Source organism: Schistocerca americana, chromosome 8 (genome assembly GCF_021461395.2).
Source record: "Schistocerca americana isolate TAMUIC-IGC-003095 chromosome 8, iqSchAmer2.1, whole genome shotgun sequence".
Classification (NCBI taxonomy): Eukaryota; Metazoa; Arthropoda; class Insecta; order Orthoptera; family Acrididae; genus Schistocerca; species Schistocerca americana.
Genome location: NC_060126.1, coordinates 280,643,235 through 280,715,323, shown reverse-complemented (window position 1 = coordinate 280,715,323; position 72,089 = coordinate 280,643,235). Strand labels below are relative to the sequence as shown.

The 72,089-nt window shown below is 42.9% G+C and overlaps 1 protein-coding gene and 2 non-coding genes across 3 annotated transcripts; 1 reads left to right on the top strand and 2 right to left on the bottom strand.

Moving 5' to 3' along the window:
- Nucleotides 1-23,677: 23,677 nt before the first annotated feature.
- Nucleotides 23,678-56,900, bottom strand: LOC124545768. Its single transcript, XM_047124714.1, has 4 exons — nucleotides 56,712-56,900; nucleotides 34,046-34,258; nucleotides 27,414-27,571; nucleotides 23,678-24,799 (listed from the first exon to the last, which is right to left on the bottom strand). Exons 1-4 carry the CDS (start codon nucleotides 56,898-56,900, stop codon nucleotides 24,505-24,507), a joined length of 855 nt encoding a protein of 284 aa, XP_046980670.1. The 3' UTR covers nucleotides 23,678-24,504.
- Nucleotides 56,901-70,977: 14,077 nt separating this feature from the next.
- On the bottom strand, nucleotides 70,978-71,052 carry Trnas-cga. The gene has a single exon. It is a non-coding gene; the product is annotated as a tRNA-Ser (tRNA).
- Nucleotides 71,053-71,567: 515 nt separating this feature from the next.
- On the top strand, nucleotides 71,568-71,642 carry Trnas-cga. The gene has a single exon. It is a non-coding gene; the product is annotated as a tRNA-Ser (tRNA).
- The last annotated feature ends 447 nt before the right edge of the window (nucleotides 71,643-72,089 follow it).

Below are 72,089 nucleotides of genomic sequence, written 5' to 3'. Positions count from 1 at the left end.
ATGTAGACATGAAGAATAAAGATGTAGAATGTTAATAACCATTGTTTTATTGAAACCCTTCAGACCTGAATTTTTTCTGGAGGAATGGAATATTTCTTTATGTTGTAATGCTCTTAGGAGGCTTTTTAACGATTTGAAATGCAAAATCTACACAAAAAATATATACCAGTTTTGAAAACATACTTCGTACATTTGACTTCATTCTATGGACTAAAATAGCTAATTAAGAAATATTCTCCATTGTAATAAATAAATTACCGTGCAAAACAACAGTTACAATATTCAACTACATAGTGCAATATAGCGAGCCAATGACATCCATATCTTCTAGTGCTCATGAGCTGCTGCTCTCTGTTGCGTTGACGTGCTGGTATTTTCATCCTGATGCCCAGCAGTTGACAGCATTTGAGCATGGGGAAAAGGTTGCACACAGCTTTCTATCGGGAAAAAAATACTTCTGTTGCATCTAAGACACAGTAAAAGATAATGTACTGAACTGTAGCCAGGGAGTCAGTAAAGGTTAGAAACTATAAGAGTGTTCACATTAAAAATTCGCAGTCTTACTTTTCAGCATTCCCTCGTACACTGTCACCGTACACCCCCACCTAGTCAGCATCGTCTGCTACAGCTTTGTTATCCTTCAAATGCAAGAAAAAGACATATCGTGCGATACTCTTCTAGATTAAAGAGCTGCTCCAGCAAGTTTACACCTAAAATATACGAAAGTTGTTTGCAGAACTTTTATTTTTTGAAGATCATGATTAAAACTTCATGACCCATCTATATGTTCATTAACCTTCACGACGTGTTTATATGTTCATTATCGTTTGACCGCATTTCTTTCTCACGATTTTGATGACAACTGCGCAAATGTTAGTAATAAGAAGCTCACGAATGCAAGGAGATCTCTGAAAATACAGCGATACATGGAATGCTAGAAACGACCAAGAATGGCGGAAAAAAAGAAACCATATCTTATCATCTGTCTAAAGAAACAAGAGCAAATAAATGTCATATCTCACCTTTTGTTCAATTTATTTTATTGTATTGTTTCGCGTTTCGGCTTATGTGCAACTGTCGATCACCCAAAAAGATATAAACGTCGTATAAGGTGCTTATAATTAAACTGTAGCTATTCACAGACGTCCAGTGTCGGCCGTAGTTATCGTATAGCAGCGAAACTTGGCAGATATTGTAATGTATTAATGCAGAAGTTACTTATTCTGCAGTGAAATTAGTTCCAATTTTGGCCAACAGGTGCAAATCTGGTGCTGTGAATACAAGAAAAGCGTATAACGGTAGGAATGTTTCAAGATATATCATAAATTAGGAACAGGACCTGGGCAGATAAGGTCAAACAACTAAGGAAGGCAGAACGTTGATTGTATTACTAACCGTCGCTTACACAGTTTGTTCAGTATGAGCACCGGAGAGTTGTAGAGCGCCTTTTTTTTACTTTTGCGTAATTCAGTTACGCGTTGACATGTTAGCATGTGTACCAAGTGTCGCTACCACTTTATAATTGCGGTCCACGACACTTGGCACTAAGAAAAACATAGCAGAAGAACAGTAAGTGCACTAAATCTGTCAACTAATAACATTCGCATTCAATATTCGATGTCATATCACAGTATAAAGATAGGTTGAAAATAACAACGTGTTCGTTGGTCTGTGTCACCCTTGATGGTAAAAGGGTTAATGTGTGATATCAATGATACGAGTAACACGATACGAAGATGTATGTTATTTACGTGTGGGATAACCTCAGTCAACGTTGTCCAGAGAAGACAACGTAAGAGGTATGTACGTCAAAGAGTATCGAGTCAACATCACGTTATGGTTGACGAAGTGTAATCATGAAGGTATCAGGTACATCACAATATTGTTTTACGTAGTTTACTTATGGTACACAGAAGTAGATGCTTAAGACAATTGTAACTTTTATGTCTTAAGTAAGGTGTGTCTAACAAAGAACAGTTATATCAAGTGGTGTGCTGACTGCATATTTGATTATATCTATCTGTATATTAACTGATTCTGTTTTAAACAATCTGTCTAGCAAAACAGCAATACCAGTAAACCCAAGCAAATTAAAGCCTGTAGACGATAATGAAAAATTAGAGGTATATACATTCAGATCTACACGACCTTACTACGGCTCTGTAAATTCGGAAAAGTACAAAAATGGTTCCTGTGTGAAAATCCATAAACTATGCGAAATATATTTCTTTCCTCGTATTGTCTCCTTGGACAGCCAGTTGTTCTGCTCTCAGCACTACTAAACTAACTCCTGTACAAAATATTTCCTCTTTCTTACTTTTGCTTACTTTTGCCGAGCGGTTCTAGGCGTTTCAGTCTGGAACCGAGCGACCGCTACGGTCGCAGGTTCGAATCCTGCCTCAGGCATGGATGTGTGTGATTTCCATAGGTTAGTTACGTTTAAGTAGTTCTAAGTTCTAGGGAACTGATGACCTAAGCTGTTAAGTCACATAGTGCTCAGAGCCAGTGTGATCAGTAATCTGCATCCTCCACCCTATGCAGTACATTCGATTTGTATACTGTTGCAACTGTTACAAGGTGCATTCAAGTTCTAAGGCCTCCGATTTTTTTTCTCCGGACTGGAAAGAGATAGAAACATGCGCATTGTTTTAAAATGAGGCCGCGTTCATTGTCAATACGTCCCAGAGATGGCAGCACCGTACAGTAGATGGAATTTTACTGCCAGCGGCGAGAATGAGAACTGTTTTAAACACTTAAAATGGCGACGTTTTCCTTACTTGAACAGCGTGATATCATTCGTTTTCTGAATTTGCGTGGTGTGAAACCAATTGAAATTCATCGACAGTTGAAGGAGACATGTGGTGATGGAGTTATGGATGTGTCGAAAGTGTATTCGTGGGTGCGACAGTTTAATGAAGGCAGAGCATCATGTGACAATAAACCGAAACAACCTCGGACTCGCACAAGCCGGTCTGACGACATGTTCGAGAAAGTGGAGAGAATTGTTTTGGGGGATCGCCGAATGACTGTTGAACAGATCGACTCCAGAGTTGGCATTTCTGTGGGTTCTGTGTACACAATCCTGCATGACGACCTGAAAATGCGAAAAGTGTCATCCAGGTGGGTGCCACGAATGCTGACGGACGACCACGTGGCTGCCCGTGTGGCATGTTGCCAAGCAATGTTGACGCGCAACGACAGCTTGAATGGGACTTTCTTTTCGTTCGTTATCACAATGGATGAGACGTGGATGCCATTTTTCAATCCAGAAACAAAGCGCCAGTCAGCTCAATGGAAGCACACAGATTCACTGCCACCAAAAAAATTCGGGTAACCGCCAGTGCTGAAAAAATGATGGTGTCCATGTTCTGGGACAGCGAGGGCGTAATCCTTACCCATTGCGTTCCAAAGGGCACTACGGTAACAGGTGCATCCTACGAAAATGTTTTGAAGAACAAATTCCTTCCTGCACTGCAACAAAAACGTCCGGGAAGGGCTGTTCGTGTGCTGTTTCACCAAGACAACGCACCCGCACATCGAGCTAACTTTACGCAACAGTTTCTTCGTGATAACAACTTTGAAGTGATTCCTCATGCTCCCTACTCACCTGACCTGGCTCCTAGTTACTTTTGGCTTTTTCCAACAATGAAAGACACTCTCCATGGCCGCACATTCAACAGCCATGCTGCTATTGCCTCAGCGATTTTCCAGTGGTCAAAACAGACTCCTAAAGAAGCCTTCGCCACTGCCATGGAATCATGGAGTCAGCGTTGTGAAAAATGTGTACGTCTGCAGGGCGATTACGTCGAGAAGTAACGCCAGTTTCAACGATTTCGGGAGAGTAGTTAATTAGAAAAAAAAAATCGGAGGCCTTAGAACTTGAATGCACCTCGTACTTTAAGTAAACGGATATGCTCTAAATGAAGATTTACAATACTTGCATGTGTTCTCCTAAAGAGATACCTACCTGACTGCCCAACATAGAGATTACTACATTCACCACACTTCATTCTGCAAATTCCTGGGTGGGTAAATGGTTTTACTTGCATGTCTGTATTAACAGGCATTGTTGGCGGTAGACAGCCGTCCGAAATTATTTCGAAACATGTTGGCTGAATGCGAGTATCTTGGCTTCATTTGTGTTAGGTATTGATGTACCACCTACTGGTGTTGTATGAAAATTTGTGCTGGACCAGGACTCGAACCTGGATTTCCCTTTTGTCCCGAATGGTTTTGAGGGTGGTGTCTCTGACTAAATTCCCTGTCTTGTGAAACCCGACACGTACGTTACGAGTTTTATGAAAATTACGTGAGATATTCTGTCTGATACACCAACATAATAAGGCAAAGCAAAGTTGATATGGTGTCCTGGATCCGCTTCTCGCGTCTGTATGATTTCTTTATCTATTTTAAATTCCTGTTTCGAATTTTGTGGTACATATTTCTCCTGTTACGCTGAAGAGCCAAAGGTATAGGGCAGGGCCCCCGTGAGCACGCAGAAGTGCCGCAACACGGCGTGGCATGGACTCGATTAATGTCTCAAGTAGTGCTGGAAGGAACTGACACCATAAGTCCTACAGAGCTGTCCATAAATCCGAAAGAATACGAAGGGATGGAGATCTCTTCTGAACAGCACGTTTCAAGGCATCACGGATATTCTCGATGAAGTTCATATCCGGGAAGAATGTACCTGGAGCCACTCTCTAGCAATTCTGGACGTGTGGGGTGTCACGTATGTGACACCTGTAAGAGTCGTATCTAGACCTGTCAGGGGTCCCATATCACTCCAACTACACATGCCTCACACCATTGCGGAGCCTCCACCACCTTGAACAGTCCCCAGCTGTCATGCAGGGTCCATTGAATCATGAGGTTGTCTCCATAACCGTGCACGTCCATCCGCTCGATACAATTTGAAACGACACTCGTCCGACCAGGTAACATGTTTCCAGTCACGAACAGTCCTATGTCGCTGTTGAGGGGTCCAGGCGAGGCGTAAAAATTTATGTCGTGCAGTCATCAGGGTACACCAGTGGGCCTTCAGCTCCGAGAGTCCATATCGATGAAGTTCCGTTGTCTGGTTCGGACGCTGACATTTGTTGATGGCCCAGCAATGAAATCTGCAGCAATTTGCGAAATGGTTGCACTTCTCTCACGTCGAACGATTCACTTCACTCGTAGTTGGCCCCGTTCTTGTAGGATTTTTATCCGATGTCGGAGATTTGATGTTTTACCGAATTCCTGAAATTCACGGTACAGTCGCGAAATGGTCATACGGGAAAAATCCCCTCTGCATCGCTACGTCGGAGGTGCAGTGCCCTATCGCTCGTGCGTCGACTATGACACCACGTTAAATCTCACTTCACTCTTGATTACCTACCTGGTAGCAGTAGTAAGCGATCTAACAACGTCAGACACTTGTTGCCTTATAAAGGCGTTGCCGACGGCAGCGTAGTATTCTGCGTTTACATATCTCTGTATTTGAATACGTACGCCTACACCAGTTTCTTCGGTGCATTAGTGCATATCAGCAATGTAGCCGTTATTAATTACTGTATGTTTTATTATGCATAACAACTGCAATAGCAGAACAAAATCAGTTAGAGCCAAATGCAAAAATGACGTTATTTGAGGGACTTTTAGAGACTGTGGACCGTAAGCGCAAGAAGTCAACTGCGTTCTGCGATTGTGTGTTTTCGTAGTTACTTCTGAGAACATCGTCAGCGCCCTGTGTTGAACGAAGCGGCGCCGTAGTTGGTAGTCGGTGGGCGTGGGTTCGTTGACACAGTGGCAGCAGAGCGTCCACTGGATATTCCAGTCACGGCCGCGCGTACCGAGTCTACTGCAGCTGCAGCAGGCACTGTGCCTTGCCTGCCAGAAGGTTCAAGCATCCGCATTCGCGGGTCCTGGCAGCGTCCGGGCTCCCCCAGCAGACAAAGACAAGGCGTTAATTGCACGTCTTTATGTTAGGTGTGGTACCTCGGCGTGACAGTTTTAAATCCAGCTGGCGGCGCGGAAAGGGTACAAATGGGCCATGTGGCCTTTGAGAAGTACTTACAAGAATTCTGAGTTGTGTACAGGCTGATTAGCGCTCGCTTCCTCAATTGACATTCCTGTGCAAGACGACTGTCAATTAAGTCACACGTCTCACTATTACTGATTCCCTTCTAGAGATTAAAGAGACCCACATTACTCGAGGGCTAGAGGTTTATAAACTGGCCTTGAAGTACTGAAGTCATTTATTAAATAAGATTAAAAAATATAGACATAGAGGAAAATATGTATCCAAGAAATGTGGGTTTCAGATCCATAATTATGACGCTGAAGGATGCTGTGCAATGTAAGCGAGTGAGCCTGATGTATTTACATATGAACGCTACTTTCACACCTTCTGTATTATTTTAAGGTTTAACACTGTCACAAAATACGAAATGAAGGTGCGTCCGATTGAGGCTTTGCTAACCACGCTACTCCTTAGGCATGCTGTCTTGGACCACTACTTGTCCCAATAAATATCAGTTAGTTAGTGTTAACAGCAGTAGATATCTTGCAAGTGATACACGTCTTGTTTAACAGACGTCTCCCTTACAATATTTGCTGTGAGATATTGCCTCTAATCGAGGTACCACCAACTTCAATCTGTAAAATGTTGAGCTCTCCATTTTTCAATGAAAGACAACAATGTCCTATTTGGTATGAGATCCGTATCAGAAGTAATGATAATACTCCCAAAGATAATGTAGTTACTTTAATTGAGCCTGAACTTCTAAACCCGTGGGTTGTTGTCATGTTGATGACGAAGTGTACTGAGAATGATACTTCAAATGGTTCAAATGGCTCTGAGCACTATGGGACTTAACATCTGAGGTCATCAGTCCCCTAGACTTAGACCTACTTAAACTCAACAAACCTAAGGACGTCACACACATCCATGCCCAAGGCAGGATTCGAACCTGCGACCGTAGCAGCAGCGCGGTCAGCCACAACGGCCCGCGAGAATGATACTTACCTGAATATAATCTATTGAATATATATATATATATATATATATATATATATATATATATATATATATATATATATATATATAAGTGAAGCACCCAGGTTGTAAGTTGGTCACGTCATTTTGATTTTTGTCAGTTATCGTTGTGCACATCAGAGAGAGAGAGCAAGTTATGTTACTGTTAAACGCTCGTTGGCTTTGGTGTGGCTCAGTGTTTATCCCTGCACAGTCTGATACATTCTTAGTTGAAGTCTGGTAGGTGAAGGAAGTATTCTGTAGTGCTGTGTTCTGTGTTGACTTGTGATTGTATGTATTACATTTTATTGCATAGGACAGCAAGGATGAATATGGTGTACATATTGAAAGAGAGAAAAGCATATTAATTTTGAATACTTTTTTTAAAGAGAAGAATTTTGAGGTAAGACTGCAGCACTGCTCGTCTTTGTCGGAATGATTGTTGCCAGCTAGTTAACTTTGTTCTCTTGTTCAGAGATGAATGAAAGACCACCCCACTTCCCCTGAGTCATACGTTAATGTATCAACTAATTAAGTCGCTTGGTTTTTATATAAATTCTCTATTAACATTACGCCCTTTTTAAATCATAATTCCCTTTGTTAAGCAAATTACAGTTCAGAACAACGTTATGTGTGAAGATCACGCGAAGCTTTACTCTGTCTTTTTGAATACATACTTCATTCTAAAATAGTTGCCTTGGACTATCATTTGATAGGAACAGTTAGTCTCTCCATCCCATTGTTTAAAGAAGGTTTATCATTACCCATTATCACACTGCGCCAACGGCCTTGCCGCATTGGTAACACCGGTTCCCGTCAGATCACAGAAATTAAGCGCTGTCGGGCTGGGCTAGCAGTTGGATGGATGACCATTCGGGCTGTCGAGCGCTGTTGGCAAGCGGGGTACACTCAGCCCTTGTGAGGCAAACCGAGGAACTACTTGATTGAGAAGTAGCGGCACCGGTCTCGGAAGTTGACACACAGCCGGGAGAGTGATGTGCTGCCCACATGCATCTCCATATCCGCATCCAGTGACGCCTGTGGGGTAAGGATGACACGACGGTCGGAACCGTTGGGCCCACATGGCCTGTTCGGGAGGGGCTTTTTATTATCACATTACACCTTATTTATGCAAAACTGTTTGAATATTGTTTGGAAATTTCATTTGGAAATAGAAACCTATCTTAGCAGGCGCCTGCTTGCTGTTTGGTAATGTGCTCTCCAGAAATATGCAACAATGTTGTAAAGACTCGAGGTAAGTGGACATTTTAAGTAGGGCCGGATGATTTTCTTACTTCAGTTGAGCATTTAATATATGTTGTTCTTGTGGTCTTCAGTCCTGAGACTGGTTTGATGCAGCTCTCCATGCTACTCTATCCTGTGCAAGCTTTTTCATCACCCAGTACCAACTGCAACCTACATCCTTCTGAATCTGCTTAGTGTATTGATCTCTTGGTCTCCCTCTACGATTTTTACCCTCCACGCTGCCCTCCAATACTAAATTGGTGATCCCTTGATGTCTCAGAACATGTCCTACCAACCGATCCCTTCTTCTGGTCAAGTTGTGCCACAAACTTCTCTTCTCCCCAGTCCTATTCAATACTTCCTCATTAGTTATGTGATCTACCCATCTAATCTTCAGCATTCTTCTGTAGCACCACATTTCGAAAGCTTCTATTCTCCTCTTGTCCAAACTATTTATCGTCCATGTCTCGCTTCCATACATGGCTACACTCCATACAAATACTTTCAGAAATGACTTCCTAACACTTAAATCTATACTCGATGTTAACAAATTTCTCTTCTTCAGAAACGCTTTCCTTGCCATTGCCAGTCTACATTTTATATCCTCTCTACTTCGACCATCATCAGTTATTTTGGTCCCCAAATAGCAAAACTCCTTTACTACTTCAAGTGTCTCATTTCCTAATCTAATTCCCTCAGCATCACCCGACTTAATTCGACTACATTCCATTATCCTTGTTTTGCTTTTGTTGATGTTCATCTTATATCCTCCTTTCACTGTCCATTCCATTCTACCGCTCTTCCAAGTCCTTTTCTGTCTTTGACAGAATTACAATGTCATCGGCGAACCTCAAAGTTTTTATTTCTTCTCCATGAATTTTAATACCTACTCCGAATTATTCTTTTATTTCCTTTACTGCTTGCTCAATATACAGATTGAACAACATCGGGGAAAGGCTACAACCCTGTCTTACTCCCTTCCCAACCACTGCTTCCCTTTCATGTCCCTCGACTCTTATAACTGCCATCTGGTTTCTGTACAAATTGTAAATAGCCTTTCACTCCCTGTATTTTACCCCTGCCACCTGCAGAATTTTAAAGTGAGTATTCCAGTCAACATTGTGAAAAGCTTTCTCTAAGTCTACAAATGCTAGAAACGTAGGTTTGCCTTTCCTTATTCTTTCATCTAAGATACATCGTAAGGTCAGTATTGCCTCACGTGTTCCAGTGTTTCTACGGAATCCAAACTGATCTTCGCCGAGGTTGGCTTCTACTAGTTTTTCCATTCGTCTGTAAAGAATTCGTGTTAGTATTTTGCAGCTGTGACTTATTAAACTGATAGTTCGGTAATTTTCAGATCTGTCAACACCTGCTTTCTTTGGGATTGGAATTATTATATTCTTCTTGAAGTCTGAGGGTATTTCGCCTGTTTCATACATCTTGCTCAGCAGATGGTAGAGTTTTGTCAGGACTGGCTCTCCCAAGGCCGTCAGTAGTTCCAGTGGAATGTTGTCTACTCCGGGGGCCTTGTTTCGACTCAGGTCTTTCAGTGCTCTGTCAAACTCTTCACGCAGTATCATATCTCCCATTTCATCTTCATCTACATCCTCTTCCATTTCCATAATATTGTCCTCAAGTACATCGCCCTTGTATAGACCCTCTATATACTCCTTCCACCTTTCTGCTTTCCCTTCTTTGCTTAGAACTGGGTTTCCATCTGAGCTCTTGATATTCGTACAAGTCGTTATCTTATCTCCAAAGGTCTCTTTAATTCTCCTGTAGGCAGTATCTATCTTACCCCTAGTGAGATAAGCCTCTACATCCTTACTTTTGTCCTCTAGCCATCCCTGCTTAGCCATTTTGCACTTCCTGTCGATCTCATTTTTGAGACGTTTGTATTCCTTTTTACCTGCTTCATTTACTGCATTTTTATATTTTCTCCTTTCATCAATTAAATTCAATAATTCTTCTGTTACCCAAGGATTTCTACTAGCCCTCGTCTTTTTACCTACTTGATCCTCTGCTGCCTTCGCTACTTCATCCCTCAAAGCTACCAATTCTTCTTCTACTGTATTTCTTTCCCCCATTCCTGTCAATTGTTCCCTTATGCTCTCCCTGAAACTCTGTACAACCTCTGGTTCTTTCAGCTTATCCAGGTCCCATCTCCTTAAATTCCCTCCTTTTTGCAGTTTCTTCAGTTTTAATCTACAGGTCATAACCAATAGATTGTGGTCAGAGTCCACATCTGCCCCTGGAAATGTCTTACAATTTAAAACCTGTTTCCTAAATCTCTGTCTTACCATTATACAATCTATCTGATACGTTTTAGTATCTCCAGGGTTCTTCCATGTATACAACCTTCTTTCATGATTCTTAAACCAAGTGTTAGGTATGATTATGTCGTGCTCTGTGCAAAATTCTACCAGGCGGCTTCCTCTTTCATTTCTTAGCGCCAATCCATAATCACCTACTATGTTTCCTTCCCTCCCTTTTCCTACACTCACATTTAATATAAAGAAAAGTTTTATTCAGACCAGTTGCAGTTCAGTTCAAATTGGGTACCGTTTAGTCAAAGGTTAGCGTACGATCTTAAGCTGGATAACAATTTTTGGGTGCATAATTTTGGTAATACGTAGTCTTTTTAAGGAGTGGGAGGTAAATTTTCCCTAAACTGCGTAGTGAAACGCATGGCGGGGAAGTTAGAAAGTGAGAAAATGAAATGTAATTTCGAGCGTTGAAAGCGTATGTGACATTATTCTATTGATTGCAAAATGGAGGCAAATTTAAAAAGCCATTGAGAGTACGAGGTCGCTTTCCAGTGTGGCTGCACCCACTCTGGTCTGGATGCATGCACTGATTCGACTGGGAAGCCGCCGTATCTTTTGCAATGTGTCCCTAATATTCTGGGTACTGTCACTAGGACGGTGTCGATGTCCGATATGGTCCCTCATATTCTATCAGGGAGGTAAATGATGACTTTTCCGGCTGTGGAAGGATGTCAATATCACGCAGGCATCTCTTAGAGACACGTGCTGTGTTTGGACGAAGATTATCTTGCTGAAAACGAGCACCAGAATGAGAGGTAACAAATGAGGACGTAGGACGTGTGTGAAGAACAGCTGTGCCATCCGAATTCAGTCATTGCCAGCCGTGACCTGAAGTGATACCCGAGTGCTCTCCACACCATAATATCGCTGTGACTTTCCAGAAAACCAGAAGAGTGAAACCATTCCCCAGGTCGCCGTCATACATGCCGAAGGTGGGCCTCCTAAGTAGTGCAGAACCACGATTGATCGTAGAATACAATGCGGCATCATTTAACACCAGTACAAATTTCCCGGCGACGCACCACACCAAACGCACCATTTTGTTGTGGTGTTAAAGGTAGCTACGCATCGGAAGGTAATAGCCTAACTGCTGCTGCTAGTCTTCGACGCATTGTGTGGGATGTGGTACAGAATTTTGGAGTCCATTATTTTTTCGGTTGACAAGCTCAGATGGCAAAGGGATTTGATGTGCTCGGCGATCCTCCTTCGTCGTGGTCAGACGTGGTCCACTGGAAAGTTTGTAACATACTTTTGTTTATTTATTTATTTATTTTTTTTGGTAATCAGTCAGCCCGCCACGAATTCCTTTTCTGTGCTAACCTCTTCATCTCAGAGTAGCAACCTACGTCCTCAATTATTTGCTTGACGTATTCCAATCGCTGTCTTCCTCTACAGTTTTTGCCCTCTACAGCTCCCTCTAGTACCATGGAAGTCATTCCCTCATGTCTTAGCAGATGTCCTATCATCCTGTCCCTTCTCCTTATCAGTGTTTTCCACATATTCCTTTCCTCTCCGATTCTGCGTAGAACCTCCTCATTCCTTACCTTATCAGTCCACCTAATTTTCAACATTAGTCTATAGCATCACATCTCAAATGCTTCGATTCTCTTCTGTTCCGATTTCTTTTATAAAAATAAGAAAACTTGATAGATTACCTTGATTGATTCTCTGATCTGTGGAATGGATACAAAACTCGAATAGTCGTGTAGCGTGCTGTAGCTGAAAGTGGTGTACTTACTCTGTGTTATTATTAGCAAAACTTAATACGAATCGATTGGGCAGGGCAGCTCCCAATACCAATAAAGAAATACAGTCACTGCAAAATACATTCAGCCCCCTAAGCACTGAATCCTCTGGTCCTGTTCAAAACTGATGACTTCAGTTCCTGTGCACATAGGAAATAAATTAAATTGTCGTAGCTCTAGAGCAGCAACGGAGTAACGTGATATATTCCTGTCTCGCATTAAAAAATATATAAATGCTAGCTAGAGGCTCACCAGTGTGCAATGCTGGCCATACTACTTTGAAATGCTCATGTCATTGTTTTGGCTGATAAACGAGAAAATTTAAGAAAATCCATTCTTCTTTAAAAAATATATGACCTGGTCAGGAAGGCGGTACAGATTACGGTAAATTACTAACACTGATTTGTTTCTTTAGCGAAATTATATTGCAAGTTAAGTTTGACTTCACAAAAACATCTGACAATTTAAGTATTATCTAACTTCATTAGACCAGTAAAATACAGATCATCACATTACCTATAGTTCTGTTAACAAATCATGAAAGCATTACAAAAGTGAAATATGTAACTAGCCTATTTATCAAAACAGTTTACATACATTCTGAGGTTACTGAATAATTACAAATTATAAACCAACTTATCTATACTAACACGCTAGCAAACACAATAATCATAATTATTTAACACCTTTATCTTGCTTGCACGAGAACTTCTGCTTCCAATGTTAACAATATTGACACACCTAAATTAATCTATCACTTGGTGGCTTCACACAGCTCACCACAGAAACTGACTACTCCATCGTCTTTCCCTCACAAATATGGTTCAAATGGTTCTGACGACTATGGGACTTAATTGCTGAGGTCATCAGTCCCCAGGAACTTAGAAATACTTAAACCTAACTAACCTAAGGGCATCACACACATCCATGTCCAAGACAGGATTCGAACCTGCGACCGTAGGGGTCGCACGGTTCCAGACTGTAGCGCCTAGAACCGCTCGGCCACACCGGCCGGCTTTCACTCTCAGACAGCTACCTAAAACTGTGCACCCAGTGCTCTCTTACTCCAACACTACAATCTCAGACCAGAAACACACAAATATGCCCCAGTAGACTCCTTTCAAGTTGGTAATTAGTATTCTTGCCCTCACGTTTCAATGCAGTCCAACATAGGGCCACTGTCACATCTGAATGTCCCACAAGTCTAGACATAGGATAATTAGACAAGCCGGACAACTGCAGTCCCACAATGGGGTCCCTCTCAATCTCTGCCAGACGCTTTCTCAGACGAGTGCGGAGTTGTTGTTCACAGTGACCACTAAAGCTGTGACGCTACTCCTTACCCTTATATACCTACCAGGCTTGGAAAGGACACTAAACACGAGTAACACTAACGTAGTCTGGCGGTTGTTCTACGTGTCAAATTACTTGCGTATACGAAGATGGTGTTCAAAGTTACATTGGTACCTGAACATATCTTCTTGGTGTTTCAGTTATTTCGTCGGGCAATGCACTATTACCATTGTTATTATCATGATTTTACTACGACGCGATACCATTATTAATGAATTAACAAGTATCATCAGCCTTATAGTGGGATACATTCTATGATGTAAAAATGTTGTTATCGTCCTATATGAAGTGAAGTGATAGAACACTAACCGAAAAAAAAAGATCTTGGTAGTATCCAGTGACCAATCCTCTTCTGAGTCCACTAGAGGTTCCATCATGCACCAGTCATTCTGACAGTTCAATTACAATTAGGTGTAGAGACTTTCAGTACACGGTACCTATTCACATTGATGTGAAATGTAGGTTCAGCTCAAATCAATGAACTAAACATCACTTACTTCGTTAAAAAAGGCTTTCTAGAGACGTCATTCACATCTGGGTATTGCCCTACGAAGCAATGTCTTCGCTCGACTGTTAAATGATAAACTCGGAAAATCCCACCTATTTCCGAAGAAGCAAACATTAAGCTACGTTATTTGCTCGTGTTTGAAAGTGAATTGGTGTGTGACGTTGTTTCTCAGTTACATCTCAGTGGTTAATTAAAGGTAGAGGCGGATGTGATGGCTTTGTTTCGCCTTTATTCAATATTGATGCAAACAAGAAAGACAGAAGACTAAGAAGTTCTGGTAAAGGGTCAGAATAAGCTCTCAACATTGTCTGTTTCGAATGGAAGCAGGTTGTTGAAACATGTTTTTAAAGCAGAATAATGGTAATAATGAATTTTGTTATAATTACGATTTCAACATCGTGCAGTGTTTTTTATGCACATTTCCTGTACCTCAAGCGGTCAGTGGTTTAGTTAGATAAAGCGTTGAATCACAACAATTACACGGATAGTTAGAATTGGCCAAATGTCAGCGACTAGTCTTACCATCAGACTACAGTGCCAGCCAAGGTATGTATCCTTAACGTTTGGTTGTAATGTCATATGTTTGCGTACAGCATACGTTACTAATTATGTGTTAATGACTTTTAGGCTGTGTCTGTCTGTGTGTATCTAGACAAAACAGTTCATGGTTCACCAGGCTCAATGTATATTAAATTGTTAAGATATTTTCGTTTACCTAAAACACGGAACATTTTCACTTACATGCAGCACTTCTACGTTCTAAACTTTCAAATTGTACTTGTGGTACAAACAGTTCTGATCCTGGCGCTCTCTTGCTTGCCTTATTCCTTGGTTCAAAATGGTTCAAATGGCTCTAAGCACTATGGGACTTAAGTTCTGAGGTCATCAGTCCCCTAGAACTTAGAACTACTTAAACCTAAGTAACCTAAGGACATCACACACATCCATGCCCGAGGTAGGATTCGAACCTGCGACAGTAGCGGTCGCGCGGTTCCAGACTGTAGCTCCTAGAACCGATCGGCCACCCCGGCCGGCTATTCCTTGGTGATGTTCTACATGTGACTCGGTGTCGTGCTGGCGAAAGTATTCTTCTGACTGGACCACTAACAGGGCATACTACCCATCTCACCTCCCTCGCATTTACTGGTAAGTTGGTCTATTGGATAACCCGTAAAAACTGAAGACAGATCAACCCTGAAAAGAGGAAGAAGGTGTACTGAACTGTGAATACAAGAAGCAAAATAGAAACTGTGAACGGTCCCACTTAAAAGTGTGCAATATTGCGCAGTCTTAGTGACCAACATGTCGTGGTTATGTGGTCAGGAACGGCGAAACCTGCGTTCAAATGTCCCTCACGCAAAATACTTTTTTCCACGAAATTACGAACTGTCTGTCCAGCCATTGACGTTTTTTTTCGTTGTACTCAAATTTAGGTATGCATCGTGGTGTAATGCCCATTTGCAACAGCGACTTGTCACGATGGGACTTCCAGACGTACGTACCTCCCATTTGTTCCACACAGGTACCTCATGTTATGCCTCTTGCGTTCCGTTTTGGATGTTTTGACTCTTGAATGCTTTCGTTCTAACACATAGTTCGCACCCGTTGTTTGTTGTTTTCATTTCTGTTAGAAATCTATGCGGCATCTCGCCTGCTCTCACAATTCATCGCAGAATATGAGTCACGTGATAACAATATATTACCGTCGCAAGTAAATGTGATGACTAGTGAGAGCAGGCGAGATGCTGTATAGACTTCTCACAGAAATGAAAACAACAAATAAATGGGTGTGAACTACGTTACAACGAAGATTCAAATGGTTCAAATGGCTCATAGATCTATGGAGCTTAACATCAGATGTCATCAGCCCCCTAGAACTTAGAACTACTGATACCTAACTAACGTAGGGACATCACACAAACCCATGCCTGATTCAGGACTCGAACCTGCGACCGTAGCGGTCGTGCCGCTCCAGACTGAAGCACCTAGAACCGCTCAGCCGCAGCGACCGGCTACAATGAAGGTATTCATGAGTCAAAACTTCCAGAACGGATTGCAAGAGACATAACATGTGGTACCTGTGCGGAACAAATGGTAGGTACGTACTTTTGGAGGTCTTTTCGTTACACGTCGTTGTTGAAAACGGACATTGCATCACGACGCATACACAAATCTGAATACAGCGAACAGACACGTCAGTGACCTGACGGACAGGTCGCAATTTTGTATAAAAATTTTTAGACACGAGGGAGATTCAAACACGGATCTCACAGTTGGCAGCCTAACACCGTGGTCACATGACCATGACACGTCAGTCGTTAAAACCGCTCGATGCCGGCCGCTGTGGTCGAACGTTTCTAGGAGCTTCAGTCCGGAACGACGCTGCTGTTACGGTCGCAGGTTCGAATCCTGCCACGGTCATGGGTGTGCGTAATGTCCTTAGTTTCGTTAGGTTTAAGTTGTTCTAAATCTAGGGGATTAGTCATCAGGTGTTAAATCCCATAGTGCTTAGAGCCATTTGAACCATTTGGAAATCGCTCGATATTGCACATATTAACTTGGGACCGTTCAGCGTTTCTATTTTGCTTCTTTATTCCACAGTTCAGGACACCTCCTTCCTGTGTTAATGCTTGACCTGTGTTCAGTTTTTGACGGGCCTTCCAATGGACCAACTTACCATTAAATCTGAGGGGAGTGCTATTTCGAATTTCCCTTGAAAGAACTCTTATCAGCACAGTAAACAGTCGGCAAACGCACCTTGCCAAAATGCGTGTTACCAACTGAAGAATGTATTTATGTCATGTGTAAGGGGAAGGATAGTATTTTATGTGTGTGTGTTTGTGTGTGTGTGTGTGTGTGTGTGTGTGTGTGTGTGTGTATTTGTTTCATGTCCCTGTCTGGGTTTAGTAGTTGTTGTTTATGCTCATTTGGTGAAATGCCAGACGCTTACTCTTTGCTATGGTATTTTTTAGATATGTTGGTTCTCCTGCGTTCGATTTAATTATTTGTTTTTATATATTTATTTTGGTGATTTTCATGTCTTGCTGAATATTTGGGGTCGATAGAAGTGCTGTTTTAAATATTCTGCATACGTTCAGCTTCATAAGAAGTTTGAATCCCAGGAACTGGTTTCATGGCACAATTTCGCTCAGTGTATAATGTATACGGTATCGTAAGCATCCCGCAACTCGTAGAGCTTAACTTAGTGTCGTAACAATGAAGTGTGAGAATCGAGCCTCTCTGAGAGCAGCGGAAGTCGCCAGCCGCCGTGTGCCGTTAGGAAATATGAATTCGTCAACATCTGCACACGCACCACATGCTTAGAAGAGGCCACGCGCTCTTCCCAGGACCCACTCGCCACACAGCACTCAACCGAGCGATTACTCCTGGGAGCCGTTTGTCACGTTCCCACCTTTTGTCAGGCAGTAAAAGCACCGTGTTCCTACCATCTCTTAGTTCCCGTAACTTTTTTTTGTGAAAAGAAGATAAATGGACTTGAAAGCATAGTCTTAGGAGTGAGTGGGACACGTGTCACAATTACGAAAGTTGACGGAGTTTCGGTTCCATGCTGTGAAGAATGCCCCTACCTGGATTTCAGAGAAATGGCGAAGCATGGAATATAAAAAAAAATAAACTGTTGTTGAAGAAAAATATTTTATTCGGTAAAAAAGTAATATGTAAATGAAAGTGAACCGTCCGTAAATATACCTCTGAGGCACAGTTTTCCATCTATTTGAAACGTGAACTGCCGAAATTACACACAGGCCTAAGCGGGAAAGAGTTTGAAGAGATCATCCATCGAGCACCATTAAAATTGAGACAAAAGAATATACAATAAATAAAGAGAATTTTTTGACGTAGCAGATAGAGATGCAACGAACAGGACAAGAATGGAAAAGAGGAAGATCAGTATACAATGCAGTCGAATGACTGATGACTCACAAAAATTATGACGTGAAAATCTAGCCGTATCAAGAACTTCAACAAAACGTAATTTGAGTTGCCTGTTGTTTCCATTATCGAACGTACCGTCAGAAAGGCTTTTCTGGCACCTTAATCCTCACATTCAAGATTCATTATTATATTTTTCTGGTGCGGCTATCACTTTCCCCAGTTCACGAATTTACGTTGTAAGGCTGTCTGTCTCTTCTGTTTACGAAGTAAGGCTGTCTGTCGCTTCTGCCTTGTTTGGCACTTCAAAACCTGACCAGATCTGACACTATTACTTAATTGTCTTAATCTTTCAAATAGACACAGTACCAGACATTTCTTGTACATTTTCTGTTCTTCCCATATATAGTGTCCTCGGCATTTAAGAGTGGAATTCCTTTTCCAGTTTCGGTATTGACGCTCTTGTCTTGAAATTCTCCAAAAGTTCGTGTCTTTGTTGTTGGCCGATTTTTCCTGACGACTATTTCCTTTTCGATTTCTTCGTATTCTCTTCGCACATATTTCTATTTAGTTCCCCTATATTTCCCCTTGATTTCGTGTGTAAGTGACACATATTGTTGCATTTCCTTCTTTTCCTGCACAATTTCATCTTTTGTCGATTAACTAATTTCCTCTGTTAGCCACAATTTTTTCGATGCTACATTTCTTACATCTGCATTCGTCTTTTCAACTTCTTGATTCCATACTTTCTTGTAAATGTGTACTCCTCCAAAACTAAGCTACATACGGTGGTATCGATTGTCGTAGTATCTACAGCCTCCACGAACTTCGAACGCACATAGTCATTCCTCAGTACCCAACTATCCCACTTCCTTGTACTTTGGTACGTTGATTCTTCCTCGCGCTTCTCTTTAACTTGCAGCCTTCTCGTCATCACTACTAAATTATGATGTGGGTCGTATCGGCTATTGCATACCCGTTGGAATCAGTATTTAGTTTCGAAACGGACGTTTCGTTTTGATATAATCAAATTGTTATTTTTCCAAGTATACATTATTGACTTGTGATTTCTGGACAGAGTAAAAACTGAGATTTTTGCAGAGCTTGATTCCCGTTGCCGAGATCATATTCGCCCACAGCTCTGCCTCTTCGTTCTTCCACTACTATATATTATCCTTCATGATTATTGGACTTATTTCTCCTTTCACATACTGAACTATGCAGTCATCTCCCTCTTATACGAGTACTCTGTTTGTCACCTTCCGCTCGTGAAGGGAAAGGTGTGCGAAATCTCCTTCTATCCCTATTTACTGGGTTTCCATTGTGATGAGAATAATCCTGTTACTAAACCATTCACAATAATTCCCTCTCTGTCCGACGTATAAATTCTAGCTCATCCTTCGGCCTATATACTACGCTGTTGACATTATCCTGTATTCATCTGACACCGTACGACGTAGAGACATAGCTCTATAAACAGCCTACTGCAGCCCTGTGTAAGAATCTGAATTCCAGAGTTCGATACGAAGCTAGTTTAAACAAATTTATTCAAAAAGTTCGGCTACCCCACGAGTATTAAGTACATGTGTCTATCATTTCACCATAAAAGTCTTTCCTGCCACTTATGATGATGCATTCCTCCTCTCCTCTGCTGCAGTGCTTCTTGCGGTTGTAGCCTTCCAGCCTCATGTCGTGTTCATAAGAGTTTGAACTCCGTAAAATTCATTTGCATAAACTCATCTTTCTCTTAATTTTGTTATTGTACTACAAATAATTTAAGATGTGGATACATTTTCGACTTGTTATATCTTACACTTACAGTAAACTTCTGACTTACTCTAGTTTTTCGCCGCGCGGTCTCAGGCGCCTTCCCATGGTTGAGCCGGCCGAAGTGGCTGTGCGGTTAAAGGCGCTGCAGTCTGGAACCGCAAGACCGCTACGGTCGCAGGTTCGAATCCTGCCTCGGGCATGGATGTTTGTGATGTCCTTAGGTTAGTTAGGTTTAACTAGTTCTAAGTTCTAGGGGACTAATGACCTCAGCAGTTGAGTCCCATAGTGCTCAGGTTCAGGGCCATTTGAACCATTTTTGCCATCGTTGACGCTGCACGCCCCCCCCCCCCCCCCCCCCGTTGGAGGTTCGAGTCCCGAGTCCTCCCTCGGGCGTGTGTGTGTGTGTGTGTGTGTGTTGCCCTTAGCGCAAGTTAGTTTAAGTTAGATTAAGTAGTGTGTAAGCTTATATACCGATGACCTCAGCAGTTTGGTACCATAGGAACTTACCACAAATTTCCAAATATTTTCTAGTTTTTCCTTATACCCTCTTTGTTTCTGCACGGTGTGCTCGTATTTCGCTCTCGATTTTATGACCGTTTAGAATTGAATGCCGACAAAAATACTGGACTCAGGTCAGTGATACGCAGGTATAATACGAGGCCTGTTCAAGAAATTCCGAAACATTCGGTATTTCGCACCAATGCTGTGTTGGAGTGAAATGCGGTTGGCAACCATAAGCCTGTGTTTAATGTGTAATTGCCGGAAGTTTCACTGTTGTATCTCTGTTAGTTATTTTTCAGTGTTTTATTGAGCAGAAAGCCGTGTTGCACAGTTTGTGGATTTGGAGATGGCAGAGAAGCAATGAGTCTGCATTAAATTTTGCGTGAAACTAAAAAAAAAAAAATACAGAGGGACAGTAAATGATGCAGAGAGCCTAGGGTGGTGAGTGATTAAGCCGCACTCGGTATTACGAATGGTTCACACGGTTTAAAAATGTCCGGACCGAAGTTCAAGAGGATCCTCGACGCTCAAGTCAGGAACATCAACGAAATTGTGCGTGTCAATCGAAGACTGACGGCACGAGAGATTGCAGAAGAATATATCATTTCAATTAGACCATGTCAAATGGTTCAAATGGCTCTCAGCACTATGGGACTTAACTGCTGAGGTCATAAGTCCCCTAGAACTTGGAACTACTTAAACCTAACTAACCTAAGGACATCACACATATCCATGCCTGAGGCAGGATTCGAACCTGCGACCGTAGTGGTCGCGCAGTTCCAGACTGTAGCGCCTAGAACCGCTCGGCCACCTAGGGCGTCAGGACCATGTCTTGGAATCCTGACACAGCATCTTGGAATGCCGAAAAGTTCATCCCATGGCTCATGAGCCAAGTCCGAAAGATCTTGGCCTCACAGTCTGTAAAGCGCATTTGGTTCCCGCAAATGCGAACGAGATGTTTCTAAAGAGAATCATAACTGGTGTTTACGGTTATAAAGTTGAGAACGAGGTTCAGTCTTCACAATGGGTCGAGAAAGGTTGTCGAAGGTCAAAGAACTGTCGTCAGCCTTCAGGGGATTTGAAATTGTCACCCATAAATGTAAGCTGGGGTGAGCTGTAACTATGTGGAACCTCTCCCATAGCTCTAATATCGCTCCTACCAATCAGATTTTTTATCCGGAAAGTCAAAATTTCTTAAGTGCAGTATTTCTATGATTCTTACTGTTTGAAGTACGTTTTGCGGTTATTACTATAGAATAATGTGATTGAAGAAAACATGCAATATTTTAAATTTAGTAAAATTTTGTAAGGTCAGGACACTACTAGCACATTTCTTTTTAGGGTTAAGGTACGTTATCTTGAAGCCCTAATTTTCCTTCTTCAGAACCGCTCTTAATTTTCTTTCAAAATTTTGTAATTTGAGAAATATTGGCATTCAGATACTCTGGTGTATAAGAAACACTGCAAGGTGTTTAAAACGTAATTACGACAAAATTCATTTTTACCATTATTCTGTTTTAAAAACGCATATAATTACTCTTAAAATATGTCACTTAGTGGCATAACTAAAGTACAAAAAAATCTTGGCAAGCCTTAATGGCAAAAACGGTAGAAATTTGCGAGCCTAAAACTCTGCCTGCAAAAATAGAGTCCAACGTAAAAACACTTTAAAGAATGTGAAGCCAATAACTAAATAAAAGCATTTCTCAATGTGTATAAATATTATCTATACAGCTGACTCCTTTTGTCATTATTGAAAAAGGAATGTAAATGTGTTTTCATGATTTTATGAATGATTTGTAGTCAATTTTCTGCACGAGTCTATAAGTTAGCGTAACGGAGAAAGCAGTAGACAATCGCATCTACTCACAGCTAAACCATCAGGTGTCGATAAGTATTAAGTCGCAGCTAAAGAGTCAGCAAATCAAACTTGTTTTAAGATTTCCATTCGTAGAACTACGTTAGACTTCTGTTATTATGAGTCCATTTATGACAACGAGCCAATAATTTGGACGAATAATGGATATAATCGTGATCTAGGGGTGCCAGCACGCTACCTCAACGTGTTTGGTCAGAGGGCTGGCTGCCCTCCACAATAAAAACCGAGTAAAGGAATCAACGATGAACTTGAACTGATGGCATGTGACGTCAGTCCAAACCAAACTCAACGAACAATACCGAGGAAAATGATAAAAACAAAAAATGAAAAAAGGGTATTGTCTATGGAGAGTAAGGAAAAGCATCCTCGGTGCTGGGTTCGTACCTCGCCACTGCCAGGCCGATGTCGCAAGCCGAAAATCAAGAGATAGGGGAAATATATGATGATATAGAATGGGTAAGTATGTAAAGGGAGATGAAAATCTAATGGTCGTGGATGGTTGGAATGCGGTTATAGGGGGAGGATTAGAGGAAAAGGCTGCGCTATAATATGTGCTTGGAATTGAGAGGGGAAAGTCTGATTGAGTTCTGCAATAAATTTCAGCTAGTAACAGCGAATAGAATCACAAGAGTAGGAGGCACACTTGGAAAAGGCCCAGATGTAAGGGAAGATTCCAGTTCATTACGTTACGATCTGGCAGAGATTCCGAAATCAGATACTGGATTGTAAGGCGTGACCAGGGCAGATATAAGACTCCGATTACAGTTTAATAATGATGTACAGAGACTTTTTTCGTGGCTCCAGCGTTTTCAGAGGCTCACAGCATATTTATAAGTTGTCATTGTCAACCGATATTCGTCTTACGCCCATAAAGAAGCTAATCATGTTGTTACATGTTACCGTTACTTATGTTCATAATCATCAAAGATAAACAACTAAAATTTTATTGTCTGTTTCAGTTTGTGATGTTCGTCAAGACTGGTCTTTAATAGGCACAGTGAGGTGTAGGGATAGTCGCTTCTGTGCTTCACGAACTGTGTTCCTTTCCTGTCAACGTTCGTCCCTTTTTGGAATTCTGAAAAAATTAGGCTTTAAATGTTGTATAAAAAATCTACTGGCCTTCGGTTAGGAGTACTCGTTATTTGATTCGTTATCGGTTGCATCCATAACTTCGCTAGTTTTAAGGTGGCACAAAGCTGTCCTTTCCTGGGCGTGTATGAGAGAAGGTAACTGGAGAGAGACATGCAGCAAATTCAAGCTATTATAGGAGTAACAAGTAACAGCCAACCGCCTGTCTTAATGTTGCTTATAAAGTCGTGAAGTATCAACATCTACAAAATTCTTCTCGATTTATAGCGGAACAGTGTATATCTCTTGAGTGCCTATATTTCAGCTTAATGACATAAGAATTTTCATGGTTAAATAAAAGGAAAAAGAAAGTTATGTTAAACATTTATTTAGTTTAACGTACATCATTTACATTTTTAATATGAAATAATTCATATTTTTATAACTTCATTCATTATAAAATATTACAGACCTAAGATCACAGAAATTAGACACAACTATGATCATATGAGAGAGAGAGAGAGAGAGAGAGAGAGAGCATAGAAGATGGAGAAAACGTCTCGCAAAAGCGAAACGCTAGCTCGAAAGAGAGCCACATCACCAAAAGCGGCTGCCTTCCAGCGACATGGGAAACAGATGAGGGGCAATGAGTGAAACTGATGGGGGGGATTCTCCATCAGTCACCGGGGCAGCGAAACAGAACTGTTCCGATAACCCTCCTGGCCTTGTTGTCTCAGCTCGTGAGAATCTGTGTGCGCGCTCGTTAATAGTACATGTACAAAACTTTTAAAAAAGAAATAAGCGAATTAGCGTTCCGCGTAGTCCACCCCAAAGTAGTTGCCACTGTGTCCGTTCTGCTACCTCCGAACGGGAGAACAACGGTTCGTACCTGAGGCGAACAAGACGTAACCATTATGCCATTGCCGTTTCGTATTGGTGGGGTCGTGGTGGGGCGTATGGGGAGGAGTGTTTGGCGGTGGCAGTGATACCAACGTAGCCGATACCGCAGACTCTGCCCTCAGCAGTGTCATACACGTAACAGGTCGGGGCAAGAAGTTTTGTACTCCTTCAGGGAAGAGTCCTCGTGTCACAGTGTCCACACTTCTGTCACAATTTGGGGGTTGACGACGGTGTTGTGGGCAGGATGACCGCGAGCTGGTGGTAGCCTCGGCGGCCGGCTACAGTGGCGCCGACTGCGCTTAGAACCTGCGGAAGGGGTTGTACTGCGGCTGCGGCTGGAAGGGCTGCTGCGGGGTGCGGGCGATGACCTCGAGCGAGCGGGCGATGGCCTCCGGGATGGGGGGAGGGGTTGGCAGGTGGGCGCCCTCGGCGCGGAAGCCGTTCTCGTCGGCGACGTAGCGCAGCGAGATGGGCGTGCCGTCCGGTGCCGTGTACGAGAATGTGCCCTGCACGTTCTCCGCCTCGAGGTCTCGCTGGCCGGGGTTCTTCAGGTAGCCCTGCTCCTGGGCAGCGATGCCGTTGCCCGTCTGGTAGCTGCAACGAAAAACAAGTCTCAGACCCCGACCGTGTATTCTACATTCATGCTTAAGAAGATAACTTCTCATAAGAACCACCTACTCGAAGCCTACAATATCCACCAACAACACGTCTGAAATCGTGCGAAACAGCCCTAGACTGACTCGCACTGGATCAATTCTTCCGACGCGACCCCCAAGTGGCGACAGAGCTGAAACTGACATCAACCCAAAAATGCTCAACTGCTTCTAGATCTGACAAAGGAGACAGAGATTCCAACATCAGGCCAGGTCAAGCGAGATGTTCGTCGAAGAAGTCAGTTTTCTGTTCATCTGTTGCCTGTGACTGCCGAGTGGAGGAGAAAACAATAGAACAAACTATTACGGAGTGCCCACTCGAGCATGCCCACTTGAGCATTTGACGGTGATCTGCGGATTCTACACCAAGTGACGTAGATTGCTCTGAACTGATTGTCATATTTGGAATCTTCAGTCTGATTGTTGATAATTTTGTATAGTTAAAAAATCATTTGCATCATTTTCTATGTTACAGTACTGTCCACTTGACGATGGTCAGATTAACGAATAAAGTATATTAGCTCTATTCCTTGGTCCGTTACTCTTGACATTCCACGAACGAAGAAGGTTTCCACTATTGTAAGCAAGTGAAGAGTAATTTTTCTAAACTTGTATGGCCGGAACACAGCCTTGTATGAAAGAAACAGTGTGGACCTTGAGAAAGTGGAGAAGAGAAAACTGGGATAATCTGAGCTGTAATCAACACACTACCAGATATTGTAGGTATCATTGAAACTGAGCCCTCTGCGTCTTATGCTTATCTCAGACTTCCCATTAAACATTGCAGTATGCTCAACCGGGAAGCCGACTTCTGGTTGACTACCATGAAAAAGATAAATCATCAGAGTGGAAAGTCTGCTGGGTATGCGGTCTCTGAAAAGCTATACAAAAGAAGCTCTTTCTGCGTCCTTGAAGAAACTTGTTATAGAAAACATCTAAGGGGAAAACAAAGCACTGTTTGAAAAAGCAAGCCCGAGTTCGATATAAAATTACTACTTCTACGGGAACAAAAACAAAAGGATACGGCGTTTTTATAATGCATTGTCGTATCTAGAGATATTCATACGATTTTCAGCACTGTATATTAAAATGCTCCAAAAAATGGAACAATGTGATATACTCCAGAATAGTGACCCATTATGGTACTAATAATGTACTTAGAAAAATCAAGATTTCGAAAGAGTTACTGAAGTTACAATGCTATCTGTACACAGAAACAAAAGATTTAACAGGGTTATATATAACAGGGGTTGAATATAAAAACTGCACCAGCCAGTATTATCTTTCACCTGTCACAAGCATTTGATTGTGTAAATCGCAATATTTGTTACTGAAAGTGACCTACAGCGATCAGATGGCTCAATTCATAACTAACATACCGGAAATAGCTACACTTGATATTTAATCAGATGTATATAGGTGACAAACTGACACTGGGGAATGTACGACAGGCAGACAAACAGATTTTGCGAAGCATTATCCGCCATGTTCAGGGATGTAAACATTAAGCAAGGAGGAGGCAGAGTACGGAATGAGGTTAGTATAAATAACGATGCAAGAAAAAAAGTATCTATTTTCACATACATCTAAAGGTGAGTGATTGCGTTTTAATGTAGTAAAATTTAACTATTATCCTTCTGTAAGAATTGTTTGTGGCGACTGAGTCCGCTTTATCTTCTGCTTAAAGAAAATCAGTTATGCTGAAGAGAAATACTCTCGTTTTAGAAACCCAATCTCCTATTTCTATTGTAAATAGCTCCATACAGACCCTCTCTCGAGACGAGTGGCTCTCCTTCCCATGCTCCCACCTAGAATAATTTCTTGGTGCTGCGAGTATTTAGCAGGCTGTGCACCCACCCTTGATGTCGAATACTTAATGAAAATAAATTTCTTCTTCAGTCATCACTACTATCATAACACTTTGTAATTCTGTGCCAGTGAAATCAACAGATAACTCTTAACTCGGCCCTCAGCTCAGTAAATGGAACGCAAGTGCGGCTTTTGCTACACAGCTTTTCCTGCATGTATCTGAATTGTTTTATATGTGATCCGTATTCGCCAGAATCTACACTTAAAATGTACTTCTTTCTACTTTGTCGTCCATGCCCTAAAATCTGACTGGGGCGAGCAACAACTCTATACTGTGACTGATCCATCAGCAACTGCTTCTTACCATGGTACTAATTCCAAAATTCCTGCGGCTTTTACATTACGTTATGGTAAAACGAAGAAGAACTAAAGAGAAAGAAATGGGAGAAATTTAGCATTTGGTATGTGAAGAAAACTTTGCTTTGCATCACACCCGTACTGAGAATCATTGTGTTCTCGTTGCCTTAATCTCAAAGTGTATTCTAATAAACAATTTGCCTGTCATCCTTTTTTTCACCATTTGTCACTCACAAAATAGCGTGATTCCTAACAGGTGAAGGACGAATAGTTACGACGAGTTACATTACAGAATAGGACAGCCAGAGGACACGTTTGTGGTGCAGCACAGTGTCAGCTCAGAAACGAGGCAACGTCTGCCCGTCAGATCTGCGGTTGCTCGAGCTTACCTGTAGGCGTAGGAGCCGTCAGGGTTGACCTCGTTGCTGTACTGCAGGATGGGCACCTGCTGGCGCGCCGTGGGGCTGTACGTGGGCTGCGGTTGGTAGTAGTTGCCGAACTGCGGCCGGGCCACGGCCACGGCCAACACGGCGGACAGGCAGACCAACTGCGGGGGCAGAAAAACACCAGTGTCATTCCTCAGCACACTTCAAAACAACTGGGAACAGTTAGTGCAAACTGGGAAGTTGTTCGTCTGACCTCATTAAGGAGAACTATAAATCAACTTGAATTCACTCCTAGAACATCAGTTTAGACGCCCAACTGTCGAAAACGAATCTTATAAGCTTACTATACGCATTATGAGACATTAGCCCATTGTAGAATGGTGACAATATATACTGACGGTTGGCTACAGCACTGAGAAACGAAAATGCACATACTGTTTCTACTTCTACATGTAAGAACCTCTCTATCTCAAGACGGTGCTAATGCTGTTTGTCCACCATTGGAAACTCAATATCTATGATATTAAGAACATTTCCAGGGTACGGCTAACTCACGTAAAACAGACGCAGCAGCAAAGCACAGGCCTGATTGTAATCCAGCTGAGTTGCCCTACACTCCATCTCTGTAGCTGAAAAGTCAGGGTGTGATTGCCACGTGTAGACCAGAGATCGATTCCTGCCATTGATAAGGAATTTTTTTGTGAACTAGTTAAATTGGCGTTCATTCAGTCTAGTGAGGCCAGTTTACGAACTCCTTGAATCAGAAATAGATTCTGTAAGTTGGCAATGACTGTGCGAGCGTTATACTGGCCCAACCGCTCTCTCCCTTCCCCCATGTCGCGATTAGCACAGCATGAGTCGGCATACTGATCCCCTGTACCTGATACGCGGAAATTAGTTCAAACGTTTACTTGACATGGGTGTACTGGAAGTACTATAGCGTGGCCTCCCTGAAATCGAAGGGGGCATTTTCTTGCGAATACTGCAATACATTACAGCTTCACATTTTTAAGAAGAAAGTTTAATGCATGTGGCGGTAACAAGGGTTCCGTAATTACGTTCAAATCTTTCCATTCCTTATCTGCGCTCACTCTTTGCATGAACGAAGCAAGATGTTACCTCAAAAGTCACTGAATCATAGACTAAGCTTCATGAAAATAAAACAGTCGCAGCAGACTGATTTTAACGGATACTTCTCCGTGTAACGTATGTAGAAAATTTGGTGTAACGCTGAGATTGTAAAAAGCAGCCTGTTACCAAGGATTCACCGTATTAGTCTACAGTTCCAGCATTATTCAGTCCGATGGTGAATTGTTTAGGGATAAATATCCACAGGTGTTTGCAGAACCAGTTGTCCAACCAATGGCTTCAAATACTGTAAGAGAAATTGATACAATACAAATAGTATCTGCACAATCTCTGTTCCTAGTAATCATATGTCGTATTTCTGCGTCCCATCGACGAGACAATGATTAATACAATTAAAAATTGCTTCGCTTTTTCTTTATTACAACTGGAATTGCAGAACATCACTTGATATTTCATTCTCCAAAGAGCAGCACAGAACTATGTAGGAAACTCCATTACATTACAGTTATTTTTAAATTTGCGCATTTCGTAACTCCTATTGTTCTCTTGCACTTAGTAATTCGACAGTTCTTCGTTAGACGCTTTCACTGAATAAGTAGTCTGTTACGTATGGCTTTCTTTCATTCGCTAGTTAGCATTGTACTATAGTATGTGCAGTGGGTCACAATATCCGCAGCACATTGCCCTAGCGGCGCCTACGTCACGTTCTGCAGTTTCAATGGAAGCCCAACAGAACACCGTCACGGATCGGTGGTCTGTTGCAAGAAGAATTTGCTACGTCACCTCTTCTAAAAGCCAATCACGTGCATGAAAAAGAGGCGTTCCACTCCGTAAAGCACGGCATCCGAAGCGTTTTCAAACCACGCAAAAGTCTATCCAGTTACGAGTTCCTCTTCGCACTTGCTCGCCTGTGTCGCCACCCTCTGCGCCGATGCTACGCGCCCTCGCTGTCCGTTTGACAGATGGGCCGCTCCTCGCACCAAAGACCCTGGACCCGGTTACGTGGGGTCACGCGGGATCAAGGTTGGCAGCCCTGCCTGGTCGCTCTTGCATCCGGTTACGTCTCCCCTCCGGCCCATCAGTTCCGCTCCCTCAAACACCGGCCTGCCTAAATGTCAGCCCTCACACCAAATTGCCCTTCGCCCAAAACGAATACTTTAGTTACTCATTTTCAGCTAATCTCCGACTTAAATTCGAGGTAAATTGACTACAGCTCCGTACCCCGTATATAAATCACTGTGTTAGTCTGAACGTTTTTTGGGAGACTGTGAGTTATTCAACAAACTTCGAATTTCGCCTTGTGTCACTTTCTGTTGACAACACCACTGCCGAAAACACGAAGCAGTGAACGAGAACAGCAGTGCGTCCATTTCGGAAAAATCAAGCGGTTCCAAAGAATGAAACAGATCATCTCAGATACTGAGCTGTATAGGAATTTTGATGCACATTTTTCCTTCCTCCGTGCATCAAAATTCCGACGGACTTGGAAGATGTCCTTCATATCCAACTATAAGACCGTAATAGATAAATTCTCAACCGACAAAACGATATGTGTGGTACAATGCTCTTTAGTCCCAATGTACTTTCTAGTGTCACACCACAAGCTGTTTCATAAGGTGAGCCAGGAAGTTACCAAAAACGCGTTGCATAAGGAAAGTGTAAACCTACGGTATTATTACGCCGCACGCGTGGAAAACAGGTCACTGCCCTTAATCTGCTTCAAAACCGGAAGAAACCATTGTGCTCTGCTGGGAAAAGTTCTCGTGTAATGCTATGTTAATTACTGGTAAAATGCTAACAGGTGCTCCCCGTTAATCAGCGCTAGTTGTGCAATGAGAAAGTGGTTGTTTGCTGAGCTGTGGTACTTGTGAGACACTTAATGAGTGACAGTTGGGGAGGAGCCGTAAGAACAGAAAATCAGGCGGAGCACAGATTAGTAGATTTCATGGCAGTACGTTTTACAAACCTAGTGTTTGTAAAGTCGCCGAAGGGAAGAAGTAAGATTGGTCGTTTATTGTACTGTCGATGAAGAAGACGTTAGCCACAAACGAAATGCTCCGACAGAACAGCCGTGAGACGAGATATTGTGGCTCTTTCGAAGGACCAATACATACCTTTGCTTTGAGTAATTTAGAGAAACCCGAATATGACTCTAACGTCTTAATAACTGTGGCACATCTCTGAGTATGTCATCAGAACAATGTCCACTACAATGAACCTCGTACTTAAAATAAGAATGTGGTTTCGTAATAGCACTCCGTATACAAATACTCTTCAACTACGTAGTTATCTTGTGTATTAATTGGACTTATGATTAATCTAAAAATTTTTGTGAGGACATTGGATGTTTTTCTTTATTACAGCGGCAACACCTATTGTTTATCAGTGTTGTGTGGATAAGCAGGTAAAAATTATCCGGTACACGGTTAAACTATCTCAGGTGAGAAACTCCCCACTCTCGTGACTCAGGCAGGTTTCGAAACATACGAACCAGCTCACATTGTTCGTCTGAACAACGCGGCGAAAATTACTGTTCCACTGAGTGCAGTCTAATGGCTAGTATCGAAATTTCCTCGCCCGGTACGTGACACATACTACAGAACTAGTAGAAATGCTGCGGGCGTATCTCCTGCTCTTGGTTCTTTAAATTCACTCATCAGGATTTCGCGAAGTCTCCGTCAGTCTTTATCCGACTATTTCCGCACCAGTTCCCAGGATATCTCTATTAAATGCTAATGTATAGTGTGCTCACGTGTCTTTATCTGGCGTATTCTTCTTGGTATATGAAGTGAGTGACGGTATCGACTCGAAGCATCGTTCCAATTAGTTTTCGCATCCGTCATTTTCAGACGAAGTCAGTTCGACTTAAGATGACGATGAGAAATTCGTTACAAGACGACTATGCCACTCGGCCATACCCCGAAATTCGCCAACAGTGTCTAAACATGTCTCAACTGTTTCGATCTTTCATGGTGCCAAGCAGCAATAGGAAAAAAAAAGTCTCACGAGAGTCTTATAAATATGTCATTCCCATGAAATAAGCATCGCCTGTCTACGGGTCTCTCTCCCAACACATCTAAGTTTTCATTGGAACGTTTACTACTATTACTAGCGTCAAGTGTTTCTTCCAGTTCCCGTTGTTTTGTCACACTTCTTCCCCACTCCCCCCTTTCCAGTAAGAGTTTACTCTTTATGATGTAGGTCGTTGCTATCGTGTTCTTCCATGGGAATTTAGGAAGCTAAAGAGTGGTAGGTTTCGCTTACTGTCCCATCATCGACAAAGTTATTAAATTCCGGTGTTTAAGCGCCGCGACACTGGGTAAACGGAATCCCTTTTTTCGTAGTTTAATACTGCGTACCCCTTGGAGAGAAGGTATCTACAAATTTCTGCAAAGCAAAACGATGGCCCAACTGGTTAACAATAAGCTCAGCAATCGGTTGTTCCAGTTATCACTGAAAGCAAAGTAAGCAAGGAGGGGAAGCTAAACAACAGATTGCCCCAAAGATCAGTTCTCTTGCCATTATTGTTCAGCTTATCTATCTGACACTTCGTTCAGAAAATTCTGTGATGCTGATGACCTAGCTCTAGCTGCACCAGAAAATTGGAACAGAAGAAATCCTGTCCAAAGACCTGTCTGTACTAGACAATTACTTCAAAATCTGGAGACTTTGATCCACTGTGAGTAAAATAGAGGCGCCTTGTTTCCAGTTAAATAATCGTTTACCGAACGTTAATCTGAATGTAAGTTTCAGAATCAGAATTCTTCGTCATGACTGGAATCTAAAAGATCTTGGTGTCATCTTGCATCCTACACTATCCTTCAGACAGCATCTTCACAACCTGGCTCAAAAGTTGAGGACGGAAACTAACAGATATGCGCCTACATAACACCTTTGCCGGTGCTACACTTCCAAGCGGATCCCGCCTACCATGCAAGATCTAAACTGGCCTGAACAGAATCAGAAAGACTCAAGGTCGATGCTCCCCCAAGTGAAAAAAAAATGCCTAATTCAGAATATCATTGCGGTGCTCCACACCAGACTATTCTTGATACTGTCAGTGACTGCAAGATTCGGGCATATGACGGCGACGAAGAGGACTTCCTGCTAGCAACTCCAGACGCTGTGCGCTGGATTGAAGGATTGGATACACAGTTATGAAGAACATACATTACTTTAAATATGTGTATTTATATATGTATTATGTAATTACCGATATATCTGTACTAGGCATACGCTAAGTAAATACTACACTACCAGGTAATTGCTCATTCAGTTTGTTCGTGAGCTAAACTAAACTTCGACAGCTTGTCGCCGCGTCGGCAGCGGTACCAGTCCAGCGAAGTAACAGGTGTAAGGTCGCTCGGCGGGAACTCTGTGGTCGTGACCCGGACGCTACGTCTAGATTTACGCGTGGCTCCGTGGGAAGGCAACACCGCAGTGACCATTGCGGCTACGTAAGGGCCTCCGGTCCAGTCCACACAAGTGCCCGCTGAGCCGGAAAATTTATGTCAGCATCTGTTCCACTTGCGTAACAGAGGCCGGCGGTGTGGTGCCAGTGCTGGTCTGGATGCGTCACTGGACGCCGCTGCTCCACTCAACACGCTTAACAATTGCGCTGCTGCGAGCGCATACAAACGCTACCCACACAGGGACGTCGTCTGTCGACCGGAAGAGAAGCTAGGATCCAACGCAGCAGAAACGTATAGCATACAATACAGCAAGTATTTCTTCCCTTACCAGCTTTCAAGATATTTCGTTCCCAGTAAACAACTTTTCTGAGTATATTTTCCACCCTCTGAGTAATTCATAGTTTCATAGAAGCTGGTTTTTAAAAAAAGGAACCTATTGACCCAACTAGTTAAGAGCAAATTGAAAATTCGTTTGGTGATAGGTTGCTCGGTAGTACACTTTTTCCGAACAGTAACGTATCTTAGATGCGGTTATTAGCTTCGTCGCCAGCTACGAATAATGAGGCAGGATGTATGCCTTTAGAAAGCAAACTTTAGATTCAGGAAAGTTTGCAAGCGTCATTCAAGTTTGTTGTGTATGGGTATTCAGTTGCCTATTGGAAATCACGCCAATACACTGAACGTTACAGAACTCTGAAATCGTATTACTGACTAAGCAGTCAAGAATGAATAGTCAAGGATCAACGCGGTCAAGTCTAGACACACGATTATACATAATCTAACCACGTTATGAGATATACATCAGCTGCAGTACGTATATACAACGGAGGGGAATTTCAAAAGCTTTAGGTATTCCGTCTCAAATACAAGTACCACGTATTATTGCAAGTTACGAATATTTCATAAGGACTGATACGACTTTACAACGCATCACATAAGTTACTGAGTAAATTTTTCCAAACACACGAACGTGGGAGTTAATAGAGTTCTAACAAGACAGAAACATCGGAGACAGCTGAGTGAACCGTACGTATCCACTGTAGGAGTGAAACGCAAAGTGAGCAAATGGCGCGGTAACAGTCTCCCGTGGTGCCCGGCCGTGAGGTCGCTGGCGGTTCCACACTGTATACTCACCAGTTGCATGGTGGTGGTGGTGGAGTAGAAGGCGGGCTGCACTGCAGAGGCAACGACGGTCGTTGGTGGTGTGTGCCGACTGCAGACGCGCTGGGGCTTATATAGCGGCGGCGGCGGCGGCGACACCCACCTCGCTCCTCCTGCCGCCTCACCTTGATCTTCTTCAGCAGAGGGAGGGGCCGCGCCTGGCCGCAGGACCTTTGGCAGGGGCGGCTGCCGGCGGCGGCGGTGGCGGGGAGGTGACCCGGGCCGCGGACGCCGGAGCTGGAGCTGGAGCGTCGGAATGCGCCGGCCGCCGGAAATCTGGAGCCCCGCCGCCACTCGAGTACTTCGCGTCGCTCTGCAGAACCTGCAACAGTTCGCGCCGTCCGCGGGCGCGAGCTCCCGGCTCAGGCGGCGAAGCTGCATCACCCCGGGAAGCGAGTAGTGATACGAACCTACAACAGTTACATAGTTTCGTCGTCCTGAAGATGACGGTTGCGAAGAGAGTCGAAACATCGGTTAGGTTTTATAGGTATTTTTAGTGTTGCAAATTGAAGCACCCTAACAACCGAAGGATTCTGGTCGAACTAGTGAACATGGACTGCATCGGAGAACAATCAGTGGTCGGGCATCTAGAAACACAGTTTCATCGCTCTGAAGATGACCGCCGCAAACAGAGTCGGAACTTCCGTTTTGTTATACAGGTGTTTGCAGTGTTAAAAACTAATCGAAAGGACTTTATTCAATGTGGCCCTGTTGAGGGAACCTACGCACATGTCAACCACACAGTAATTAATGTGCAGAAAACAACTTCCACGATTGTATTTGTTTCATCGTCCTGAAGACAAACCCTGCAAAGAGAGTCGAAACATCGTTCTTCTATTACAGGCGCTTTTAGTGTTAAAAACTGGCGCTGCCTAATACCCGACAAGACTATTCGACACTGTCTGTGGGAGCCTGCACACATATATCAGATACTATTAATGCGCAGAAGACACCACCAAGTGTAAGACTAATTTCACCATACTTAAGAGAATCTCAGCAAAGAGAGTAGAAACGCTGATTACTTTCATATGTGTTTATAGTATTACAGGTCGAGATTAGCAGGGGGGGGGGGGGGGGGGGGGGAGGAGTTAACATGCAGAAAACTCCTGCCAGGATAAAATCATTTCCATCTTCCTGAAGAGAACCGCTGCTAAAAGCGACGAAACGTCGATTTGATTTATAGCTGTTTTTGGTATTGCAAACTGATGCAACATAAAACCCTGTAGGACCTTATTCACGTTGACAGTGGCTGTGTGAGACTGTGCATTTACCTCACATAGCAGTTCATGTACAGAAAACATAGCAATGGATAAAATGAGTTTCATAGATCTGACGCAAATTACTGCAGAGAGAGTGAAAACGTCGGTCTGGTTTTTTGGACGTGTTTAGTGTTACAAATTGATGCAGTCTAGTACCCGAAATGACTTTATTCATATTGACACGAGCTATTGAAGACTCCGTACTTATGTCAGTAGTTAATTTGATGTAAACACCTCCATGGACACGTTGATCAACTTTCTCAACATATACGACTACCCGGGGAAAATGTTTCATGTCAGAAGTCTATCAGTTGAAATAAGATGCGTGCCAATAATTATGTGAAATTGTCAACAGTTGTGCCCAAATGGGAAGTTGTTACCTGACATAGAGTATTTGTTATTTCACAATTCACATCTGACAGGTAACTGAAATTTTTGCAGAAGCGTCATTTCTATATTAGATAGAAAATGCTGGAAAAATCGGTTGTAAGGTTATTGGAAAGTCTGCCGCTGTAACTAATAGGAAGTTGCTGTAGTGGTTTAGGGTTGATGAAACCTAACAACTGAAGTATTTCACGATGCATCACAGCGACCAAAAGTAATTGAAATAAACCGCTGAATAAGGTTTCCTGGTACAGCTATTAACCCATAACTTTCATCCAAATACGAAATTTGTTATCTGATTCAATGAAGACGTGTGTCTGAGACGCGTCTGGGAACATCGCGATATCGTTTTGCCAAGTTGACCACCAGCGATCAAAGGGTGTGAGAATATCGAATGTAAGAATGTTGTTTCGTGAAATCATGAAGTCAATACTGTGTTTAAATTCCTCAAAATTTTGTTTTCTCTGGTTGTGGGAAGTGTTTTGGAGCCATTTTGTCAACCGTCAGTTTTTAAGGCCTCCAGAATAAACAAATGCACCATTGTTGTTCAGTCAGCTCTTACGTACTAATCGGAATTTATTACCAGATTAGAAAATTGTATTTTACCAAGGTTCTCATATGAAAACTTACAAGAATGTTTTTAATGCTATGAAATCAAATGGCTTCTCTCGAAAGATGGAATGATAATACAATGTGTCTAAGTGGGAAATTCTATATATCAAAAACCAAAAACGTTATTGGAATGTACTGTCGACGACGAGATCATCATCAGATTGAGTGTCGATGTCTAAGTATGTGGAGCAGATGAAACATTTCAACATATCAGATGTCAGACTATGCAAGTAATAGGATTTGCGAACAGCATAGAGCGAATCTTCAATCGAAAACAGATACGCTAACAACGGTTGCTTTCGCTTCCATAAACAAATGTGACAAGTTGCTGTCAGCACCCACGGAGCTAGGTAACAATGGACAACGTGTGCAACGAAAGTGAGTGTGTTATTCACATCGAGGTCTTGTGTCGATTCGCAACTTTATCGCAAGATAATCTTTGTACCTTGCTTTTGTCTGCATTGACGTCCAAGGCAGATTGAAAATAGCGCAAATACGTGTGGAACGTCTTGATACTCGCCTTATAGTTTTTAGAAGAACTAAGAGCGCCATCCAAGCAGACCATTGACCTAAACGTTGTGCCTGACAGGCGATTGCAAAAAATTGTTTTGGGATTTATTTGTGTTGCTGTCCACTGCAGCATTATAGGGACACGATAGTGGATCGATTAGGCTGGATCAGAGTTTCGCGCGTTTCGAATTTAGATGTCATAACAGAAGAAGTTATGAATTTAGTAACTCAGGTCATTAATTGAGCAACGCAACCAGCAGGACACCCATATTTGACTTTCAAAATTCCATTTATAAAAAAAAAATTGTGAAGAAATCACAGGGGCAGGATTGGGTCATGCCTTATTAACTATTCATAGAGTACTGGTTCTGTTTTGAAGCTTTGTATAGTGGTATTTTGATCACTTGGTTGAATTTTGGGGATGATAAGATCAAAATGGTTCAAATGGCTGTGAGCACTATGGGAAATAACATCTGTGGCCATCAGTCCCCTACAACTTAGACCTAGTTAAATCTAACTATCCTAAGGACATCACACACATCCATGCCCGAGGCACGATTCGAATCTGCGACCGTAACGGTCACGCGGTTCCAGACTGAAGCGCCTAGAACCGCACGGCCACACCCGCCAGCGGATGATAAGATATTTAGGTGAACAGAACGGAACAGTCTCAAACATTTCATTGTTTAAATGGGACGTACAATATGCATCAGTCGTCAAATATTGTCACTCTTTTTAACACTTCTAAGACCGTAAAAAAAAAAAATTAAGCCTATTTCAATTGAATACACACAATTACTATTCAGGGTGCCATAAGCAAAAATAGCTGTCACATCTCTGTCATTTGCAGAGTCTCTTTGATACGCAACCATAAACAACCTTTCCTTACATCCACTCAGTAATCTCATTTCGAATTCAGAATCTGTATGGTTTGTTCTAGAGCTTAACTAACGCATAAACAGAATTAAACTTAACGATTACAACGTTGCCATCTCGGGAACACACCCTAGTTGAAGCGATGTCCGTCAGTGACATAGACACAGGATGAACACATATCGAATGAGATTATGACGCCGACCAGAATATCAAGTACCTGGAAGACACCGCATCACTTCCCTTTAGTGTAGAACAAGTCATCGCTTGCCGTCACTGCAGCCAAGCCTTTCGTGCTGTTCTTATCACTCACACTTCATAGCACCTTTCATTTTGTTTATCATGTTTTCTGCCTCAAACACTGGACGAGTTATTATCTGCGGTTCAGTTCTGTTTATATTCGTAAAGCAAACTCGGCAGAATTTACGTATATTCCAAAGACACATTTGGAAACGGGTTACACGGTGAAGCTGTATGCTCTGCTCTGATTGATTTTCACTCAGATCCAAGTAATGCTTATCATTGATAAGCAAACGACCTTTTGAATTAGTGTCTTTTTACTCCACTCTTTTCCAAAACGGCTGGGGTATTCACTCATTTTTATATAAAAACTTAGCTACAAAGTAGTCTGTCCTCAAGCATTACGTATGTTTACCACCAAAACGTTGTACGATTTTGTAGTAGACACTTTTCGTTTTGGACACTTGTGCTTTTGGACATAGAGCGAGGTGCTGCGGTGGTAAGGTACCGGGCTTCTATTCTGGAGGACGCTAATTCAAATCACCGTCGTACCAACCAGATACGGTTTTTCATGATAACCCTAAAGGTGCATTCCGGGTTGATTCTTAGAAAGGATACGGCCAGTTGTCTTCCCTATCCTTCATCAGTGAGATCATGCTCTCCATCCCTAATGACAGAGCGTTAAAGCCCATGACACCATCCCTCTTTTATCTTTCGTAAGAGCCATCAAGACATTCGCTTCATTTAGGAAACCTGTCGGGAACCTTTGACTTGACGACCGGAAGTGTGTTACCGACGCTCCAGAATGCAAATCTATAAAATGGTTCAAATGGCTCTGCGCACTATGGGACTCAACTTCTGTCATCAGTCCCCTAGAACTTAGAACTACACAAACCTAACTAACCTATGGACATCACACACATCCATGCCCGAGGAAGGGTTCGAACCTGCAACCGTAGCGGTCGCGCGGTTCCAGACTTTAGCGCCTAGAACCGCTCGCCCACCCTGGCCGGAACCAATCTAAACTCTTACTCTTACATCATCTCACATTGAGCTTATGAGTTTAACAGAATTTGGTAGTTTCATATGTTAGACCAGCCATTTGTCGTCCTTGATGAGTTCATAGTACCGTTGTCACACGAAATGGGGACGATGGAATGATTCCTTAGGTTTTGAACTTACAGTGCTCCAGAGAGATGGGGTAGCAGTGCAGACAGAGCATTTGTTGCAGTGACACGTACAAACTTATCTTCTGTCACTATCATATGCGCCATTCACTTGTGGGAGACATCAGTAGGTTACTACAGGTCCGATTAATTTCTGCGTTTCCTCACACGAGGGTAGCAAAGCTTGTTTGAAATGAATCGTGTGCTCAAGGCGTGTTATATACGGTAATTGGCGTTTAAATTTGATTAAAATTTGAGGGTATCTTCTTTCCTGTTTTCCACACATTGGCAAGCCTTCCGACTTCCACTGACAGAGGCAGAGTCGTATCCTCGGACCTTCACAGCGAGAAAATTTGTTCGGAAGTTATGGCCGCTCCATATTGCTGTTCTGGGTTGGAGATTGATCTGCTGACCCTTAATAAGAATACCAAATGAAACAAATCCGGCGGCAGTGTGCCCAAATCGACGTATTAGTGCTAGACATTTGATCATCTGACCGAGAGCAGTTAAGGGGGCTGGGGAAAAAGTGTTACAGGCGATTGGTGACGGCAGATGTAGCCATGAGAACATGCCCCAAATAGCAGGTGTGTTATCAGTCTTAACACTATTCGCACACTCTTTACATGGCCTCATTATTAGCGGTAGTCCGTTATAGCACTCTAGCAGCGCTTACTGTTCGTAAAAACAAATGGCCTGTTTCAGCGTACTGAACGACGAACTGCACAGACAAAACAAACTGGTTGGATTTCTCAGGACGGGGGATGGAAAGATATGTCAACTTCAATAGAACTTTCCTCAATAAAATATCTTGGTGCTTAAGTCAGTGATAATACTGATAGATACAGGGCGATTCAAAAAGAATACCACAACTTTAAAAATGTGTATTTAATGAAAGAAACATAATATAACCTTCTGTTATACATCATTACAAACAGTATTTAAAAAGTTTTTTTCACTCAAAAACAAGTTCAGAGATGTTCAATATGGCCCCCTCCAGATACTCGAGCAATATCAACCCGATACTCCAAATCGTTCCACACTCTCTGTAGCATATCAGGCGTAACAGTTTGGATAGCTGCTGTTATTTCTCGTTTCAAATCATCAATGGTGGCTTTGAGAGGTGGCCGAAACACCATATCCTTAACATACCCCCATAAGAAAAAATCGCAGGGGGTAAGATCAGGGCTTCTTGGAGGCCAGTGATGAAGTGCTCTGTGACGGGCTGCCTGGCGGCCGATCCATCGCCTCGGGTAGTTGACGTTCAGGTAGTTACGGACAGATAAGTGCCAATGTGGTGGCGCTCCATCCTGCTGAAATATGAATTGTTGTGCTTCTTGTTCGAGCTGAGGGAACAGCCAATTCCTGGGCTGCGAACAAATGCTTGCTGGATGCGTGCTACATTTTCATCACTCGTTCTCGACCGTCCAGAACTTTTCCCTTTGCACAAACACCCATTCTCTGTAAACTGTTTATACCAACGTTTAATACACCACCTATCAGGAGGTTTAACACCATACTTCGTTCGAAATGCACGCTGAACAACTGTCGTCGATTCACTTCTGCCGTACTCAATAACACAAAAAGCTTTCTGATGAGCGGTCGCCATCTTAGCATCAACTGACGCTGACGCTTAGTCAACAGCGCCTCAAGCGAACAAATATACAACTAAATGAAACTTTATAGCTCCCTTAATTCGCCGACAGATAGTGCTTAGCTCTGTCTTTTGTCGTTGCAGAGTTTTAAATTCCTAAAGTTGTGATATTCTTTTTGAATCACCCTGTACTTTACGTACTGTTAAATTCATCCGATAAGAAAGACGTATCAAAGCAGGCATTGTAAAAGTTGCATTATATGTGTTGCTGCGCATAATTTCACGTAGTTCAAGAAACTTTAGATGTCGGTGATACCCACTACAGAGAGATTTATCGTCGCATATTAAATATCTCTTTACGATAATTGACGGATTATGTAGTAATTGACGGGTGAGCTCGTGACAAAGCTGACGTCTAGCAGGCTACTAATAATAATAGTGACATATTCAGGCTTTTTCTGAACTCCGGTTTCCAGCACCTAGAAAAATTTGAGTAATTTAGGTAGATAATAATGTGAATACAAACCCGTATTCGGAAGCAAACCGGGCCTGCCCCACAGGTCCAAACCTCCGAGTCACAGTAACCTACTCTTACGCGGTTGCTGCGTGAGAGAGCGATAATAGTGTACTGCACCTTTATTAACTACTAAATTTTCTGTAAACTAATTTTGAGTTGCGGAAGTTAGGTCTAACGTTTACTTTAGCTTTTATATCATCACATTTGGTTAGATGCATAGTGATCTCCAGGAGGCGCACGATAGTGTCCTTGGTTTTACGTCTTTATCGTTCACTAATGAAACAATATTTGTCTCGGATGGAATGGCGTGCTATTACAACTTCTGTCTCCAAAATGTCCGAGGAGTTTACGCAGGAGGACACACAACATAATGAAACGTTTTAGACTAGCGAAAGAATTTCACGGTGAGTTGGAGACATCGCAACTGACACATCCATAGCTGGATACTAGCAAAGTAATCAGCATCTCCAGTGCGACCGCAGAGGGTACTTTCAGAGCGGGTGAGACATTTCGTCAGGCTTTTCACCATCGCCGCAGACGGCTGTTACGATGCTCGCCAGACATCGAAGCGACCGCTAATGGTTTCAATTTGCAGCAGCCGCTTGTCTCTCTGTCTGCCACTACAGGGTTTCACGCCACACACCGCTTGTAGGCGTAGGCCTCCGCGCTGCAGGCAATGCAACAAGAGCTGCCACAACTGCAAGCGACTTAACAAATTAATAAATTGTCGTAGAGATCCAGCTTATGTCACAGCAACAGCATCGTGATTATGATCTAGCACTATAAAATAGAGGACACCAAGTTTCTGTAAGCTCTTTAAGCCCACAAATAAATTTCTTTCATGAAGTTATCATCTCCTGCCTCCGGAGCAGAGGCACACTCGTGCAACGGTGCTCGAGGTCTGGTCTGGTAACGGAAGAAATTTTCACCATCAGTATCAGGACGGAAAATGCAGGAAAGATGGTGATCTGAAGTTCCTGAGCTTCAAGCTTTGAGCAAATGTCCTGGAGAAAAATCCAATCATGTGTGCAGTGCCTCGTAGAGTGTTGCCATATGACTTTGTTGATGATATTGCGTCCGTCGGGTGAGGAATTAAATTTGTCAGTCCCCTTCGTACTATTAATTAACAGTGCCCTTAAGTTAATTCTGAGTACATGAAGAATTTGTACAGAAAATACCACTAATTAAAAAGACCACTTACTATCGGTGGATACTTATCAATTTAAGGTCACCAGGCTGTATTTTAAGACCATAGTAACACAGAGATCTCTTACTTTGCGTAACTGTTAAGTTTGTGGACTTAAATGAATATTTGCGTATAACTTAATAATGCAGTTTCGAAATGGGAGATATGATACTACGTGAAGAGTTTGACAAAGTACAGAAAGGCCTAGGTCGAAACAAGTCACTGGGAGTAGACAACATTCCTTTAGAATTACTGACAGCCTTGGGAGAGCAAATCCTGACAAAACTCTGCCATTTCGTGAGCAAGATGTATGAGACAGGCGAAATACCCTCAGACTTCAAGAAGTATATAATAATTCCAATCCCAAAGAAAGCAGGTGTTGACAGATGTGAAAATTACCGAACTACTGGTTTAATGAATCACGGCTGAAAAATACTAACGCGAATTCGTTACAGACGAATGGAAAAACTGGTAGAAGCCGACCTCGAGGAAGATCAGTTTGGATTCCGTAGAAATGTTGGAACACGTGAGGCAATACTGATCCTACGACTTATCTTAAAAAATAGATTAAGGAAAAGGAAACCTACGTTTATAGTATTTGTAGACTTAGAGAAAGCTTTTGACAATGTTGACTCTTTTTAAAATTCTGAAAGTGTCAGGGGTAAAATACGGGGAGCGAAAAATTTACAATTAGCACAGAAACCAGGTGGCAATTATAAGAGTCGTGGGACCTGAAAGGGAAGCAGAGGTTGGGAAGGGAGTGAGACAGGGTTGTAGCCTCTCCCCGATGTTATTCGATCTGCATACTGAGCAAGCAGTAAAGGAAACAAAAGAAAAAATCGGAAAAGGTATTAAAATCCATGGAAAAGAAATAAAAACTTTGAGGTTCACCCATGACATTGAAATTCTGTCAGACACAGCAAAGGACTTGGAAGAGCAGTTGAATGGAATCAACAGTGTCTTGAAAGGAGGATATAAGATGAACATCAACAAAAGCAAATCAAGGATAATGGAATGTAGTCGAATTAAGTCGGGTGATGCTGAGGGAATTAGATTAGGAAATGAGACACTTGAAGTAGTAAAGGAGTTTTGCTATTTGTGGAGCAAAATAACTGATGATGGTCGAAGTAGAGAGGATATAAAATGTAGACTGGCAATGGCAAGGAAAGCGTTTCTGAAGAAGAGAAATTTGTTAACATCGAGTATAGATTTAAGTGTCAGGAAGTCGTTTCTGAAAGTATTTGTATGGAGTGTAGCCATGAATGGAAGTGAAACATGGGCTGTAAAGAGTTTGGACAAGAAGAGAATAGAAGCTTTCGAAACGTGGTGCTACAGATGAATCCTGAAGATGAGATGGGTAGATCACATAACTAATGCGGAGGTGTTGAATAGAATTAGGGAGAAGAGGGTTTGTGGCACAACTTGACTAGAAGAAGGGATCGGTTGGTAGGACATGTTCTGAGGCATCAAGGGATCACCAATTTAGTTTGGAGGGCAGTTTGGAGGGTAAAAACCGTAGAGGGAGACCAAGAGATGAATAAACTAAGCAGATTCAGGGGGATGTAGGTTACAGTAGGTACTGCGATATGAAGAAGCTTGCACAGGATAGAGTAACGTGGAGAGCTGCATCAAACCAGTCTCAGGACTGAAGACCACGACAACAAACAATAATGCAGTTTCCTATCAGTGAGTCTATCATTGACTTACGAAACGTATAAATGTCTCATCATATTGACATGAAATTGGCATGCTTGTCTCTCAATTGTGACTTCCTTTTCCACATAAAAATACTGAAAAAAGACGAACTTTTAATGGACTCTTAATAGAGCCTGGCACATCTTTACCTGCTCCTGAGATCTTGATGCAAACTTACCTTCTGGAAGCTGAAAAATACATATGTAAATCCTACTAGAAGCCTTGTGCTGCCGGCCGAAGTGGCCGTGCTGTTAAAGGCGCTGCAGTCTGGAACCGCAAGACCGCTACGGTCGCAGGTTCGAATCATGCCTCGGGCAAGGATGTTTGTGATGTGTTTAGGTTAGTTAGGTTTAACTAGTTCTAAGCTCTAGGGGACTAATGATCTCAGCAGTTGAGTCCCATAGTGCTCAGAGCCAGTTTTTGAACCTTGTGCAGAATAAATAAATGCTGAATGTGCAAGCAACTCTCAGAGAGCAAATAGGTTTGCTGAAGACAAAATCATCGTGCTAGAATACCCACTGCCGTATGACTTGCCAATTGCAAAATAAGAAGAATCGTTAGAACGATATATGACTGGACAATTTGGGTGGTCTGCTTGACACTTGTTGTTGGATGTGTTGAAGAGTAAACATTGTTCGTGTAGTCTTCTAAGGAAACCAGGTGCAGATATTGGTTCCCCGTAATTCTTTCTATTGTTCATACAACAGAGCATACAGATGACTCCGTTGAGGAGTCGAAAACGATAGCCTATATAAAATGACGTAAAGTACCTTCCGTCACAATTCTATTTCTACAATTTTTGGATGAATACTGTCGTTTTAATAAAGGCAAGCACCGTAAGAAAAATCCGATATATCGTGTGCAAATTGTTACTTGAGCTAAAAACACAGGTCATTGTTTACCGGATAAAATGGTTAACTCTACAAAAAATTTTCGTATACAGTATTTAAGAAACCAACGACAGTAGCAAGAATCATTAAAGAAAATACCAAGATTAATTAGATCTATGAACAAGGATTTTCATCGTTCGCCTATGACTCAGGTGTGCAATATAGAGAAACATTTCTGGCCCACGTGCTTCGGCACAGAGAAGCATGGCTCTGTACAGACGTGAGTTGTTTACACTGAAATAAATCGTGAAGCTGAAATGCGGAATGCATTACGTCGCTACTTGTGGCTTGTAACCAGAGAACGTAGGAAGCAAATCCCACTGGAGCATTTTACAGACAGACCGAAGCGTCAACCGCTGGTCAGCCGCTCCATCTACATACATCGGACAAACCGCCGCCCGTGTGTCCCACTCGAATACCGAACACGGTGCACTGGCCCAGGCCTCGCTGCTCTCTTATTGGTCGAGACATACGCTTAGACTACTTGGTTGAATATTCGACTCAGAAGAGACTGGCTTCACCTCAAACAACTCTTGATGGGCACAGACTATCTTAGCACAGACTATCTGCTCACGAGCAAGCAGACGCGGAAAAGTATGAAAAGCTGGAAGTTGACATACGTTACAGGTAATTCTCGAACTCCTATACAGCGCTTCTCAATCGATTCCCGCTTACGAGGCTGAACAACCCTTTGGGGTCTCCGAGCTAGCCATGCCGTGTGCTATTTTATTTCTTTTGCTTATGAATTCATCAGTAAAACAGCTCCATTTTGTTTCATTTTCACAGCCAGATTCTGGTTGTGAAAAAATTTCCAATGTGTTTATAACTCTTGTAAGCCTACGTCTGGGGCTGAATTGTGATTTTTTTTTTCTTTTTTTTTTAACTTCTCCCGATATTCACGTACACCAGTTTTTAAACTTTTATTAAGGTGAAACGTGAGGCTCGATAAATTGGATATAGGATTAGTTACCCACATAAGATTAAATACACCTAATCAGTTGACGGCTACAATTTTAACGTTATCCACAACGTGATGTAAGCATTAAGTGTTAATAATTCGCTGTATGGTAGTTATTTTCCACTTTTTTTGTATACCTGTATTTTAACATGTATATAAAGTTAACCATTGTCGATATAAACCTTGATCCTTCTGAAGAAGACGAAATTAAAGACGTCGAAACGTGGTCAAGCTCTTTGAATAAATGTTTTATTTCTGCAAACTGATTAGCTGTATTTCACTTTATCCTCACGAAGATTCCACTCTGCAGTTGCTGTATCCATTCATATTCAAGGTTTCAAAAATCTAAGGTCATTAAGACAGCTAACAACAGATGCGACGCAGAGATAAAGCAGCATAATCAAAAGGAGGAGTGTTCAAATCTATGTGTAGTTAACATGATTTAGAGTTTCTGTAATTTACCCAGGTTCGATTCCCGACGGGGTCAGGGATTTTCTCTGCCTCGTGATGGCAGGGTTCGAATCCTGCCTCGGTCATGGATGTGTGTGATTTCCTTAGGTTAGTTGGGTTTAAGTAGTTCTAAGTCCTAGGGGACTGATGACCATAGATGTTAAGTCCCATAGTGCTCAGAGCCATTTCTTTGAAGAAAAGTTAGTAAGATTATGGTTTAACGTCACGTCGACATCAAGGTCATTGGAGACGAAAGACAAACTATTTATGTTTCAATGAACAGGAGGGAAACTGATTGCCCTTTCAAAGGAACCATTCCAGAATTTGCCGGCCGGTGTGGCCGAGGGGTTCTAGGCACTACAGTGTGTAGCCGCGCGACCGCTACGGTCGCAGGTTCGTATCCTGCCTCGGGCATGGATGTGTGTGATTTCCTTAGGTTAGTTAGGTTTAAGTAGTTCTACGTTCTAGGGGACTGATGACCATAGATGTTAAGTCCCATAGTGCTCAGAGCCATTTGAACCATTTTTAATTTTCCGAGGTCACGTGAACGCAGCAACCATATTTCCTGCCTGCGGGCAATGCCTAACTTTTTCCTACGCGTTGTGTGTCTAATCATGTTGCCTCCTCAAGGACTGACACTTTCCAAAATGGACCTGATTCGTGTCAGTTCATGCACAAATTTGATTTCACAAAGATAAAGAAATTAAAGACATTTTTCAAAAGTGTCCATCACAGCGTTTTACGTTATTTAAATTGTTATGACATAACCTTCACTAGAACATTGAACCGAGCTACATATTGTCCACTACGTACTGCTGCAGCCACGCCATTCTCATTTCTGTGTCAGTTTTTTAAACACTGATTGTTAACAAATTGTTGCACAGCAGCAGCTACAACATCGTTGTTTGAAAGGGGGAAGGCGGGGGCGGAAGGGAGGAGGGTATATTTGCTTTACGTCTCTAATGACTGATTGTTGATATGAGCAGTCCCTCTCTTTTCCGATTCTGTCATACATACAACTTACTTACTCATATAGTGTAGGAAAGTGTTTAGTTTAACGTGTGACACACAGCCACATAAGAGACCTGCGACCATTTTATGAAATTTTAAATTTCAGTCCTTGTTATAATGGTCACTGGAAAAAAAAACATTTTAGTCACTGGATGTTCAGCACCGCAGTGTTATTTACGCGATTTGAGGAAACTCATCTCAAGAATATCAAAGGGAGTAAAGTGCTTCAAGCACGCGGTATGGCGTCATGTGTGAGTCACCAAGTTCATATTACAGAGAAATGTTTAGATACGTTGAAGGTTTCAGCAATAGTTTTGACTATTATTTAATGGACGATACAATTCTTATACTATGGTACTTTATAAACAGCTATGTCTAACGGACCTTCAAATTGGTAACTAATTAGTTGAATTTATGAGAAGTAATTATTTGGATATTTCAACTCGTCACTGCCAATGGGCTATTCTTCGTAGAGTTGGTTAAGAGTATGGGATGACCTTCCCCGCTAGGAATTTATTTGCCGCTATGTATGTGTCCATGTTTTGTTCTCTACTAATGTTGCTGTTCGAGAAAGACAATTAGTGAATGTGGGGCGAATTGGACACTGCTGTCTGAGTGAGAATAAAGCCACCTAAAGTGAACACTTCCTCTTTAACCACATCCAAGGAAACCAGTGTGACCGATGACCTGGTAAAGCTAATATCAAAAGGGCCTTGAGGACTGATGTGCGTACACGCCATCTCATACCTACCTCCGACGATTTTCCTGTTTTCCTTTTTTAGTTCATTACTTCTTGTTTTGCTCTGTGCATTTCGCCGACAAAGGCACCTCTGACATCAAAAGCTTTGCGTCCTTTCATTGTTCCTCTTTCTTTGATTAAATTCCTGTCTTCCGAACACTACCTTCAGCTGTCAAATTAGTTACGTAGTCTTTCTCCATTACAGAGTGTGGCATCGGAAGAGGAGGAAGAGAGGGGAACATCGGAAACAATCAGTCATTTTGCAGTCAGTGTGAAATACACAAGTAAGAACGAAACAGTAACAGCCGTTCTATTGGCTGAACTTCGGGCCTTTGTAATGCGATTGCCCGTCTGGTACGGTGCATTTCCCACGTTATCAGAGGGAGTGAGGCTCCACGATGTAAAACCCGTAGTTACCGCGTGACGTCAGCCCTGCATTAGAGGCCACTATGGACTGGAGATGCGCTCGGACTTGCGAAAGTATTACGGGCCGTTCCGCAGTTCGTTATGCGGCACATAAAAGGGGGGAGGGGTGAGCACCGAAACCACGGTCCCGCCAACAAATTAGCTCCGGACTTGCTGCAGCGCACAACAGCTCAGGCCGAAGATCGTGCATCAGCGCTCTACGAGACGTTTGTTCACTCTTATAACTTCTTATTTTCTTTTCAGTTTTCTCGGAATAGCAGAACTTCCCGCCTTATTTGTTTGTTTGTGTTGTGAGCTTGCTGCTAAAATTTCAAAGAAGGATTATCCAGATTATCCAGAGAAGCAATGAATGTAAGATTCCTTCATGTCAACAATGTTTAAACTTACAAATTAACTAGTAAGGCGATCTGACTGAAAAACTGATTGAATATGGCCTAAGCAGTGAAGGCTTACGTAGCGGAACAGTCTACAGTGTCAGGAAAACCACCAACCTTTATAATCGTAACAGTCATCTTACTAAGAAAGTGAGTAAACCGCAGGGGATGTAATACTGCAGTATGGCATGGGCATGGGGTGCACGTTTCATGGGGTGCACACTGTTATTACAGTGGAAGACATGAACTAACCAGACATTATCCAATGGAGAAACTGCCACTCTGCCACTTGTGTCAAACTCCTACACCTAAGTTTTGTGCTGAAGAATCATGCATAGAAACACAAGTGTAGTGTGTGAAGTGATTGTTCTAAATTTATGATTAATTCTTGGAAGCTGTTATCGCTGCTGTGGGTAAGTTATATACTCAACGTCGAGTCATCAGGTTCGACCAGGTGTAAATTCGTTTAAACAGGAAAAGTAGTGAAGAGGTAAGATAATAGATTTAAAAGATATTTGAATATAAATATATATATTTCACTGAAAAGGTAATTAAATCAGATGGGGCGCGTAATATAACTGATCACGAAATACGTAGTACACAAAAAAACTGTCTACACGTGTAAGCAAATTAGACAAATCAAAATCTATGCTTTGTCAAAATACACTTGTAGATAATGTGACGAAATGAAATGTTCTGTCATTCGGATGGTTTAATAGCAAACATCGTCTGTAACTTGATTTGAAATCTACTCGCCTCACAAAAACACAAAGACTATGTCTCCCCCTAGAAGACACACTTTGCAGCAGTGAACGTTTCAGAGGAGTTCTTACCCTTAAAATCCCGCGATGCTATCAAGACGTGAACTGTGCGTGAACTACACGATCTCTGTAAATGATTAAAAAATGCGTACCGTAGATGTGCTCATTTGGCACGCATGCAAACTGCACCGTGCCATACCGCCACCCCGCAAACAGCCACCCGCTCCATCAGACTGCCGAAACAAGACCCTCTCTGCGAGCAAGGCAGAATACAAAGCGTTTCTACAGATCCGCTACCTGAACTTCGTCAAGTGGCGGAATGTAGACTGAGACGTCCGTTAACCGAAACTCAAAGAATTCTGACAAAATATCTTACAGACCTGTCCAGAGACAAAGTGTTTTGGTCGCTGTCGATAACTAGGTACGTAACTGTATCATTTGAGTAAACCTCCCTCAACGAATACACGAAATGGAGCGATAATGAAAGCTGCAAAAGAAACAGCCAGCGTTCACTGTTAATGTATAAATTCGAATTCGGATATTAGCACTGTTAAAAGTATCGGAATGTTGCCCTCTAGAAGAACTAGCGAGTTTTATTTATGGAACAGCGAAAGGCCTACCGTTTCTCAGATAATTTCCTACGAGAATAGCCGCATCATACATTCCAGGAACTTTAAATATCAGGACTGTGTAGTACGGCGGTATGACCTTCTTAAAGATTCGTTTCTGTGTTTATTTTGAAGGTTAGGGAAAATCATATGCGCATTCTAATTAGGCATTATACTGGGTCGGATTTAAGAGATCCATGCTTCTCACCAGAATGGGCCATTTACAGGAGTATTAAAGTACGTTACCTTATGAAAGCACTGCTTAGCTTGGATTCGACCAATATATCTGCTGACGGCTCCGTAAAGCCGATGCTAACAGTAAACTTACACTGTTGTTGAAGCATTCATGGATAGCATACCATTTACATGTTTCTTGAGCTACTCTTTAGGTCTTGCACGTATCGAGAGACACAGCTTTTACTTCTACACTTTCTATCGATTATTACTCTTGAATGATCACTCTCCACAAAAGTCAAATAAGTACCACGAGCGGGAATCATAATGACCTGATGGTATCTGTCACAACGGCACTTAAATTAGTTCTGCAATAAAATAAAAACGCGCTTTGATCTTCTACTAATTTGTCATTGCACTTACGTAAAAAATATTAGATAACGACTCTAAGTTTCTTTATATTTAGAACACAATAATGAGGGCACAAATTAGGGTCATCACAAATGTGTTACCTGTAGTGTGAAATTGTCACACGTAGATGTCATCGATCATTCTTGCAAACGTACTTACAATTACCTCGATTGTTCTGTTGGATGTCTGCACAAGTAGATAATCGTAGGTTAAGTAATCTTGTTATAGTCTGTAGCTCGAACTTTGATCGAATTAGTTTGCTTCTTTCTTCTTGGCTAAACGTAGACTACGTGAAAGGCTGCTAAACAAATCATAAATTGTATAAAAATGCAAATAGTATACAGGCAAATGTAATAACATCGAATGGCTTTTGTACTAGGGTTGGAGCTTAAATAGTAGCAACTATTTATTCACAACCGATACAAAAGACTTACATGTTTGCACCTGTTACTGTTCTTCTGTCACCAGCGTTGTGTAGAACCAGTTGCCAGCGACATGGAAGGCATAGTATACCGTTAGCAGAGCCTGTTCTGTTGTTGGTGCGAATGGAGCGGTCTACTGCCTGTCGAACCTCTGGAACAGTTCTGAAGCGAATGCCACGAAGTGGTTCCTTCAGCTTTGAAATCAAATCAGAGTCACAAGGACTTAAGTTAGGGGAGTATGGTGGATGGTACAGTACTTCCCAGTCCCACAGACCGAACAGAGCAGCCACAGATTTCTCTGTATGCGTCCACGCATTGTCGTGCAAAATGATGGGCGGGTTGCGAGGAAAATGTCGCCGCTTCTTTCGCAAAGCTGGTTGCAGGTGATGCTCCAAAAACGAACAGTAATACTGTGCATTGACAGAATACCGTGGAGGAACGTAATGCGTTAGGATAACACCATCACAGTCGTACACGAGAATCACCATAACTTTCACCATACTGGGGCTCTGGCGCACTTTCGGCTTTCGCGTCGACTCATTCGTTGGAATGGCGTTTCTGTTTTGGCTCTTACGACGTGGCCCATTTCTCATCCAGTGTTACGATACGACGCAAGAAAGCCTCTCCTTCGCGCTCATAGCGCTCGAAGTGCGTCTAAAAAGCGTCGTAACGCGTCCATTTTTGCATTTCCGTAAGTCATGCGGAACCCATCGTGATGCAATTTTTCGTATGCCCAGGCGTTCCTTCAGGATGCGAAGCATAGTCGTCCGGCTTCGTGGGCGAGTTCACGAACCGTATGGCGTCGATCACTGTACTTCTTCAGAGACGCTAGAACTATCTGCTCGATGCATGTCTGCCACAGTTTGCCGACCTTCGCTGAAGGCTATTACCCAGCGTGCCACTGTTCTGTATGGCAATGGCGATTCCCCGCATGCCTCTTGAAGACCTTGATGACACTGTCGTGCTAGACCACCTCTGGCAAATTAAATCTTGATCCAACTCCGTTGCTCCTGTTTCGAAATCATAATTACAGCGTTAAGTTAGACAGCTCGCTCACAAGTGACTGTTGTTCTCTCGATTGTGCGCACGCCGGTGATGTGGGACGGGCGAGTCCATTTGCTCGGAGGTAAGGTAGGTATGTTACCAACGTTTGTTATCAGCGACAATAGTAGATTCCATTGCATAGTGACTCCACAGCAGTGTTGCCACTATTTAAATCCCAATCTACGTTACCTACCGGTTTTCTGTTAAGAACTGCAGTAGGCAGTACACTGCTGTAACGGTATAAGAGACGATCAATTTCGATCTAGGAGCAGACCATCTCAGCTATGAATTTCCTTAATTGGAATAATAGTTGCCAGACGTACGTTATTTGAACAAAACCATCTCAGCTGTACATCTGCGTAGACTGGAACAACAGTTATCAGATATACATTGATGGAACAATACATCCGTTTCCAGAATGAGATTTTCACTCTGCAGCGGAGTGTGCGCTGATATGATACTTCCAGGCAGATTAAAACTGTGTGCCCGACCGAGACTCGAACTCGAGATCTTTGCCTTTCGCGGGCAAGTGCTCTACCATCTGAGCTACCGAAGCACGACTCACGCCCGGTACTCACAGCTTCACTTCTGCCAGTATCTCGTCTCCTACCTTCCAAACTTTACAGAAGCTCTCCTGCGAACCTTGCAGAACTAGCACTCCTGAAAGAAGTTTCATATTAGCGCACACTCCGCTGCAGAGTGAAAATCTCATTCTGGAAACATCCCCCAGGCTGTGGCTAAGCCATGTCTCAGCAGTTCCTTTCTTTCAGGAGTGCTAGTTCTGCAAGGTTCGCAGGGGGGCTTCTGTAAAGTTTGGAAGGTAGGAGACGAGATACTGGCAGAAGTAAAGCTGTGAGTACGGGCCGTGAGTCGTGCTTCGGAAGCTCAGATGGTAGAGCACTTGCCCGCGAAAGGCAAGGGTCACGAGTTCGATTCTCGGTCGGGCACACAGTTTTAATCTGCCAGGAAGTTTCAATACATCCGTTTATTCCATAATACGGTTGTTAACATTCATTACAGCTGAGCCCACCACATCCATAAAATTTTTATTCTATGCTAATTTCTACATCATTTTTGTTTTTTATAAATGTTTATTTTTGTTTCCGATTTGTCCACCTGTATTCACTCCTACAATGTTTTAAAACAGGCACTCACGCTACATTAGCTAAATGTACTACGATACTTATCATACGTTTATCAAACATGTAGGGTGAATCCGAACGCCATCGTCAAGACACAGGAGATTCTTCGGAGCAGGTCTGTATTTTAGTGTAAGGAACCTGTGCCCCCCAGCGCGTACAAATTAATAACTGGGATTTTACGCTTTGTTACCCTAGTTATGTTTAGTTTTGAAAAAATACCTTCATCTCACTGAAATAATCTGTAAAATGCAATCGCCGGCCGGAGTGGCCGAGCGGTTCTAGGCGCTACAGTTCGGAACCGCGCGACCGTTACTGTCGCAAGTTCGAATCCTGTCTCGGGCATGGATGTGTGTGATGTCCTTAGGTTAGTTAAGTTTAAGTAGTTCTAAGTTCTAGGAGACTGACGACCTCAGATGTTAAGTCCCACAGTGCTCAGAGCCATTTGAACCATTTTTTCTTTTTTAATCAACAGCATGTGTGGTGGATGAAGACCTGGCTGGAGGTGTATGTGTGGGCAATGAGTGCAACAGTTCAATGATTCAATTAAACTGATGCATATGGATGATATAGAGCAGGCTCAACATGGATTTATAGGTGTCAAGTGCACCGAAGGTCCACTGACGTGTAGAACCAGCGATGTGTTTGGATGATGTAGTCTAGGTTTGATGCATGTGACAGGTCAATGAAGCATGTAACCGGCAACGTGTGTCGAGGATGTAGTCCAGCCTAAAGATGGTTCTGTGGATGGTTTCGGTGGGGTTTTCATAGCCTGGCCCATGTGAATGTAATCCAATGTCGTTACTTCAACATTTCCAGCGAGCAAGTATTAACTTTTCTTCTACAGATTTATGATGAGTATATTGAGATATTCTAGTGTTTGAAGATGACGACTTTATCGTCTTCCGCAGTGACAACGACTGTGTTCACAGGGCTGCATTTGTAAGTCCCTAGTTTCAAAAGCACTTGACTAGACAACTAAATCACTTCAACTTTATATGATAGGAAATATCTGGGACTATTTGGAACAAGGGGTGAAAGGTAGCAGTCAACATCGTTGCAGTCTGGTTGCTCTGCAGATCTAATCCTCAGTAAGTAGCTTCGGCGAAATGTGGGCTACCTAAAGAAACTTGTGGACCCTACTCCAAACTGTGGCTATTATGAAGGCTTGTTTTGGTATTAACAGTATTGCGATAGTTCCTCTTTGGCTCTGACTAATGATTTATCTGGGTTTCCTATATTTCTGTCAAATCTTTTAGAATCATTTAACCAGTTTCCTAAACATTTAGATTTGCATTTTCAAACTCTACCTTCTGCAGTTCACCGAACTACGTTTTGACTTCTATGTGTCACCTTCTGTGGGTCTCAATCCATTTCTCGAAAAATATTCATAGTTGTTTTTCTGTAGAAAAATGTAAATGTTGAATGGCCTTGCTGGTTGGGATATTCTACATGCGTGTTCAGCCAATCCTTCTCTCATCATGCTCGATGACACCTTTCCTTGCGGATATATGAGAGGTGTTTCATATACGTATTTGTAGGGTGTAGATGAGTTTAATAGATTTATGTATAATATGCACAAAACACTTTTCGTTTGTATTGAATAATGATAATGAGAAAAGGAGGAGGGTGGAACGTAATGTCAGCACATAGCCTGTTAGCCTGTTCCTCTCTAACAGGAGCAAGAGGGTCGTCGAACTCATTGTTTCCATCCAACAGTCAGATCAGAATCAACAGCGTGGCATTTCCTCACTTCTTGTGACGGTGCGAAGTTTGGAGTTTAATCCTAGATATTGACGCAAAGACTGATGATCAGGGGATTTTATGCCACTATCTCCCCTCCGCGTCTCAGTCAAATACTGTCAGTGTTGTGTGTGATGTCTTTAGGTTAGTTAGGTTTAAGTAGTTCTAAGTTCTAGGGGACTGATGACCATAGATGTTAAGTCCCATAGTGCTCAGAGCCATTACTGTCAGTGAAAATTCCATCGACCACCAGGATTCGAGCCGAGAGTCACCACACAGGCCTGAGTTATCGACCTAGGCTACAGAGGAGGATGTTATCTTTCTAAGGGCCTATTATCAGTGTATATTGTTTGTTTTTGTGGTAATCTAAGATTATATTTGTCATCTAAGCTTCAAAACATGTTTACGTAAAAGAAATTAATTGTGTTTAGCTTAAGGCGGAGTTTCAAAACCAAATTATAATTTGCAAATATGGAAAAGACGTCAACAGGTGAATCCACACCCAGCAAGGTGATTGAGGTGTCACCGCCAGACACCACACTTGTTAGATGGTAGACTTTAAATCGGCCGCGGTCCGTTAGTATACGTCGGACCCGCGTGTCGCCACCATCAGTGATTGCAGACCGAGCGCCGCCACACGGCAGGTCTAGTCTAGAGAGACTCCCTAGCACTCGCCCCAGTTCTACAGCCGACTTTGCTAGTGATGGTTAACTGTCTACATACGCTCTCATTTACAGAGACGATAGTTTAGCATAGCCTTCAGCTACGTCATTTGCTACGACCTACCAATGCGCCATATCCAGTTACTATAATTACTTCAAGAATGTATTCTGAACAGATAATATTGTGAATCATGTACCGTGAAGAGCGACGTTCATCATTAATGGATTAAAGTTAAGTATCGAACTAATTACGTCCGCTTTCTGAATTCTCTTTCCTTGTCATGTTCCAGACCTTACGTCAGTATAGTTCTTCCCTCTTCACTCCAGCCGGCGTGAGCTAAAACGCGTGCATTTCGGCCTGCACTCGTAACACGGTGTTGGCCCTTCTACTAACACAAAAATGATGGTCTCAACTGCCTGCATAAAAAAGTGGTAAAGACTGATGGGACCAAGCTGCTAAGGTCATTGGTCCCTAAGCTTAAGCACTACCTAATTTCACTTGAACTAACTTACGCTAAGGACAACACACAGACCCATTCCCGAGGGAGGACTAGAACCTCCGACGCCCAAGACCGCGCGGCTACCCAGAGCGGCCTGCCTGCATATTCAGGTCACATTGTCCTCTTTACTACCGCAGCTATAGTCGAGGAGAGAACCCAGAGTCAATAAATAAGTCAGGGACGGAGCTACCACCGCTCCCGGCAGAGGTATGGGCAGAGTCACTCGTAACACAAGGCTCGCCACTGTGTCTTGTGAGCGCAGACGGCGGTGTCGACCACTGTGCGACTGCCTACCTGCTCACACTGGATCCACTGTGCAGGAAGCGCCGCAGGTAGAGCTGACGCGACAATGCCGGCTGGCTCCTCCCTCGTGCTGAATGCGTAATCACCGCCCACGCTACGCCACGGCGAGTCTGGCCTGGCCGGGCGGGTTTTTACGACTCCTCCGTCTGAAGGGCGAGGTGCGCGCCCAGGCGGGAACATCCTCTATATCGGACCGCCTCGGCGCTGCTTCTTGTTACCATCCTTGCGTTGCACTCCCACTGTCTGCAGTTAACTGTCGGCGCACAAAGGGCAACAAATTATAATGTTACGTCAAAGTATTCTACATTTACATCCATGTACGTATTCCGCAAACCGACCGACAGCGCTTATCGGAGAGTACATCGCCTAGTATTACTGACTCCCTTGCCTGTTCAATACAGATATTCAGCAAGGGTATGTGCCTTAAGCTATCTTATTCATAAGATCCCTGCGCAATGTACAGGGTGATTCCGTGAGGTTGTTGCAATCATTTAGCGATAGTGGACGTAGGGAAAAATTTTGCGGTAGGACACCCTTGCATGGAAGCGAGCGATCTAAAGTTACAGGTTAATATTGTTCCGATAGCACTGTTAGTCGGCCGGTTCTATGCCTTTTCGCTTCCCGTATTTTGGGTCTAGGTAATGCTGATCAAGACAAGCAACAGTTGTCTAGTGAAGCCTGAGTGTATAATCTACACTACTGGCCATTACAATTGCTACACCAAGAAGAAATGCAGATGATAAACGGGTATTCTTTGGACAAATATATTATACTAGAACTGACATGTGATTACATTTTCACGCAATTTGGGTGCATAGATCCTGAGAAATCAGCACCCAGAACAACCACCTCTGGCCTTAATAGCGACCTTGATAAGCCTGGGCATTGAGTCATAGCTTGGATGGCGTGTACAGGTACAGCTGCCCAAGCAGCTTCAACACGATACCACAGTTCATCAAGAGTAGTGACTGGCGTATTGTGACGAGCCAGTTGCTCGGCCACCATTGACCAGACTTTTTCAATTGGTGAGAGATCTGAAGAATGTGCTGGCCAAGGCAGCAGCCGAACATTTCCTGTATCCAGAAAGGCCTGTACAGGACTTACAACATGCGGTCGTGCATTATCCTGCTGAAATGTTGGGTTTCTCAGGGATAGAATGAAGGGTGGAGCCACTGGTCGGAACACATCTGAAATGTAACGTCCACTGTTCAAAGTACCGTCAATGCGAACAAGAGGTGACCGAGACGTGTAACCAATGGCACCCCACACCATCACGCTGGGTGATACGCCAGTATGGAGATGACGAGGACACGCTTCCAATGTGCGTTCACCGCGATGTCGCCAAACCTGGATTCATCCGAAAAAATGACGTTTTGCCTTTCGTGCACCCATGTTCGTCGTTGAGTACTCCATCGCCTGGGCTCCTGTCTGTGATGCAGCGTCAAGGGTAACCGCAGCCATGGTCTCGGGGCTGATATTCCATGCTGCTGCAAACGTCGTCGAACTGTTCGTGCAGATGGTTGTTGTCTTGCAAACGTCCCCATCTGTTGACTCAGGGATCGAGACGTGGCTGCACGATTAGTTACAGCCATGCCGATAAGATGCCTGTCATCTCGACTACTAGCGATACGAGGCAGTTGGGATCCATCACAGAGTTCCGTACTACCCTCGTGAACCCACTGATTCCATATTCTGCTAACAGTCATTGGATCTCGACCAACGCGAGCAGCAATGTCGCGATACGATAAACCGCAATCGCGATAGGCTACAATCCGACCAATATCAAAATCGGAAACGTGATGGTACACATTTCTCCTCCTTACACGAGGTATCACAACAACGTTTCACCAGGCAACGCCGGTCAACTGCTGTGTGTGAATGAGAAATCGCTTGGCAACTTTCCTCATGTCAGCTCGTTGTAGGTTTCGCCACCTTCGCCGAACTTGTGTGAATGCTCTGAAAAGCTAATCATTTGCGTATCACAGCATCTTCTTCCTGTCGGTTAAATTTCGCGTCTGTAGCACGTCATATTCGTGGTGTAGCAATTTTAATGGCCTGTAATGTATTTATTAAGGGAGTGTAAACATTGGACGATGTAACAGTGGAAATATATTGTATGGATGACGAATCACAGTATGCAATGTGGCGATCAGATGGCAGGGTGTGGGTATGGCGAATGCCCGGTGAACTTCATTTGCCAGCGTGTGTAGTGCCAAGAGTAAATTTCGGAGTGCTGTGGTGTTATGGTATGGTCGTGTTTTCATGGAGGGGGCTTGCACCTCCAATTATTTTGAGTGGTAGTGCCACAGCAGAGGCCTACATTGATATTTTAAGCACTTTCTTGCCTCCCATTGTTGAAGAGCAATTCGGGAATGGCGATTGCATCTTTCAACACGATCGACCACCTGTTCATAAAGCACAGCCTGTGGCGGAGTAGTTACACGACAATAACATCACTGTAATGGACTGGCCTGCACAGAGTCCTGACCTGAATCCTATAGAACACCTTTGGGATGTTTTGGAACGCCGACTTGGTGCGAAGCCCCACCGATTGACATCGATATCTGTTTTCAGTGCAGCACTCTCTGAAGAACGGGCTGCCATTCCTCAAGAAACCTTCCAGCACCTATTTGAACGTATGCCTGCGAGAGTGGAAGCTGACATCAAGGTTAAGAGTGGGGCAACACCATACTAAATTCCAGCATTACCGATGCAGTGCGCCACGAACTTGGAAGTTATTTTCAGCCAGTGTCCGGATACTTTTGATCACATAGAGTATGTGTCGAGAAGGAGGGACAGAATAACAGCGCAAATGCTAAGAAATCAGGGAGTACTTGCTTGGTACAGGTAAACAGTAAGCGAAGACAGTGATTGGAATATATTGAACAAACAATGGAGAACGTAGGACGTAATTGCCACTGTGAGATTAGGAGGCTGGCACAGTCTTGGAAGTCCTTGTGGTCCATATCAAAACAGTCGGAAGAAAGAAAAAAATCACGATTCTTTCATTGTACCAACAACTGCTTATACACCCAGAATAGTAATTTATCCTCCAGACTTCTGTAGTGGGCTATACTAATTTACTGATGTTGACATGTAACAGCTATAAACACTACCTTACAGTTCTAAACATAAATATATACTATAATAATGAAACTTTATTCCAGAACTTACCAATTTATGTAACTATAACTACACTACAGCATACAGCATCAGAGCTTCATTTCTTCAGCATCGTCTCCACAGAAAACTACCGCGATTTTCTGCTGGTGCTGATCTCGAACTTCCATAATCCGAAAGTACGTTCTCACTGTCGCTGCTTAAAAGTTTTGGTTGACTGCAGCACGGTTGAGGCTCACAATTCCTGTCGTCGGTTTAATCCTACCTATCCTCCACAAGTTGCTGACTAAGATAGTATTGAATTTCCGATTAGCAACATTTATTTGCGTTTTTAATTAATGAAACTTCAGTTACCAACACGAAATGATTTAAAAACTGAGAAGGTTCCGTCGATTTCCATCTGTTTGTATCGCTGTCGCTGAGTGTTGTAATAACATCTACGACCTCCGTTTGTCCTGTACCTAAATAATAATAATAATAATAGTAATTTAGACGCTGAATGTGAGTGTGGGGTGGGGGTCGGTGGAGAGGGGGATCTGATTATTTTAAGAGGAAAAAGTAAGCTTTATTACTAAGAAAAACATTTCTATGATTATTGCTGAGTGTGTACCAAAAGGACAAAGTACTGTGAAAATGGTTGGCAGTGAGTGAACGAGACTGAGATAATGGGCTGGCACTGGGGTAAGTAGATCTGCATATGTAGCTGGCGCTCTAAGTGTTTAGCTGCATTTATTCTTATCGGTGAACATCAGTAGTTTCCAGTCTGGTTCGGTCCATGCGCTGCAGCTACACGTATTAAGAATATTGGCTCCATCTTGTATCGGTTTGTGCACTCACATTTGATGTGAAACTATGGCTGCGGGTATTGCGTAACGTAATGTTTTTGTCGTATATGAGGCCTCCTAGAGCATAGGCTTCGGTGATTTCACACATACAATATCTGAAGCACAAAAGGACGTGGGAGGTTTTGTGTCATCAACGGAGATGCAGTAACACCAGGAGAGCCTAGTGACTACGAACGTGGACTAGCCGTTCGATGTCACCTGTGTTACAAATCCATCAGTGAGATTCAACCCATATAAAACGGCCAATTTCGACTGTCTTAACGGACAGGGACCATCGAGAATTGTGGAGAGTAGTTGTAAGAAAATAGCATGTAATCAAGGGAAGGAATCAGGTTAAAAAGGATGGGATACAATGGGCAGGCAGCTCCTCATAAGCCATACCTTACTATTTCCAATGCTAGGCATGGTTGGGGTGATGTAAAAAGCGAAGCCAACGGCCAGTCGGTGATCTGGAGTGAAGAAACACGCTTTGTCCTGTGACAATCCGATGGAAGGGGTTGGGTTTGGTGAATGGCTCGAGAACGTGACCTAACATCGTGTGTAGTGGCAACAATGGAGTAAAGAGGAGGTGGTGTTGAGGTATGGGGGTGTTTTTCGTGGTCAAGGTTTGGTCCTCTTAGCGCTCTTAAAAAAACGCTAAATGCGGAAAGGATGTGAGCACATTTTACAGCATTGTAGATGAATTGTTCAGAGACAATGGCTTTTCCTGTCAACAAGCCACCTCCGAGGCAGTCTGTGGACAGTAACATTCCTGAAGTGGACTGGCTTGCCCATACTCCCTACCTGAACTCACTGTAACACCTTTCGGATGACTCACATCGTCGACTGCGCTCCAGATTTCAACGTCTTGAGGAAGAGTGGGCTGCCCTTCCTCCAGACACCTGGATGAAAATGTCCCAGTCGAATTGGCGATGGGCAGACTCGTCCCATATTAGTCCACAAATCAGATATTTTTGATCGGATAGTGTATTTTGCGGATGTAGTACTGCATTATATGTGCAGGGAATAAGAGCTTTTATGACGCAGAGAAATGTCTATTACTGAGCTACATGATTCTACACTCATGCTCGTAAATTAAGAATAATTGCAGAAAGTGGTGCCACACAACGTGGCACTACACAAAACTGGAGCTAATAGAATAGGCACATAGGGAACACACACGACACAGATTTGTAAGTCCACGGTATTGGTGATAAGTTGAGAAAACCCTCCCGATACACGTGTGCTACAAAACGCCACTGTTTCTGCGCATGTACCCCGACATCGGCATGGGATATGACCACCATGCGCACGTACACAGGCCGCATAACGGGTTGGCATACTCTGGATCAGGTGATCGAGCACCTGCTGGAGTATAGGCTCCCATTCTTGCACCAGTGTCTGTCGGAGCTCCTGAAGTATCGTAGGGGTTTGAAGACGTGCAGCGTTACGTCGACCGAGAGCATCCCAGACGTGATGTATGGGGTTTAGGTATGGAGAACAGGCAGACCATTCCATTCGACTGATATCTTCTGTTTCAAGGTACTTCTCCCCGATGGCAGCTCGTTGGGGCCGTGCATTATCATCCATCAGTAAGAAGGTGGGACCCACTGCACCCCTGAAAATGTCTACTTACTGGTGCAAACTGACGTCCCAATACACCTGACCTGTTACAGTTCCTCTGACAAAGACATGCAGGGGTGTACGCTCACCAATCCCACCCCACACCATCAAACCATGACCTCCATACAAGTCACATTAAAGGACATTAAGGGGTTGGTATCAGGTTCCTGGTACACACCAGATGAAAACCCTGCCAGAATCACTGTTCAGACTATACCAGAACTCTTCCGTAAACATAACCTGGGATCACTGTTCCAATGACCATGTACTGTGTTCTTGACACCAGGCTTTAAGGGCTAGCCTGTGACCAGGGATCAGTAGGATGCACTTTGCAGGTCTCCGGGCGAATAAACGATGTCTGTTCAGTCGTCTGTAGACCGAGTGTCTGGAGACAACTGTTCCATTGGCTGTGGTAAGGTCCCGAGCAAGGCTACGTACAGTACTCCGTAGCTGTCTGCGGGCACTGATGGTGAGATATCGGTCTTCTTGTGGTGTTATACACTGTGGACGTCCCGTCCTGTAGCGCCTGGACATGTTTCGTGTCTGCTGGAATCGTTGCCATAATCTTGAGATCTCACTTCGTGGCACATGGGGGCCCGTGCTACGACCTGCTGTGTTTGACAAGCCTCCAGTCGCCCTAGTATTCTACCCCTCATAACGTCATCAATATGTGTTCTTTGAGCCATTTTCAACACACAGTCCCCATTAGCAGGACTGAAAACGTCTGCACACTTACTCGCTGCACCGTACTCTGACATGCACCAACACACCTCTGCGCATGTGGACAGCTGCCAGCGCCACCGTGCGACGACCACAGGTTAAATGCACCGCATGGTCTTACCCCGAGGTGATTTAAACACTCAAACCGCCAACCAGAGCGTTGTTTTACCATGTTTAAGCATTATCCTTAATTTATGAGCATGAGTGTAGTTAAACCGCCGCCGCCAACGTCAGTTAACGATGTCACGGCTTCCCACTCTTTGGTGCATTGTCACAAATGTTTCGCCGTCATTTCAAGAGTATTGTTTGCTGCAAATGCAAATTCACAAAATTTTTACCATTTCCTGTAATCACTTAACGAAAAGACAATACGATAAATAGGGTGCTTCAAGTGAATGTCAACCTTGTGTAACACCGTAAATACCTAGAGGTATACTTTTGAGATGCAAACCTAGTGAAGCTTCATCTGTACTTTGTTTACAAACATTACTATCTGGAATTATAATTGTTGAAGATGGTTGGGCCATAAAGTAAATAATTAGCCTCAAAATTGTAACTTCAAACGTAATGGTTATTTACGTTGAGTTGCTAAACTATCGTTATCTGCGTCCGAAGATGATGTTTGTAATCAGAAAGGTAGAAAATTAAAGGTATTTTCAACAAAACTTTGCATATCATTTTACAAGCTTAGCAGGTAACTGACCGTTAGCCTCCAACTAGGTAATTACGTAGATTCCACAAACAATTTTAATGAAACGAATACGATAAAAGTCTGTTAAGCTACAGCTGATTCTTACAAGGTATATTGCGAGCACGTTCATATAAATATAAAAGTAGGAAATAGTGATTTCTTGCAACATCAGTAGCATTACTAAAATTTTGCGATACAAATTTCTAAAGAATTATGTGGTAGGAAGGAAGAAATTGCGAATAAGAAATGATTCTGTTCAATTCTAAGTTAACTCTACCAGTTTAGCGCGCAAAATCTCTTGCTAAACGATCAAAGATTTTTGTCACTATTTAAGATGTCTCATTTTCAGGCAACGTCTACTTCAGGAAATCAGAATTACTGGGAAGGCTTACTACCATTACACCATCCGAACCCTATTTATTGTCACTCGTGATAACAGTTGTGGCAATGATATGAAAATTGTATCAAAACACGTGCCAGTACACAAATTAAAAGGAAACAAGCACCTAGTGCCGTCTGCAAAAAATGGTTCAAATGGCTCTGAGCACTATGGGACTTAACATCTGTGGTCATCAGTCCCCTAGAACTAATTAAACCTAACTAACCTAAGGACATCACACACACCCATGCCCGAGGCAGGATTCGAACCTGCGACCGTAGCAGTCCCGCGGTTCCGGACTGAGCGCCTAGAACCGCTAGACCACCGGGGCCGGCGGTCTGCAAAAGACACAAAATATATATAACGAATAACGGTCGCCGGCCTGTGGTGGCCGAGGTGTTCTAGGCGCTTCAGTCCGGAGCCGCGCGACCGCTACGGTCGCAAGTTCGAATCCTGCCTCGGGCGTGGATGTATGTGATGTCCTTAGGTTAGTTAGGTTTAAGTACGAGTCGTTCTAAGATCTAGGGGACTGATGACCTCCGCTGTTAAGACCCATAGTCCTCAGAGCCACTTGAACCATTTGAATAACGGTCTATCATTCAACGTGCTGTTAGACGAATGCCAACAAAATCGTGGTAAATAACACCTCTTGCATCATATCACCAACTGACACTCTCACACTATATTGATTGGCGATGTGAACATTCTCACACACCATGTGCATCTGATTCCACTTTCAGAAATCCGTAGAGTGAGAAACAGCTGCAAAAACGGAAAGTGGACATACCACGTTTTTCGATACTCTGTACCAAAAACGAACAGTTTCTTGGCATTTTATGCTATCATTAAATTTTTGCTGGACGGTGCGTTCTGTAATTATGAAACTTCTTTTTGTGATTAGCTCTTAAAACACCGAACCATCAAAACGTCAAATAACATGAGTGGAAATGTGAAGGCACTGGTTCCTTAGACCCTGCTGCGACGGTATGAAATTAGCGACATGGACTGTGATATAGTCCATAGGAACAATTCACCAACGAAGTAATTCGTCATCCAGTCAGCCACGTCAGCAGTTCTTTATTTTTCAGTTATTAGCGCATCCAACGTCACTGAAGTGGACGAGAAAATTGTAGGAAGATGATGCCAGGGAGGCATGCAGAATTATTAGATCGGTCCTTGGTTGCAAGGTGTTTGTCCTTGACATTTGTGGCCTTCTCCACTTTCTTCCTCGATGACTGGCAAGGCCGCGGCCAGAACGAACCACATGTTCGTAAAATAAGCTATCCGGGAGCTCCCGTGTCGAAATATATTAGCGCTTCCCCGCTGATAATGACCGTGGAACGTGACGGCCGCTGGGAAAGAGTAAATATTACCTCTAAAGCAAAGATATCCAGCTACTAATGTCTGGAAAGGTACTCCTTGTACTCTTAACTGCCGAAACAGGAATAACTGGCACTGAACATGCCCTCGAAGGAAGATCTCTAAGAAACTGTGACCTTTGCTCAGTGGCACACGTACCTGTTATTGAACGATAACCTAATTTCAGCACAAAGTTGTTGGTGATCGCAATATAGTGGGAATACCGATGACGGTATTGTTTCTCTAAGTGTCACGAATGTTGAACTAGGGGAGGTGAAAATCAAATTTTACTAGCCTTTATTACAGTGTGTATTTTTTATGTGTTACACGTGAGCTACGCTCATCGTTTGTAATAAGAAACTGCTCCGAGAACAGGAAAAAGGGTACTAAATGGGTTTTAAACAACGCATATTTTGAAGCCGTCAGTTTTATTGATCTCTATTGTCTTGCGCTAACGTTTTCTTTAATACAGTCTCGCAAATTGTCTCGCAATATTTTAATTCTCTTGTGTCCACGTTTCTTCCAACCACTCCTTCTCCTGCGATATTAAAATGTTGTTGATGCCGTAATGGTAAAGGTTTCCACGTAGCCTCCGTTATACTTGCCCGTTCTTTTATATACCTGTTTATGTAGTACGTTGTTGTCCACTTGACCTTTAGCACAATGCTGTGGGAATAAGTTCTGAATAACTGCTAAATATGCACGCAACCGAATCTGTGTTAACATGATTCTGTCGTCGTAAGCGATCATTGCAGGTGATCTCTGATTACATAGAGACTGGGCTGAGCGCCGCTGCGCTCGGACATAAATATATTTCCGACTGAGGATGGGTAAGAAAACATATGTGGGCGTGCCTACCTCGACGTCTGCGATTGGTCGAAGCATCTGGGAGCGACTGTCTTTACTTGTGGCGGCGTCATGAGGTACCAACTTTTTCGTCAGACCTTGTTCGTGAACGTCACTGCAGACACAGACCAATATTTGAGCACCCCAACCAAAATAATCTTCGCTTCCGAAGTTACCATTTTTATGCTAATCAGTCAGTTTACAGTCAAGCCTGCTTCAAATATTTTAGTTCTCGATAGTATAAAGTTTGTAACCAAAGTGAAGACTGCGACATTTGTATAATGAAGCAGCAATTAAAGTCGTGCATGATGTATTCTCATCTTTCGGTTGTGTGTAGATGGTGCTATCGAGTACAAAAATTTTTGAAGACTTGTAACGTTGTCCTGAGAATAGTCATTCACAACGTACTGATGATTGATGCATAGGGATGAAAATATGTCTGTGTCTGAGTACCACCTCTTTGAAACTGGTACCAAATAAAAGCCGGCCGGAGTGGCCGAGCGGTTCTAGGAGCTACATTCTGGAACTAAGCGATCGCTACGGTCGCAGGTTCTAATCCTGCCTCGGGCATGGATGTGTGTGATGTCCTTAGGTTAGTTAGGTTTAAGTAATACTACGTTCTAGGGGACTGATGGCCTCAGATGTAAAGTCCCATAGTGCTCAGAGCCATTTGAACCATTTTTTGAGCGAAATAAAATGATTTATTATCACCTGTCGATGATTGGAGCATAACACGTTTTAAGCAACTTTTTGCTAGAAAACAGACGCCATAAGCCACTCAGCAGACAATTTTGGAGATACCTTTCTATTCTGCCATTGAAGCAAGCCTATATTAAGTTAAAAATGTAGTCATTGCGACCTTCTAACATACAGGTAATGTAGTTGCAGCTAGAGATTACCGTTGATATTAGGAAGTTAATTCAGGTGGTCACGTAGCTGTTTCCTTGGAAATTTATGCAGTAATAAAGTGAAAAGCAAAAAGGTAAGAGCAAGCAATGTTGAAGACGCTTAGTTTCTCTGACTTTTCTAGAGCCCATCGGAAGTGTCATTTTTATTTTATAAGACATAATCTGGTGACTACAGTGTATTTACTCAGGTGAAATTTCAGTTACAAAGACTATTCACATTCCATTAACGCTCCATGTGCAGATAGTTCGTCACTCTACTTGGTTGACTCAGTTTTCTCGGTTGTGAGTGCTATTCTGGATGTACCAAAGACCGAGTTTCGCATATCGTGAACAACCATCGGCATCGTTGGAAAACACACTGAGACTCCGCTGTTGGGTGTCTTTTGTTAGCAATAATACTGCCAACATGACATGCAATTTAAGTTGCAATGAGCTGTTCGTCATCACGAGAGGGGGTAAGTGCAGAAGATACTAGTAGCCAACAATATCTGCAAAACCCAGGTAGCAGTAAAGATAATAGCATATGTAAGCTAAGGAGAGAGTGTAGAAGGTGTAATGCTAGTTGTACTAGTAATGTAACTTACATGGTGAGAAAGCAGTGAAGGAATTGCAAGTTAATTTTAGACAACATGTACACTGATCAGCCAGAACACTATGACCACGACCTACAGTCGATATAAACTCGTCCGCGCGATAATAGCGTCACCTGGTGAGGGATGACTGCTTGTCAGACACACGCACGGTGCATGTAGCATCAGCGAGAGTGCTGTGCGGGTGTAGAATGGGGAAGGGCGCGATCAGTCTGTTTGACCGAGGGCATATTGTGATGGCGCCGAGGCTCAGCACGCGCATTTCGGAAACTGCACGACTTGTCGGGTGTTCGAGGAGTGCTGCCGTGAGCGTCTTCAACACGTGGCGAAACTAGCGTGAATCCACGTCCAGACATTGTGTGATTGGACGGCCACCCCTCATTACACATGTGGGACGTCGTCGGGTGAGCAGACTGGTAAAGTAGGACAAGCATCGTACTGTGGTGGAACAAACACCCCGAATTTGATGTTGGACAGAGTACAAGTGTGCCTGAACACACAGTGCGCCGAACACTCTTCGCGATGGGCCTCCGCAAGCGGCGACCAATGCATGTACCAATGTTAACACCACGACATCGGCAACTGTGGCTGAAAGAGGCGCGTGATCACCGGTACTGGACGTTGGCGAATAGTTACATGGTCTGATGAATCCCCATACCGTCTTCATCAGGCCGATGGGAGGGCACGAATCCGTCGTCTTCCAGGGGTACAGCTACATCAATGAGTCGGAGACGGCGGCGTAGACACGCCGCCATGTGCTTCTTTACGCAGCCTCAGTCAGAGAGCTATTTATGTCCCAGTGCAGTGACACTCAGCCCAATGGCTATGTTATCAGCGACCACCTGTAACGATCGCTTACGACGATGGAATTATGTTAGCATGGATTCGTTGCGTGCTTATAGAACAGTCTTTTGGAACTTTATATCACGTTACAGACAGGCTTATCGCACTAGGGGGAAGATAGATACTACCTACAGGAAAATTAAAGAGACCTTTGTAGAAAGGAGAACAACTTGTAAGAATATCAAGAGCTCAGATGGAAACCCAGTTCTAAGCAAATAAGGGAAAGCAGAACGGTGGAAGGAGTATACAGAGGATCTATACAAGGGCGATGTACTTGAGGACAATATTCTGGAAATGGAAGAGGATGTAGATGAAGATAAAATGGGAGATACTATACTGCGTGAACGGTTTGACAGGGCCCTGAAAGACATGAGTCGAAACAAGGCCCCGGGAGAAGACAACATTCCATTAGAACTACTGACGGCCTTGGGAAAGACAATCGCGACAAAACTCTACCATCTGGTGAGCAAGATGTATGAGACAGGCGAAATACCCTCAGACTTCAAGAAGAATATAACAATTCCAATCCCAAAGACAGCAGCTGTTGACACGTGTGAAAATTACCGAACCATCACTTTAATAAGTCACAGCTGCAAAATACTAACGCGAATTCTTTACAGACGAATGGAAAAACTAGTAGAAGCCGACCTCGGGGAAGAATTCTAAAGGTGGTAAAATACAGGGAGCAAAACGCTATTACAATTTGTACAGAAAGCAGATGGCAGTTATAAGAGTCGAGGGACATGAAAGGGAAGCGGTGGTTGGGAAAGGAGTGAGGCAGGGTTGTAGCCTCTCCCGATGTTAAAGAATCTGTATATTGAGCAAGCAGTGAAGGAAACAAAAGAAAAATTCGGAGTAAGTATTAAAATCCATAGAGAAGAAATAAAAAAATTGAGGTTCGCCGATGACATTGTAATTCGTTAGAGACAACAAAGGACTTGGAAGAGCAGTTGAACGGAATGGACAGTGTCTTGAAAGGAGGATATGAGATGAACAGCAACAAAAGCAAAACGAGCATAACGGAATGTAGTCGATTTAAGTCGGGTGATGCTGAGGGAATTAGTTTTGGAAATGAGACACTTAAAGTGGTAAAGGAGTTTTGCTATTTAGGGAACAAAATAACTGATGATGGTCGAAGTTGAGAGGATATAAAATGTAGACTGCCAATGGCAAGGAAAGCGTTTCTGAAGAAGAGAAATTTGTTAACATCGAGTATAGATTTAAGTGTCAGGAAGCCGTTTCTGAAAGTATTTGTATGGAGTGTAGCCATGTTGGAAGTGAAACATGGACTATAAATAGTTTGGACAAGAGAAGAATAGAAGCTTTTTAAATGTGGTGCTACAGAAGAAACCTGAAGATTAGATGGGTAGATCACATAACTAATGAGGAGGTATTGAATAGAATAGGGGAGAAGAAGAGTTTGTGGCACAACTTGACAAGAAGAAGGACCGGTTGGTAGGACAGGAGTAAGGGGAGTAGCTTACAGTTGGTTCGCCTCTTACTTTAAGAACAGAAAGCAGAGGGCAATTCTCCGCAATATTGAGAGTGGTAGTGATGTTCAGTCCCAAGGGTCGGTGCTGGGGCCACTGTTCTTTCTTATTTATATAAATGATATGCCTTCTAGTATTACAGGTGATTGAAAGACATTTCTGTTTGCTGATGACACCAGCTTGATAGTGAAGGATCTTGTGTGTAATATTGAAACAGTATCAAATAGTGTAGTTCATGAAATAAGTTCGTGGCTTGTGGAAAATAATTTGATGCTAAATCACAGTAAGACTCAGTTTTTACAGTTTCTAACTCACAATTAAACAAGAACCGATATTTTGATCAGACAGAATGGGCATATTATAAGCGAGACGGAACAGTTCAAGTTCCTAGGCGTTCGGATAGATAGTAAGCTGTTGTGGAAAGCCCATGTTCAGGATCTCGTTCAGAAACTAAGTGCTGCTTTACGTACCATTAGAAAAGTATCTGAAATAAATGACAGTTCAACACGAAATGTAGTCTACTTCGCATATTTTCATACGCTTCTGTAGTATGGTATTATTTTTTGGGGTCATTCTTCTGATTCAGAAAGGGTATTTTTGGCACAAAAACGGGCTGTTCGAGCTATATGTGGTGTAAGTTCGAGATCCTCATGTCGATCCCTATTCAATAGTCTGGGAATTCTGACATTGCCCTCACAGTATATATTTTCTTTAATGTCGTTTGTTGTTAGCAATATTAGCTTATTCCCAAGAATTAGCAGCTTTCACTCAGTTAATACTAGGCAGAAGTCAAATCTAGAGTGAGAATTTCACTCTGCAGCGGAGTGTGCGCTGATATGAAACTTCCTGGCAGATTAAAACTGTGTGCTCGGCCGAGACTCGAACTCGGGACCTTTGCCTTTCGCGGGCAAGTGCTCTACCAACTGAGCTACCGAAGCACGACTTACGCCCGGTACCCACAGCTTTACTTCTGCCAGTATCTCGTCTCCTACCTTCCAAACTTTACAGAAGCTCTCCTGCGAACCTTGCAGAACTAGCACACCTGAAAGAAAGGATATGGCGGTGACATGGCTTAGCCACAGCCTGGGGGATGTTTCCAGAATGACATTTTCACTCTGCAGCGGAGTGTGCTCTGATATGATACTTCCTAGCAGATTACAACTGTGTGTCCGACCGAGACTCTAACTCGGGACCTTTGCCTTTCGCGGGCAAGTGCTCTACCAAATGAGCTACCGAAGCACGACTCACACCCGGTACCCACAGCTTTACTTCTGCCAGTATCTCGTCTCCTACCTTCCAAACTTTACAGAAGCTCTCCTGCGAACCTTGCAGAACTAGAACTTTCTTTCAGGAGTGCTAGTTCTGCAAGGTTCGCAGGAGAGCTTCTGTAAAGTTTGGAAGGTAGGAGACGAGATACTGGCAGAAGTAAAGCTGTGGGTACCGGGCGTAAGTCGTGCTTCGGTAGCTCAGTTGGTAGAGCACTTGCCCGCGAAAGGCAAAGGTCCCGAGTTCGAGTCTCGGCCGAGCACACAGTTTTAATCTGCCAGGAAGTTTCATGTCAGCGCACACTCCGCTGCAGAGTGAAATTCTCACTCTAGATTTGACTTCTGCCTAGTATTAACTGAGTGAAAGCTGCTAATTCTTGGGAATAAGCTAATATTGCTAACAACAAACGACATTAAAGAAAATATATACTGTGAGGGCAATGTCAGAATTCCCAGACTATTGAATAGGGATCGACATGAGGATCTCGAACTTACACCACATATAGCTCGAACAGCCCGTTTTTGTGCCAAAAATACCCTTTCTGAATCAGAAGAATGACCCCAAAAAATAATACCATACTACAGAAGCGTATGAAAATATGCGAAGTAGACTACATTTCGTGTTGAACTGTCATTTATTTCAGATACTTTTCTAATGGTACGTAAAGCAGCACTTAGTTTCTGAACGAGATCCTGAACATGGGCTTTCCA

Excerpts from the sequence above, each read along its gene's own strand:
- LOC124545768 (XM_047124714.1), bottom strand. The coding sequence starts at position 56,900 with ATGTTCCCGCCTGGGCGCGCACCTCGCCCTTCAGACGGAGGAGTCGTA. Across the intron at positions 34,259-56,711 it reads AGTGGATCCAGTGTGAGCAG|CCGCCCCTGCCAAAGGTCCT; the intron begins GTAGGCAGTCGC and ends CGCCGCCGGCAG. Across the intron at positions 27,572-34,045 it reads CCACCACCACCATGCAACTG|TTGGTCTGCCTGTCCGCCGT; the intron begins GTGAGTATACAG and ends CTGCCCCCGCAG.